General features: G+C 39.2%; 2 protein-coding genes across 10 annotated transcripts; both read left to right on the top strand.

The window, feature by feature from the left end:
• Nucleotides 1-32,223: 32,223 nt before the first annotated feature.
• Nucleotides 32,224-47,641, top strand: NMI (N-myc and STAT interactor). 9 transcript variants are annotated; one of them, XM_045782062.2, is made up of 9 exons: nucleotides 32,225-32,453; nucleotides 36,474-36,508; nucleotides 37,088-37,177; nucleotides 38,187-38,282; nucleotides 40,331-40,493; nucleotides 43,439-43,545; nucleotides 43,633-43,819; nucleotides 46,491-46,597; nucleotides 47,357-47,641. In XM_045782062.2, the coding sequence occupies exons 3-9, from the start codon at nucleotides 37,094-37,096 to the stop codon at nucleotides 47,558-47,560; spliced, it is 948 nt and encodes a 315-aa protein (XP_045638018.2). In that variant the 5' UTR covers nucleotides 32,225-32,453; nucleotides 36,474-36,508; nucleotides 37,088-37,093; the 3' UTR covers nucleotides 47,561-47,641. The 9 variants fall into 9 exon arrangements, with proteins under 9 accessions (XP_045638036.2, XP_045638018.2, XP_045638045.2 ...); XM_045782089.2 differs by lacking the exon at nucleotides 36,474-36,508 and adding an exon at nucleotides 34,792-34,941 and having other exon boundaries at nucleotides 32,261-32,453; XM_045782034.2 differs by lacking the exons at nucleotides 32,225-32,453; nucleotides 36,474-36,508 and adding exons at nucleotides 32,616-32,759; nucleotides 34,792-34,941.
• Nucleotides 47,642-51,212: 3,571 nt separating this feature from the next.
• Nucleotides 51,213-65,494, top strand: RBM43 (RNA binding motif protein 43). Its single transcript, XM_087860683.1, has 4 exons — nucleotides 51,213-56,821; nucleotides 59,951-60,161; nucleotides 62,522-62,610; nucleotides 63,626-65,494. Exons 1-4 carry the CDS (start codon nucleotides 56,819-56,821, stop codon nucleotides 64,373-64,375), a joined length of 1,053 nt encoding a protein of 350 aa, XP_087716809.1. The 5' UTR covers nucleotides 51,213-56,818; the 3' UTR covers nucleotides 64,376-65,494.
• The last annotated feature ends 6,411 nt before the right edge of the window (nucleotides 65,495-71,905 follow it).

The following is a 71,905-nucleotide window of genomic DNA, read 5'->3' as shown; positions in this document are numbered from 1 at the left end:
GTGTGGCCATAGCACACATGGGACACATCTCTACTATATACGCAGTATGATATACTTATCTGTGTCTCCCATGTAGACTGTGATAGGTATGAATGTTTTAAGAACTTTTAATCCATGCTGCCAGCTTGTCCCCTGAAAAGGTTTGTGCTAATATACACACCATCTTCAGCATGAGTTCCATTTTTCCTCTATTCCAACAAATACTGGATAGCGTAATTTTTTAAATCTTTGCTAATTGAGTAGACCAAAATTGGCATCTCATTATTATTTAAATTTACATCGCATTGATTACTTTTGAGATGAAACATTGAACAATATATTCTGTATAGTAGTGGCTATTTGTGTTTTGAACTAAATTATATTTTAAGGTCAATCCAGTTCTCTTATTTTATTATGATGTGCCCCACCCACCCCCACCTCTTACCCCATCCTATTCAGCACTTCTGGGGATTATGGTGCTTACTTTGCAAAACATTGAGCTATGGTGATCTGATTAAGATACTATCAATGCCATGTCTTCCTGGAAAATAGTAGCGCTGAATCAGTTCTTCATAGTTATTTCTGCCCAATCACACCACTGCTGAATTACACATCACTACAAGTAAGTCCAAAAAAAATTTATTCCAGATGACTTGTCACTAATAAATCTGGAGAAAATTCGAAAAGTCCCTGCGAGTCAGTGGAAAATTATTTTTTATGCTAGTAAAATTTTACAGTATGTTTTGTATATTTGTGTTGAAGAGTCTTATCAGGGAAGGAGGGATGGGATTTAGAAAATGGTTAGGCTGGGGGTGCCTGGGTGGCTCACTCGGTTGAGTGTCTTCCTTCGGCTCTGGTCATGATCCCAGCATCCTGGGATTGAGCCCCACATCAGGCTCCCTGCTCAGTGGAGAGCCTGCTGCTCCTTCTCCCTCTCCCTGCTTGTGCTCTCTCTCCTAAATAAATAAATAAATAAATAAATAAATAAATAAATAAAATCTTGAAAAAGAAAAGAAAATGGTTAGGCTGTTTGTCAATGTTTGATTTCATGTGAATTTTAATAGTTTCCTCTAAATGACAATAATGATGATGAAACTAACAACAACAATATAGGTAAGTTACACTGAGTGTTTAAAATGTGATGGGTGTTATCCTAAAGGCTTTACACATTTTAACAGATTTAGTCTTTATGACTTACTCCACCCTCTCCACCCTACTCAGTGTCCCGGGAGCCTGAGGTTTATAGACAGCATTGTTGCAGTCACTTGCCATCTGGCCTTCACTTGGTGTCTGGCCAGTGGGAAACACGAGCCGGAGACTGGAGGGAGGCCTGAGGAGAGAGCTTGGGGTCTGTTTTTCCTGGCTGCTTGCCTGCCAGTTGAGGCAGTTGTCCGCATCCTCTACTAAAAGATACACCCTTGTCTTGTGGCCTTTTGTGTGCAGTTACTCTCTGGGTGCTGGTAACTTGTTCCTCCCTTTGTGCCCCTGTGATAATGGTGCTCTGCCCAAACCTTTACAGCCAGTCCCTTTATTAAACCTCCGCCATTATCCTCCTGGGGTTCACGGTCTCTTTCCTGCCAGGATCCTGACTGATACACTTGGTTGATAATTTATAGAATTCTCAGTTCGAAATTATCCTCAGAATTGTAATGATATCTGTTTATTACTTCAGGCTTCCAGTGTTGCTCTTGAGAAGTCTGATAATATTTTGACTCCTGAATTTCTATCTTCCCAACTCCAGAATCTTGTTACATCTTCTCTCTGTCCCTGGTGTTGAGAAATTGCGCAAAGTTGTATCTTTCTTCTTTTTTTTTAGAAAATATTTTATTAAAGTTTTTTTTATTATTTTGTTTATTTTACTTATTTTTTAAAGTAGACTCCACACCCAGTGTGGTGTTTGAACTGATGACCCTAAAATCAAGAGTCGCACACTCTACCGACTGAACAAGCCAGGTGCCCCGTCTCTTCAATGAGAAACTTTTCCACCACTGTGTTGGACAATGGGTTCTTAGAATCTGAAAGCTTACAGTCTTGTGTATTGAGAATTTTTTATTATTTTGCTGCTCATTTTCTTCTCTCTGTTTCCCAAGTTTTCTCTTTCTAGTGTTCATATTACTGTAGATTAGATGTTGGAACTTCTTGTTTTACCCTCTAGTTTTCCTGATCTTTTCTCCTGTTTTTTACATTTCTTTGTGTTTTTTATTTACTTTCTGAGAGATCTACCTCATTTTATCTTTCCTTTTTTTTTTTTAAGATTTTAAAAAAATTTATTTGTCAGAGACAGAGAGAGCACAAGTAGGGGGAGCAGCAGGCAGAGGGAGAAGCAGGCTCCCCACTGAGCAAGGAGACGATGCGGGACTCCATCCCATGACCCTAGGATCATGACCTGAGTTGAAGGCAGATGCTTAACCGACTGAGCCACCCAGGTGTCCCTCATTTTATCTTTCAACACTTCTACTGAGTTTTTCATTTCTACCATCATTTTTTAAAATTTCTGTTTTTTTCTTCTCCTGGAATAAACTATTTTAAAAGTAGGTGTTTGTATTTCATGGATGTTAATGGCTCCTTTGAACTGTATGAGGATATTGGTTATGTTGGATTTTGAAGTTTTCTTTTCCTTGCTTAGTCTGTTTCTTCCAAGTTCCTTTTGTTCATTTGTTTTCATCATCATTTTTTTTTTTTTTATCAAATACTTCCTCAATTTCTGGTAACCCTTGAGCATTTGCTCATATTTAAGGATTGGAAGTAAGAGCATGAATGGAAGCCGTGAGTGCATGTGTGAGTCTTGGAGGTGGTGATCTTCATTCCAGGGTGACCTGGCTGGACTGTGCTGGGAAACCCGTCAATGTCAGTGTCTTTAGGTCTGAGCTCTTAGACTGGTCCTGTTTTCCAGATAAGGATCTTCCAGTGACTTGTCTGGAAGATATAGACTGGCTGCCATATCTGGGAACTGTACTGGGGGGAAAGAAGACCAGGGCCTCATCATTCATTATGCAAATATTCATTTAATCCTCCTGTCTTTAGTACATTGCCTCCACTCTCCATTATAACCGATTTTGTCCTGTCCGGAGATCCTCTATTCTGCCCCCTTCAAAGAAAACAAACAAACAAAAAAAAAAAACCACGTTCCAGTCTTCTGTGGGGGAAAGGAAGAGCAGTGGCCAAGCTGATCAGGTTGAGGGCATGGATCTGGGAGTTATGATGATTCCTCAACACACTTTCAATCAATGCTCACATTTTTACCACATTTACAAGTGTGTGGTACTATCAATTCCTGAGCTTTTTTTCTCTTTTTCTCTACAGTGTAATGATTACTTCTCAGATTCCCTCACTTCTAGGACAGGGTTTAGCTTTCTTGTTCTGCTAAGGTAGTTGCCACTTTCACATCTCCTTATAGCTTCCAAAATCTACGTATTAGACAAAGATCTTTTTAAATACTTCTGTATATGGTCCTTTCAGAGGAATTTCAGGAGAGAGAACATTAAAGCATTTGTTAAAGCCACCGTCTTTACCTATTTAATGCTGATTATGATTTCTTATGGCTAAAAAAAGAGATCTTACAATAGCCTGCTCTTTGCCACCTTTTATTAACAATTTTACTTATTAAGGATTTATTTATTAACAATTTTTTTAAAATTTTAATTGAAGTATAGTTGACATATAATATTCTCTTAGTTTCAGGTGTACAGCATAGTGATTTGACAATTATATACATTATGAAATGCTCCCCATGATAAGTGTACCATCTATTACCATCAAAGTTATTGCAATGTTATTGACAGTATTCCCTATGCTGTATTTTTTTTACGTCCATGACTGACTTATTTTGTTTTGATTTGTTTTTGTTTGATTTGTGCGTGTGTGTAGCTGACTTATTTTATAACCAGTAGTTTGTGTCTCTTAATCCCCTTCACCTGTTTCACCTCCCCTGCTCTCCCAGCAACCACCACTTTGTTTTCTATATTTATGAGTCTGTTTCTGTTTTTGTTTGTTCGTTCATTTGTTTTGCCCTTTTCTATACTTTAAAGCACTCCCTTCTCCAAGACCACTTTATAATTGTTGAGTTCGGAAAGATGTATTATTCTTACAAGGAAATGAGCAATCTTGTGAAAAAGCAGGAGAGACTCAAGAACTCTGCTCTAGGGGCTCCTGGGTGGCTCTGTGGGCTGTGCGTCTCCCTTCAGCTCGGGTCATGATCCCAGGGTCCTGGGATCAAGCCCCGCATCGGGCTCCCCACTCAGCAGGAAGCCTGCTTCTCCCTCTCCTTCTGCCTGTCTCTCCCTCTGCTTGTGCTCATGCTCTCTCTCTCTCTCTCTGTCAAATAAATAAAATCTTTTAAAAAAAAAAAAGGAGGGGTCTGCTCTAATATCGCTGTTAAAGTACCAGATGAGTCCATAATTGGGCTAAATAATTTTGCCCTTGACCATGGTCACCAAGCAAACTGGCATTTTGTTTTAGCACTCTCATCTACCGTTTGAGTAATCTCCCAATACATGTATCTCCAGTGGGGGGTAGTAGCCATCTTGGCCTTGATAGATTCAGAGGACATGTGACTTTGGACCCTCCTATTGGATACTCTGTCCTGCACTTTGTCATGCAAGATTATAGAAAGAGATGTAGGCCAGATTTATCATAGAGGCAGAGCCTTTGTTGTCCTGTTGGATGACCGTTGCCAGGGTTTCTGTTGCTCATCCTGGTCATACAGTCCTCTCTGAGATTATTCCCATTTCTCAAGCCTGGCCATCTGGCCTCCCATCAATTCGGTCAGCCCTGATGACCTTCTAATAAATTGTTCTTTTTTTAAAGATAGCCAATGATGTTTCAGTTGCTTGCAAACGAAAGCCTTGACTAATAAATACAGCAATTATAGGAAGGCAATTTGTAAGTGCCACAGGAGGCTGAGCAGCTAGAATGGACAGACACAAATTCAACACGTCTTCAGAAAATAAATTGAAAATGCTTGCCCCATTAGGAATTGATTACCGGTATTCTCTGCTTATGAAAAAAGTAGTGGACTTTTTACAATCTCTGCTGCTTACAGTCTGGGAGTAGGGCAATGCTTACTTCTATGCCTCTGAAATCCCATGTTTGTTTGATCAGAGCCAAAGAGAATGACTCACTAATGAGCACCAGATTTGCCTTTGTCTCAAATGCTAAAGGAGTTGTTTAGTAATATTTGGGAGCAATCCCTGAAAACAACAGCACAAATCTAAAAGAGTCTGATAAATTACGTGGGAAATTAAATTGACTTTCATGCTGTCCATATTATATCATTCCTATAGACTCAGTTAAATCTATAGGTTCGATTTCGCTTATGGTAGGAGTGATATGATTTTGGCAGCAATGTAATCTGCACATACAAAATGTATCTTAAAATATCATAAGTACTACAGAAGATGAAAATGCTTATTGTAAAATAACTTCAAACAATACAGAAATATACTGGGGCGCCTGGGTGGCACAGCGGTTAAGTGTCTGCCTTCGGCTCAGGGCATGATCCCGGCATTGTGGGATCGAGCCCCACATCAGGCTCCTCCGCTATGAGCCTGCTTCTTCCTCTCCCACTCCCCCTGCTTGTGTTCCCTCTCTCGCTGGCTGTCTCTATCTCTGTTGAATAAATGAATAAAATCTTTAAAAAAAAATACAGAAATATAAAATAAAACCTGAGGACTTCTTCTCTAACCCTCAGCCTCCCCAACCTATCCTCAATCCCATTCTTTCCCCTTAACTTGTGTTAACAGATGTATGTGTTCTTCCAGACCTAGCCATGACTTTTTGTTCATATCTCAACGTACATTTATAGATCTGCATTTTTACATATTTGTAGTCTAATTATACATTTTCCTCTGTGACATGCTTTTTTCATTTATCCAATATATTTTAGAGATCTTTCCATGTTAATACATACAGATCTCCTTTATTCTGTTTAAAGGCTACATGGTATTATATAATATGGTGTTAAACACGATTAACTTGGTGTGCCACACATTTATAAACAAGTTGGTCGGGTTTTTCTCTATTGTAAACAATGCTAACATGGGTATCCTGTGTTACAGATTTCTGCATGCATTTAAGAACGCTGTATGATGAATTATTCCCAGAAATAGAATTGTGGGAAATGGCTGCAACTTTAACATGAACGATCCTGCCCCAAAAAACGATTTCTATGACTTCAATTTGTATTTCTATGCTTACTAGAGCATTTGAGCACCTTTCCTTATGCCTTTGTTGTGAAATTGCCCACTTACACTCTCTGTCCACTTTCCTGTTGGGTTGATTATCTCTTTCTTATTGATTTGCTTGAATAACATATTCATAGTAAACTACTTTCATCCTATGCAGTAGAAGTCTATAAACAAATGGCAATTTCACCTCCTTACGCCTCTTTTCTTTAATTGAAACAATATAAAAGCCTAATGGCTTACTCAGCTTTTAAAATTGCAATGCCAAGGAGTCAATCAATGCCAGCCACATGGATTATTCTAATTTGTTCTATATATCTCAAAATAATTTAAAAAGACAAATAAATTACTGAACTAATCAAACATTCTCTAGATAGCTCTTTTAAATTATATACATTGAATTAATTTAGAAGAAGATATTTGTAGACCTAGACAAATTTATTCTAAAATTTATATGGGAAGGCACAGGTCCTAGAGTAGCTAAAACAATCTCAAAAAAGACGAATAAAGCAGGAGGAATCACTCTACCTGATATGAAGGCCTACTGTAGAGCTATACTGATCAAGACAACATGGCCCTGTCAGAGAGAGAGAGATCAATAGAACAGGTAAAGAAGCCAGAAATCCACACAAATATGTCCAACTAATTTTTTTTGGTCCAACTAATTTTTGACAAACATGAAACAGTAATTCAATTGAGGAAAAATGGGAATAGACTTCCAACAAATGGTGCTAGAGAAATTTGATATCCACAGGCCAAAAAATGAACCAAGACTTAAACCTCATATCTAATTAAAAAATAACTCAAAATGGGTCATGTACTGAAGGCAAAATGTAACAGTAAAACTTTTAGAAAGAAGTAAAAGAGAAAATCTTCAAAATCTTGGACTAGGCAAAGACTTCAGGAATGAAAGACTGGGTCTTTGTCTAGGACCCCAAAACACTATGCGTAAAAGGAAAAATTGGACATCACCCAAATGAAAAAAAACCTTTGCTTTGTGAAAGATTCTGTTCACAGGATGAAAAACTGGGAGAAAACGTTGAAATCCATATATCTGACAAAGGACTAATATCTAGAATATATAAAAAACTCTCAAAACTCAACAGTAAAAAAAAACCCACAAATAATTCCACTAGAAAATGTGGGAAATACATAAACAGAATGTATAACTCACTGAAGAAAGTATACAGTTGGCAAATAAGCACATGAGAAAGATGTTTGCCATCCTTAGTCATTACAGGATGCAAAATTAAAACCGTACAATGAGATATCACTATACAACTATCAGAATGGCTAAAATTAAAAATAATGACAACACCAGGTGCTGATGAGAATGCAGAAAAACTGGAACACTTCTACATTACTGGTAGGCATATAAAATGGTAAGCTCGTTCGGAAAAATAGATTGGTAATCTCTTATAAAACTAAACATGTAAAAGACAATCCTCAGGATACAAGACGTTATTTGCAAATCATGTATTCGTTAAGGGTGTAGTATCCAAGAAATATAAAGAATTCCTACAACTCATCTGTAAGAAGACAACCCAATTTAAAAATTGAGAAAAAGTTCTGAATAGACATTTTTTTCAAAGAAGATATATAAATGGCCAGTAAGTACTCAAAAAGTGCTCAATATCATTAGTCAACAGGGAAATGCAAACCAAAACCACAATGAGATATAGCTTCAAACCCGCCTGCATGGCTAGAATCAAAAAGTCAGACAATAACAAGTATTGATAAAGATGTGGAGAAATCAAAACCTCCATGCACTGCTGGTGTGAATGTTAAATGATGCAGCCACTTTGGAAAACAGTCTGGAAGTTTCTCAAAGTTAAACATGGAGTTGCCATATGACCCAGGAATTCTAGTCTCAGATATTTCCCAAGATGTCCACACGGAACTTGTACATGAATGTTCATAACTATTCATAATAGCTAAAGGTGAAAACAACCCACATGTCTATCAACTGATGAATGGCTCACAAAATGTGGTATATCTATATAATGGAATATTATTCAGCCATAAGAAGGAACAAGGTACTGATACATGTTAGAACGTGGATGAACTTCGAAAGCATTATGCTCTGTGAAAGAAGCCAGTCACAAAAACCACATATTATGTGATAACCTTTATATGAAATGTCAAGAATGGGCAGATGTATAAAGACAGAAATTACATTTCTGGTTGTTTGTTTAGGATTGGAGTGTTCGGGGAATGGGGAGTGATAGCTTAGGGCTCTGGGCTATCTTTTCGAGGTGATGAAAATGTTTTAAAATTAATTATAGTAATGGTAACACGAGTCTGTGAATATACCAAAAACCATTGAATTACACATTTAAATGGATGAATTATATTTTGATAAAACTCTCACCAAAAATACCTAAACATGCAACTACTGTACACCTCAAAAATTGTACTCTTGGGCGTCAATCTTTGAGAAATGGAAAATGTATGTCCCTTACAAACCTGTACACAAATGTTCATAACAGCTCTATTTGTAATAGCCAAAAACCAAAAAAACAACCCTGAGTCCTTCAAAGTGTGAATGGTTAAACAACCTATGATTCATCCATACCTTAGAATACTACTCTGGAATAAAAAAGAATGAATTATTTTCTTTTTAAGATTTTATTTATTTATTTATTTGAGAGAGAGCAGAATAAGAGAGAGAGCATATGAACCGGGGGAAGGGGCAGAGGGAGAGGGAGAAGCAGGCTCCCCGCTTGAGCAGGGAGCCCAACATGGGGCTCTATCCCAGGACCTTGAGATCATGACCTGAGCCGAAGGCAAACGCTTAACCGACTGAGCCACCCAGGCACCCCTAAAAAATAATGAATTATTGATAGACACAACAACTTGGGTGAATCTCCAGGGGATCACACTGAGTGAATAAAGCTAATCCCCCAAATTCACGTACTATGTGATTTCATTTATCAGGTATTCTATAACGAAAAGATTATAGAAATGGAGAACCCAGGGTTCAGAGTTGGAGAGGGGGTAAGCAGAAGGAGGTGGGTAAGGCCGTACAAGAGTAACGTTAGGAAACTTTCTGGTGAAGGAATTATCTGTATCTTGACCATATCAGTGTCAGTATCCTGGTTGTGATATCATACTACAGTTTTGCAAGATGTTATCATTGAGGGAAACTGGGTATAGAACACACCCAATCTTCCTGTATTATTTCTTACAACTTGCATATGAATCTATAATTTTCTCAAAATTAAAAGTTTAATTAAAGGGAAAAAAACCAGCACAATGAGGGCAGGAGTTTTGTTGAATATTTAGCAGAAGAATCAATTAATGAAAAAATTATGGTAGATATCTTCAAGTCAGCTTTATATTCAGGAAAGTTCCTTCTTGGAAAGGAAACATTCATTTCACACTCTTTTCTTACATTTAATTTTAAATTTTTATCAGAGCTAAAAAATCAGACAGTTGTATAAGACTTAAAATGTAGTAGCTTCTTGCCTGCCCTCTCTTTATTCTACTCTGTCCTCCTTCCAGTTCCTACTTCCAGTCAAGATTTTAGAGTCTTTCAGTAGTTTCTTCAGGTATTTACCTCTGTATGTCTTTAAAAAAAATTTTTTTTTTTAAGATTTTAATTTTAAGGGGCGCCTGGGTGGCACAGCGGTTAAGAGTCTGCCTTCGGCTCAGGGCGTGATCCCTGCGTTATGGGATCGAGCCCCACATCAGGCTCCTCTGCTATGAGCCTGCTTCTTCCTCTCCCACTCCCCCGCTTGTGTTCCCTCTCTCGCTGGTTGTCTCTATCTCTGTCAAATAAATAAATAAAATCTTTAGAAAAAAAAAGATTTTAATTTTAAGTACTCTTTACACTCAACATGGGGCTCAAACTTTCAACCCTGAGATCAGAAGTCTTGCTCGTGTTCCACTCACGAGCCAGGCAGGCGCCCCTGCCTCTGTATTTCTGTTATAGTAACCCTGTACTGCAATTTCTGAGTGTGTTCACTTTTAGTTATTATGGGTTGATTTCCTACCAGGAAAGGTAAGGCTTTAGCTCTCTTCTTTCCTTCCTACCTTCACACTTCCCTACCCTCATCCTCCCCATATAGTTATATCAGAAACAGAGACAAATTATTTAGGTTCTTGCACGATTATGACTGTGTAAATACTCTTCTTTGCTGAGCCAGGTGATATGCTGTGGTTACATATCCATTCTTGCAGAAGTCTTTTTCTCTGAAGATAATAATTGCCTTTTTACAGAGTTGCTTAGTTTTCTCCCAAATTGCTATTTCAGCTCTAAACTTCCCACAGAATTATAAAATGGCTTTCACTGTAGGCAAACACATTAACTGAACTATCCAAATTTGCTTGACGACATCCCTCCCCAAGCCCCCTGCAGAGGAGGGAGGGTCAGTCACCGGGCTGTGTAGAGGTGGTGAGATCCGAAACCAAGTTTTCAGCCTCATCTGCTTCCTGCATTCAGAGACAGCTTGTGACTCTCATGTCTGGGTGTTGCAGGGTTTGGCGACCTAATCGGCTTACTTCTTGCCATCCTCCACCCTCACCCTATTGTCCAGACTTCATCCCCCCTTTCTCTAGTCTGCTAAGTCAGCTGTCCTGTATGTTGGGTTCACATCGCTCCCCTGCTATTATCGCCTCTCCCTCTGCTTGTGGATTTTTTAGGTTTCTTTAAAATAAAGTCTTTTTGACTGTTGTTTCCGTGAGGTTTTGGGTAAGGGCAGTGAGGGTAAACAGATGTTTTACAATTGCATACTCGAATGGCAGTCCAAACTTTTTGTATTCTAATATAAACATAAACGGTGCTGGCTTCCAGAAAATCAAGCACCGTATTCTGAGGACGTCCAAAGACAATTGTTCTGCTAATTATTCTCTACTAATTTCTAGCCAATGGACTATAAACAATCGGTTAATACTAATTCTGCTACCTGGAACATTGTCATGAATAACGTGGGTGAAGGATGTTCCCTAGAGATGGCAAAGCAACAAGGTAGGCAATCCGAATCCCTGACACTGGGGGGCTGTCACATCCTTATGGGAGAGAAATTAACTTTCATATCAATTTTGTGCAAATTTCCCTTACTGCTTTTTATTTGTTTCGTTGGTTTACTGCCACTAACCAGTATCTTACATAATAAACAACAGTATTTTTGTTAAGAAAGTCAAGGATATGAGAACTGCCATAATGAGGAAGGGTGAAAAAAGAAAGAAAAAAAGGAAAGAGAGCTCATGAAGAGTAACTTTTTTTCTTTGAGTGATTTTATATTTCATTAAAACAGAACATCATTCCCTTAAGATTAAGAGTGGAAAATTTTCATTCTGTTTTTAGAACCCTTTCAAAAAAGATCTTCTGTGTATCATATAACTTTGATCTTTTAAAATATAAAAATGTTGAAGAAAAATAACATGTTCTTCTGGGTTGCTGATTAATCTTAGGTTTATTTGTTATTACTAATGAAAAATGGAGTGATTTCTTAATATCCTTACATTTTAGTCAGACATGATATCATACAAACTGATTGCATTTTAAAATATAGCTCTTTCTCTGGTGACTCAACATCTTTCTCATTTATTACTCCAAGATGTCTAGGTTCTTGGGTTGGAAGATGATGTTAGACTAATATATTTTATTTAACATTGGCTAAAAGAATTCAGAATGTTGATATTATAACTTTTGTTTTTAAGGAATAAGACTGGATTACTTTTTAAGTATTAATTTTTATTTTTTTCTTTATTATTTTTTATGGAGGTATAATTTACATAAAATGCATAGACGTTACATGTTTTGTTCAATGAGTCCTGGCAAAAGAAGCCATAGAACACCTTCAGCACCTGAGAACTTTTCTTCATGCTTCTTTCCAGGCAATACCCTTCAAACATGTAGAGTTAATTATTGTTCAGATTTCTGTCATCACAGGCGAGTTTTGCCTGTTTTGGACTTCATATAAACAGAATCATACAGTGTGTATTCTTTTGTGGCTACGTTCTTTTGCCCATCATTATTGCATAGGATTTCCTGAAATTCATCTATGTTTCTGTGTGTATTAGTGGTTTATTCTTTTTTAAAAATTACTGAGTAGGGGGGGCCTGGGTGGCTCAGTCAGTTAAGCCTCCAACTGTTGATTTCAGCTCAGGTCATGATCTCAGAGTCCTGAGATCGAGCCTTGCACTGGACTCCACGCTCAGCACAGAGTCTGCCTGTCCCTCTCCCTCCTCGTCTGCCCCTCTCCCTGCTTGCACTCTCTCTGTTTCTCTCTTTCAAATAAATAAAATCTTTAAAAAATAAAATTACTGAGTAGTATTCCATTGTATGAAAATGTTACAGTTTTAAAATCTATTTTCCTGTGGATAGATGCGGGTGAGAGCTGCTGTTGTGCATTCCCAGTGATCCTCACCCCTTGCTGATCACACCCTTGAGCAATCCCCTTCCTTTGAGCATGGGTTGGACCTCATGACGTTCTTTTAATGAACAAAATATAGCAAATATGATGGAATGTTGCTTCCAAGATTTAGATGTAGAAGACTTGACTTCCATCCCTCTCTCTTTCTCTCTCTCTGGTTCTTCTTTCTTGCTTGCTCTAATGAAGCGAGCTGCCATGCTGTGAGCTACCCTATGGAGAGGTCTACATGGCAAGAAACTGAGGGAGACCTCCAACCAACAGCCAACGAGGAACTCAGGCCATCATTCCCACAGCCTGTGAGGAATTGAGTCTTGCCAACAATCATAGGAGTAAGCTTAGTAATAGACCCTTCCCCAGCCGAGCTTTGCGATGACCGCAGCCCCAGTCAACAGCTTCACTGAAGCCTCATGAGAGAAGAGACTGCTTCTTTTTGCTGAGATTCTTGACCCACAGAAACTATGAGATAATAAATGTTGTTTTAATCCATTAAGGTTTTGGACAATTCTTTTTTATGCAGCAATGGCTAACTATTGCAATAGACATTTGGGTTGCTTCCAGTTTTTTGGCTATTGTAAATAAGACTGCTGTGAACATTCTCGTAATCTTTTTTTGTGCTTGTTTTATTCAAAACGTGTTTCCTGAAAATAGCATGTAGTTGGGTCTTTCCTCCCTCCCACCGCCAGTCTGACAATCTTTACCTTTTTTTTCAATCTTTACCTTTTAATTGGAGTGTTCAGTCTATTTGAACTTAATGTAATTATTGATATGACTGGATTTAAGTTTACCATTTCATCATCTGTTTTCTATTTATTCCATTTATTCTTTTACGTTTCTTTTTTCTTGCCTTCTATTGGGCAATATCAATCACTATTTAATATTTCATTCTGTTTCATATATTAACATTTTTAGCTGCATCTCTTTAGTGTTATTTTTTAGCAGTTGCTCTAAAAATTATAATATCCATCTTTAATTTATCACTAACTTCAAATAATGTTATGCTGTTTGACAAACAATGTAAGACTCTACAACTGTGTACTTTTATTTAGTACTCCTGTCTTTTGTGCTGTTGTTGTCATATGTTACTTCTACAATATACTGCTATACTTTTTTGTTTTAAATATATTTGAATACACAAACTATATTTAAAGCAAAAAAAATAGTAACGCATCATAGGATATAGATCTATATAGCAAGAAAGATAGCAATATATATAGTTTAAAAAACATCTCTTATTTACCTAAATATTTACTGTTTTTGATGCTCTGTACTCTATCCTGGAGATCCAGGATTTCATCTGATAACATTTCCTCAGCTTTTACCCTGAAGAATTTCTCTTAGCATTTCTTGTGGTGCAGATCTGTTGCAGAGAAATTCTCTTCATCTTTGTCTGCCTGAAGGTGTCTTCATTTTGACTTCATTTTTGAATGTTGTTTTTGTATATTTTGAATTCTGGGTTGAGAGCCTTCCTTCTCCTGGCATTTTAAAGATGTCATTCCCTTGTCTTCTGGCCTTTTTGGTTTGGGTTTTTTTTTAATATTTTATTTGTTTATTTATTTTATTTGAGAGAGGGAGAGGGAAAGTGCAAGCAGGGGGAGGAGCAAAGGAAGAGGGCTCTATTTCATGTCCGTGAGATCATGACCCAAGCTGAAACTAAGAATCAGATGCTTAACCCATTGAGCCACCCAGGCACCCCTGGCCTTTATTGTTTTTGATAAGAAATCAGTCACAATTCACGTTTTTGTTTCCCTGTATATATGTCTTTTTTATAGTTTGTTTTTAAGATTTTCTAATTTCTGGTTTTTAGCAATTGGACTATGATCTTAGGTGTGTTTTCTTTGTGTTTATCCTGTTAAATGTTTACTGAACTTCTTGGATCTGTGGGTTTCTTTTTTTTTAAGATTTTATTTATTTATTTGAGAGAGAGCAAGCAAGCGAGTGAGAGAGAGCACAAGCAGGATGAAGGGCAAAGGGAGAAGCAGATTCCCTGCTGAGCAGGGAGCCCGATGCGGGACTTGATCCTGAGACTCCAGGATCATGACCTGAGCCGAAGGCAGATGCTTAACCAACTGAGCCACCCAGGTGCCCAGGATCTGTGGGGTTTTTAAAAAAAATTAATTTTTAGGGGTGCCTGAGTGGCTCAGTCAATTAAGCGCCTGCCTTCAGCTCAGGTCATGATCCTGGGGTCCTGGGATCGAGCCCCATATTGGGCTCCTTGCTCAATGGGAAGTCTGCTTCTCCTGCCTGCTGATCCCCTGCTTGTGCTCTCTCTCTCTGTCAAATAGATAAATAAAATTTTAAAAAATTTTTTAATTTTACAGGGGCACCTGGTGGCTCAGTCAGTTAAGTGTCTGACTCTTGATTTCAGCTTAGGTCTTGGTCTCAGAGTCGTGAGTTCAAGCCCTGTGTTGGGCTCTACACTGGGCATGGAGCCTACTTCCAAAAAAAAATTAATTTTAGAAAATATTTTTTTAAAGGATTTTAAATAAATTCGAGCTTTATTCATGACAACAGTATCTCCAGTCTCCTGAGGGCAAGTAGTCTAGATGTGTGTAAGGTATATTATTGGTTCCCTATATGGATAAGACTTGGTGCCTAAATGAATACAAGATATCTATAGAATAACTTCTGTATTCACAGGTTGGAAAACATAGTTCTGAATAAGGCTGGCAGCTGGGTTTCTTCTTTGCTCCAGGTTTTATGGAGGTGCTGTTCCTGCACTTTAATGTAATACCCGAGCCAAGAATGCTGTCAGAAAACACAAAGAAAGAAATGCCAAGGAGTGCAAAGCCCGCAGAAAGCAATCTTTCCAACCAAGTTAGAGTTTTGTCTCCATGGCCAATCACTGTCAATGTAATTAGATTACTGGTTTATTATAAATGGATGTAACTCAGGAATAGCCAGATGGAAGAGCTGCAGAGGGCAGATATGTAGAAAAGGGTGTGGAGCTTCCATTCCCTCTCCAGGTGAGGCCCTCTCCCTGCACCTCCATGTGCTCACCATATTGGAAGCTCCTGTAGAAAATTCTTGACCACTAACTCCTCACATACTTCTCCTCTCTTTCTCTCCCTTCCTTATGGGGATCCAATGACTTATATGTTAGACTATTTACTGTTGTCCTACTGCTCTTGGATCCACTGTTCCATTTTTTAAACTCTTTTTTTATTCTTTATGTGTTTTCACCTGTCATCAAATTGCTCCTTGCCTCTGCTATGTCCAGCCTGCTGTTGAACCCATCAAATTGATATTTCATATATTTAAAATTTCAAGCATTTCCAGTAAGTTCTTTTTTTTAATAGATTTCATCTCTCTGAAGAAATTCTCCACCTATTCATCTACATTCTCTATTTTTTCCACTAAATTTTGAATATATTTAACATAATTACTTTAAAGTTCCAAACTTTGGTGTATAATTTCATCTTTGGGCTTGCTCCGTTGTCTATATCTTGTCTTGATCTTGGGTCGTGTTTTCTTGCTTATTTATGTGTTTTGTAATTTTTTATCATACACCAAACATTTTGTGCAAAAGAACAGTAAAAACTAAAGCAAACAATATTGCTTCCTCTGTCGTGCTGCTTGTCTGGTGGGTGGAGTCAATCTAATCTATGGATTTTGCCTCTTCCCCCTGCTCTACTAGTAATGAAAGCAGCTGAGGGTTTCATCTTCTAGGATGGACTTATCACTTTCTGGAATTTAGTTAATTTAGGGTTTTGGGGGGGGGGTTGTCCTTGGTTCTCTGATTTTTTTTATGGGGTATATTTGACATACAGAATTATATTGGTTTCAGGGGTTCTAGTATGTTTTTTAAAACTATGACTTTGTGGCTTATATCTTGTTTTCACTAGTAGATTTGGAGCTAGTTTCTCTTAAGACTTTCTAAATTTTAGGGGTGCCTGGGTGGCTCAGTCCCTTAAGCATCTGCCTTCAGCTCAGGTCATGATCCCAAGGTCCTGCGATCAAGCTTCTCCCTCTCCTTCTGCCTCTCCCCTCTGCTTGTAGTCTCTCTTTCTCAAATAAATATATAAAATTTTTTTAAAAATTTAAAAAAAGACTTTCTAAATTTTAATTTGAAATGGAATTCCTCTTTTTTTCTTAATATATTTAATTGTGCACCTGATGGTCAAATGTGGACTTACGTAGCTCAAAAGTCAGTTTTTCTCTCCCTTTAGAAGGTCAGGAAAAATCGTGAAGGATGTTATAGTGAGCAAAAGCTTCCTGGTGGCATTGCCAATGGGATATTAGGTATTGTCTAGTACACCCTCTGAGTTAATCTGACTATAGAGTTATCTTTGCTTTTCATTGTCTTTGAGCTATTTCACAACTTTGTAAATCAAATAAAATTGACAGTAATGCAAATTATTCTTGTCGATAGAGATGTAAATTAGTTTTGTCCAATGGAGATACAATTGGTTATTGTCCTGTGAATATTGGTCATTTTTGTGTCTGTAAATTACTTTATTTCCTCATTCCTAATTGCCTATTTCTGTGTCTGCTCTTTGGATTAGCCTTTGAACAGTTGTTACCTCCCCCTGCCCCCACCTTTTAAAAAATTTCACTGGATTCCTAATTAATTAATGAGTTAAATAAAAATCTTTGATATCTGCTCATGTTATATTTATTTGAGAGTTGTGACTGTACCCATTATAAAAATTCTTTTTTAACATGGGTCACCTTCCTGGAGGATGTTGTTAGTCTGGAATCTTTTGTTCTGTCTGCTTCTTCAAGTTCCACATGGACCACTTACTTTGCAGCAATTTCTGGGCTTCTTGGGCACAGGCTTTCAATAGTATGTTATTCCTTCCACTTGAGAATCAGGTAAATGTGCGGTAAGCCTCACTTCCACACACCTCTCTTTTCCTTTATTCTCTATAACACTATTATTAAGGTTATAAAAGGTTTTTAGACCTTACTGAAGGATATGGTAGGTAGCCGACAACTGTCATTTGTGACTAATGAGGATTTTTTGAATACCTTCTTCGTATTCTGATAGTCACCCACAGTAAGAATCTTTCCATTTTAGTGGAGAATTCGAAAACATAATTTCCAGTCTCCCTGCTGCCGGGTGCGGATGTGTGATGTAAACGATGCCAGTCAGATGCGTCACCCGAGACAGGCACACAAATGAGCTACTTGGTAAAAGAGGCGGGACACAGAGCATCCATGTTATTGCCACAAAGCTAAGCAGCAGCAGTGTTGTTTTGGGGCTAGCGACTGTGACCAACCTCTCAATCATGACAGATGTTGCAATGGCCTATATTACATAGGTCTGAAGGGGTGCAAGAGATCAATGAATCATGCCCCTGTGCCTCTGTCCCTATGTAATGTGACCTTGTACTCATTTCATCAAGAAATGAGTCTGTTTCTCCACCCTCTGGAACCAGGGTTGGCCTTGACCATCATACTGTGAAGACAGCTAATTCAACCTATTGAAGAATGTAGGGCTTCATGGAGAAGAAAAAGTGCTTTCTAGCCAACAGTCAACACTGTGGACTCAGAAATGTAGTGAGGGCGACTCTTAACTGTGGAGAACAAACTGATCAGGAAAGGCCTCTCTGAAGAGGTGATATTTAAGCTTTGATCTGAATGATGTGAAGGAACTAGCCTTGTAAAAATCAGTGGCCAAGTGTGCCAGACAGATGTGAAGACTGGGATAAAAGTTAGGAGGCAAGAATGAACTTGGTCTGTTCTTCAGGAACAGAAAGGAGACCAAGAAGATGGAGCTAATGAGAAGGAAAAGCAGGCCATGGCCAGTACTGTGTGGTTCTGTAAGCAATTTCAGGAGTATGGCATTTAGTCTGTGTGCAGTGGGAAGCTACTGGTTTTTAAGCGGGAGATATTATGATCTAATCTAGATTTTTAAAAGATCCCTTTGGAGTTTATTCAGAGAATAGCTTGTGGTGGGTTAAGAGGGGCAACAGGGAGTCATGTAAGGAGGCTACCACAGTTGTCCAGAGAGACGAGATGGGATGGTGTCATGGACAGTGGTGGTAGCAATGGAGAAGAAGAAGCTGTGTACTGATTTGGGAATATTTTGGAGGTTTGCTCTTGAATTTGAAAAGCTGAAGGAAGAGATACCACTTTCAAGGATAACTGAATGAGTCCAAGTCCTTTATTCACTTTTTTTTTTATCAGATAAGCCTTTGTCATGAAAGAAAAGGGTGTAGAAACAGACTCAAATGTCTTGTTTATAGTTATTGAGTAGAATGTGAAGGTGGAGAAGAATGTGTCCTTGGACGGAAGTTGTCCATGGAAACATTGAGTATTTCCTTGAGGAAGGGAGTGCCCTGTTTACTAATACTTAATTTGTCCAGGGCAGATACTAAAACAGACCAGCAGAAGGTACACAGAATCTACCCGTGCCAGCAATACCAAAAGTTGAAGATACCAACACAAAAAGAACTTCTGGGCTTTAGTTTAGGTGCATCAGTGACTGAGATGTGGAGAGACAATGGGACATGACTAATGAAAGTATTTTTGAAAACACCTTCTAAGAGAAGCATCAAGTTGCCTACTAGAGCACTTTTCTAGCCAAATAGGAAAAGCATGAGTGCATTAAGGGCAAGGATCATCTCTTAGTCATCTTTGAATTCCTACTCAAGGTTTAACACTATACTTGACATACAATAAACCCTAAGGTTCAACATGCATTGAATGAATAGCTCAAGCAGAGAGAAAAGTAGCCATACTCTTGGATGGTACCCAGCCCTTTGTGCTCTGTATCTTCGACATCAAATTTGTGTTTTAAGGGTTTGGCTTTGATATTAATAAATCTCTCTTTTCTTGGAAACATGAGGTCATGTTCAATTTCTTTGCTCCATTTGCTTGATTAAACCCAATTTCCAAAGTATATTCCAAAACTAATTCATGTTTTTTGTTCTGTTGCAAATTTTGTATCATTTGATAACTCATCTCTACCTCAATTCTGTTTGCATGTGTAAATAAACATACTTTATAAATACTTTCTTCATTTATTGAAGAAATCATAAACCTTATTTGAATAAAAAATAGAAATAAACAAAGGTAGAAAATAAAGAGATGAACTTACTTGCAAAGGAACTATATATATTTATATAGAAGCTTTTTTTCTTGTACACACACACACACGTTTGGGAGGGGACCAAAATGGGATCACTCCAGACTTAATATTCTGCAATTAGTTTTAAATACTATTTTAAAATATAATTAGGGGCGCCTGGGTGGCTCAGTCGTTAAGCGTCTGCCTTCGGCTCAGGGCGTGATCCTGGCATTCAGGGATCGAGCCCCACATCAGGCTCCTCTGCTGGGAGCCTGCTTCTTCCTCTCCCACTCCCCCTGCTTGTGTTCCCTCTCTCGCTGGCTGTCTCTCTCTCTGTCTAATAAATAAATAAAATCTTTAAAAAAAAATAAAATATAATATAATTAATGAGCAAGAAGAACTTTAACTTTTATTTTAAATGATAGTCTGCTTATTTCCTTTTTTCCCTCTTTTCCCTGAGAGTAGCTTGCTTTCTTTCTTTCTTTCTTTTTTTTTTTTTTGATACTATTCTATGGACCCAACTGGAAAACATGAGTGAAAAATCAACTAAATAAGATGTCAGTCCAATGTATGGAGCAACTACGTAGAAAGGACTCAAGCTTCTGGCCAGCAGTTGAACTAGATGACCTCTGAATTCTCCAGCTCTGAGATACCTGGCTGAGGGCAGGCAACAGGGATCTGTAGGCAGAAAGGACTGATGGGACTAATGTAAAGGAACTGTGGGAAATTAGATCGCAATTTCCTCAGATTCAGCCCAGTTGCATCTATATCTTGGATCCAAGACTGTGTGTGTAAGTGTGTGTCGGGAGAAACTTGTGGGAGTGCATCTGCATAAGAGTGCCAGGCCAGGAATATTCTTTTTCCTTTTCTTTTTCCTTCTTCCTCTTCTCTCTTCTCTTCCCCTTTTCTTTATTTTTACACAAAATGATCAAGTTCTCTCACCTTTCTGAGTCTCCTCTTTCTTGGACTCCCACGTGAAATGACTGGAGCTCACTTCCCAACTAATGAGGCAAATTCGATGTGAGGTACACAAATCTGTCTTCTCTTTTCCCATCAATCTGAAAGCAGTAGCTCTTTGTAAAAACAGTCACTGATTTCACCTACATTATTCCACAATGTTATACAAAGACTCACATGCAAATAGGACTAAAATTTTTATTTTTGATTATGGTAAAATACATGTAAGTAGAATTTACCATTAACCATTTTTAAGTGTACAGTTTACATTTTACAGTTTAGTGGTATTAAGTACATTCTCATTGTTGTGCAACCATTATCACCTTCTAGCCTGAGAACTCATGTCATCTTCTTAAGCTGAAACTCTGTACCCATCAAATAATAATTCTCCATTCTCCCCACCTCCCACTGCTGGAAAACATGATTTTATGTTCTGTCTCTAAGAATTTGATGACACCAACCTCACATAGGTGGAATCACAATATTTGTTCATTTCTGACCATCTTCCTTCCTTTCCTTTCCTTTCTTTTCTTTTTTCTTTTCTTTCTTTCTTAGACTTTAATCTCTACACCCATTGTGGGGCTTGAACTCATAATCCCAAGATCAAGAGTCCTATGCTCTACTGACTGAGCCAGGCAGGCACCCCTTGACCAGCTTATTTCACTTAGCATAATGTTCTCAAGGCTAATCCATGTTATAGCCTATGTCAGTATTTACTTCCTTTTTAGAGTTAAATAATATTCCATTGTGTGTGTGTGTATATATATATATATATATACACACAATATATATATTGTTTTTGCTTATTCATTCATCTCACTAAAAGTTTTTGAATGATAATCCTATAATCTATAGGATTCCATCATCCCGCTTTTGGAGCCTGGAAAAGTTACCACCATTTCACTTGAAAGTTTCCCAACATTTCTAGATTTTATGAGATAGCCTAGAATTTTTTGGGATTTTTTAATTTTTTTTTTTTTTTAATTCTCAGATACAGCTGCTGTTCTCCCAGGAAGTAGGGCATCTTAGGGCCAGAGGTGTGGTGTAAATAGGAAAAGAGTGAGGTCAGGCCCATAAACTGGTTCATATTACCTTATTCCATGAATATTCTCAGGTTACTCCTCTGTTGAAGGTACCACCTTAGTCACTCCAGTGGTCACTCCTCCCACAATGGCCAGATGCCCACTTGGTGGAGAGAGTGGACATCCGTGCTCAAACAGTAAGCTTAATACTACTGAGGCTCTGTGCCGCCTAGCCAAGTGGATGTTGAAGGAAAGTTGTGCATTTCACTCACGCACTGGTATTATCATAAATCAAGAAACAGCAGAAGATGGTCAAGTAACTCTTTGGTCTCCCCCTTCTCTCCTCCCCTGACCCCGCTTTGATAGCTTGGTTTTGTGAACATGTCATCAATTAGCTGCCGAAGAGGACCAGAGAGATTGCTTCTTCCAATGCTCTTTCCCTGCACCCCATGAATTCCCCTGAATCTCCTGTTACCATCATGGTATTTTAGGTAAGGACCTATCCATATGTTGGGCAGGGCACTGCACCACACAGAATGACGCAGTGAGAATTAATTTTCTCCTTTCAGACACTTCCACATGTTATCACAGTTGTCAAAGCAGATGAAAAATAGGGTTGCTGCTGAGTCACAGCATCCCCACTGCACACCCTCTCTTACATGAGTCCAGAGAACTGATGTAATTTCTCCAAAGATTTTTTTTTGGAAAACAGTGACTTTTTGGTGTTTCCCAGTAATATTACTTTGGTTTGTGGCCATAAAAGCATAGGTTGGCTCTAATTTTAATCAGCATTTATGGAACTATTTTTTCCTTATTATTTTCTTCTGGGGCTCTCCTCGCTCTCCATATCTAACGTCTCTGGGGTGGTAGTGTGTGCCAAGAAGTTTCAGACAATAGAAACCAATCCAAAGATTAATAGTATATAAGAGATTTCATACTTTTTCCCAAGAAGCGAAACAAATCAGTATGAAATATGAGAAAGTGTAATTTTTCTAGACTTTCATGTCTCTGCCATAGCAGGGAGCTTCCCTTGTAAATAAGTTCTTTTTTTTCTTCCGGAGAGAAGTTTATTGCAAGGAAGCTAGTTTAACTACCTTGGGGAATTGATGGAAGTCCACCTCTTTGAGTCATGGTGCGTAACTCAGTGGGAGTCGATTCCACACAGGGTTTCAGTGACGATGATCTCACTATTTTATGGCTCATGTCTACACTTTAATTTATGTACCAAGGTTGCTTTCCCTGATGAACAAAGTCCTGTCTAAGACACACTTGATCTTGCATTTTCATATGTCCTGTTTCCCTTCCAGTTAAACATGAATCACGCCCTTCACACTTCGGCATGTGATACTTGTTAATTAGTTCAACCCGTGAAAGACGCTGTCACTTGAGATTGTTACGGCACTTGTTACTTGACATCTACAAGTATAACCGGTAATAAGCGTGCGTTAGCTGAACCTCTCAGGTGGTAGTATAACATTTCTGGAGACCACTGGCCCACAACAGCGAGCATGTGGGTCCTGCTGTTCTTCTGCCTTCCGGGTAGAAGTAAGGAAAAAAACCCATAGATACCATGAGACGAGGGTGGAAAAAGGATGAGCTCTCTTGAAGTCTCTTCCTTACTGGAATGCCAAGATAACATCTGAGTTTAGTCTTTAATAGTTGGCTGTGGGGCTTTGGTGTGGTCTAGGCCATTTGTCTTGTGCCAAGATGCTTATTAAAAATGTTTGGATCCTCCATGAAGACCTACCATACTCAAGGTTCCCTAGAGATTTGGGTAGGAATGGGGTTGATGGTCTTCATAATTTATATAGTCAAGAGTACTGATAAAAGAAGTAAAGCTTTGAAAACTTTGAGTCCTGGGCCTGCTCATGGTCATCGTGAACAGCTTTACTTGGAGCCCCGATCAGATGAAACGTCAGCCTGGCTGTGCATTTAAGCAAGCTCTGTTAAATGGGAACACGGAACGTTGCTGTATACTTGTAGGTCCAAGTGCTGTTTCCTTCATGACATGAATAAGTGTACCTGTAGGATACACACATACACACACACACACACACACACAGAGTTAATTCCTTAGGTTAGTGTTCTAGTTTCACTTAAAATTTCATTGAAACCATGGTCCTTAAACTAGGATCCATGAACTCCCAGGAATCTATGAATGGCTTAGGGGATAAGTCAGATACCTGAATTTGAGTGCATAATTTTGTGTGGCTGTAGAGGTTTCTGGGAAGAGAGTCTCTAGCTCTTATCAGAGTCTCAAAGATGTCTGTCACTCCCTCACCAAGTGGTTTGAAATGACTGAGTTATGAGATATATAACTCAGTTCTCTTGTTCTCGCTTATTCTCAATTATTCAGTCAACTGATGTTCATTAATAAATGTAGGATAAGTGACTGTTTAAGAGAGGCACCGTATTTGACGTTTAGGGAGAGACAAAGATATAGTGCAACTCTTGATTTCCAACTTCTTGGGAAAAATTGCATAATAGTCCCTAAAAACCAATTAATGATGCAAGATTGTAAATGTGCCTAGTAAGTGGAATGGGCAAAACATGCTAAAATGATTTAGTGGGGAGGTATCACTGTCCCTTGATTTGTTGGACAGGAGCTTAAGTTGAGCCTGGAGACGAATGAGCAAAGCCTGACTCGTGTCCAGCCAGTATGCTCTGGGTGTTCCGATGTTACATAATGAAATATTTTTTATGCCAATTGATTACCACCTTCCTCCATGCCCACCCCAGTGTCTCCGCTGCCCTGGCCATACCTCCATCAGGAATTCCCAATAACTCCCCCCCCTCTTCCCACCTTCCTAGGATTCAACAACTGCACGACTAATGCTTGGCTCAGAAAGAATTCTCTAGGACACTGTTCCAGCTCTTTGGCGAGAGCCTTTCTGATGGCTCAATGTCCATACTGATCAGTTGTTAATATTTTGAGTATCACCACTGCATTTAAATTATAATATGTGTTTGTTGGAAGTTCACTTGTATGACTGTGTGACTGAAATAATAGGAAGGAGAGGGAAAACATCTCAGGAAGGTCAGAGGGAGAAGAAGCCCAGTTTGTTGATAAGACCATTCTGGAGTTGGATAGCTGAGTAATTAGTTGGATACAGAGAAGGGGAGAAATAAATACTAAAGTTAAAAAGAAAAGCTATAGCCAGCTTGTTGCGCAAACAGTTCGGGGTGGGGAGCCTGGAAGGGAGAGTAGGTCTTGCACTCTGGAGCTTGGGCCATATATGTTAGATGTCATCTACAAGTGCTTAAGGTGTGGAATGACATGATGAAAGCAATGCTTTTAAGAGAATAATCTGGCAGGGGTGTTCAGGATGAAAGGACAAAGGGAATCATTAGCAAGGTAAATTTCAAATGTAAATTAGCCATCATGAAAAGTCTTATGGAAATGAAACAATCCACTGTGAATTTTAACGCAAGAACGTGTGGAAGAAAAGAGACACTGGCTATGGCACATGAATAAAGAACATTTGAAATGGAGTCGTAAGAAACCTGGGCCATCTCGTCACATTGTCCCTTGGTGGAGGGCAGATCAGGGTAGTGGCCACAGAAGGGAGCTCTGTGAAGAGCAGGGAAAATTGCATTGTTGCGTGGGGTACCTTCAGGGTTAAAAGATGGAGACTACATCACAAAAATGCCACTCAGCAATTATGTCTTTCTTATGTAAAGTTCATAAGATAATATGACAAAAATAGTTGAGACAGAGAATGAATGAGACAGAGAATGAATTAGACTTATTATTTGATTGACTTGTTCTTACTTGTTCGATCCAATTCTAGACCAGCAATGAAGCAATTTTTGGCAGCCCAGAATCCCTCCCTAGCACACATTGCACAATCCTAGGGAACACCAGCAGGCCTTGTACAGTATACATTCCACGTGGTTATATGCAATTGCCTTTGTGACCCCATGAGATCTTAAATTTTATTAAAATTGTTTAGTTTTCTCCTATCCCACAATCACCCCTGAAAGTCAACTCTTCTAATAGGACCTTAAGACCAGAAGATAATATTAATAATATTATTTTACTTTGCATTTACTGTTCAAAAAGCGTTTTTATGTTTATTAGTTCATTTAATCCTCACAAAACACCCTATAATTGTTAGGTAAACATTATTACCTTCATTTCGCATTTGAGGAAACTGAGAAACTGAGTTTCAGAAAGTTAAAGGCGAATGAGGTCAGAACTCACATTTTTTGAGCAACTATTATATGCCAGACCCATTATATATGCACGAGTTCACAGAGCTAGTAAGGGTCAGAGCGGAGACTTAGCCTGGTTCCCCTGGGGATTTTAAGATGGTGACAGGCAAACTACCAGCCATTGTTCATCCACCTGAGAAAACTGCTTTGAGCGCTGGCACCAACACTAGAGTTCTTATTCTCCAAATGGTTGAAAAACAGCTGAGGTCAGCCTCCCAAAAGGCATTAATGTTTCCATTCCAATTCATAAGCAATAAGGGACCAACCAAGCAATAAGATCCAAAAGACACTTTTTTGTTTTATTTTTATTGGGGATGAAGCCTGTTTTTATTTGTAATTTTTCTGGAGAAGTTTAAGGGCTGAAGGGGTGAATTACCTCTGGTTTTATGTTTCAACATCATCAAAATGCCCCAGTAGGTATTATGTTGTTAAAACGAATGCTCTGTGTGAGAGCATTCTATCTTGTTACATTGTATACTAGGACAAAGTATTTAAAATAAATTAACATGAATAATTAATGAATAGGAAAGAATGTTTTTTTTCAAGTTTCCTAGATACGCTAGTCTTTTTTTTTTTTTTCCCAGATACACTGGTCTTGTTCTTACTCCCGACCCTACTGACTTCTTACTTCCTCTTTCCATTTTTTGCATCATCTTGACCTGTTCACCCTCATGGTTTAGTCCTTCCTTTCCATTTTAGAATAGCTATGCTGGCAGCCTAGCGTGCCGATAAGGAGCCGTTGTTCTCTCAAGGAGATGGCATGGAAGACAGGAACAGCTGTTGCTCTTTCTACCATGAGCTCCTGGAAATGCCTTGCCTTCCATCCATGGACCCGCCCACCAGGCTGGAAAACAGGCTAAGCCGGGACAAGGAGAGCCCCACAGTACACAGCACCCTTCCACTGGAATGACGATTTCTGGTCACTCTCTGCTCTTTCAGTGAACTGGTTAGTCTACAGCCTCGCTATTCGGAGTATAGTCCAAGAACCAGCATCATCAGCATCACCTAGCAATGTCTGAAATACAGAACCTTTACCCTAAACCTGTGGAACCAGGATCTGCATGTTGACAAGATTCTCAGATCCAAATGCACGTCGAAGTTTGAGAAGTACTAGTCTACCGGATGTCCTTTTGCCCACAAACATGTTTTCTCTTTCTTATAACTTTGGCACACACTGCAAGGAAAATCAACAGAAATCATACACTATACTGAGATACAACTTAGTGGAAATTATATTCTTACATCTAACTAGGTTCACTATACCAGGAAAACAACTTAGAACAGGAAGTTGAACTCTTTTGCCTGATACGTTTTTAATATGCCAAATAGATCAGTGACTACCTTGTTGCAGTGATTTGACAACTCTTGTGGATTACTATTTAAACCAAAGAAATAATCAGAAACAACTTACTCAACCACCAACCCAAATCTTGCTTCTTGGCAATTTCTAGAACTCCTCATATAGCCCCGCAGGCAAAAACAAACTAGAAATTCCCAAAGCAAAAGCAAAGATAGTAAGCAAAATAAATTTCTTCTAACATTTTTTTAGCCATTTTCGTTATGTTTATGCATGTTCTTTTAACAACTGATCTCCCTGAGAAGCTACATTAATTTATATGGATGCTGTGCCTGATTCTTTCTCATTTGGGAATTTTGGTGAAAACACAATCAGAATTTAATGTTTGATTTTCCCAACATTCTGAGGCTATGTTCTTTTTAAACACCCTGAGAATCTCAAGATTTTTTGAGTTTTTTCTCTCCTGTGATTTTTAAGTTCAAGCCTAACAGTTTGGTTAATCCTTTCATCAGTTCAGCCTAAGAGAGTTCTTAGGTTCAGTTTGCAATTAGACAAGCAAAGCAAGAGAACTTCAGCAATATTCTCAGATTTCTTTAGTTTCCTTAACACACTATTGAGGTTTACTGCTTTTCTGTCTTCCAGGCTTGGATATTAAGAACTGATGTTTATTTTTGAACCTCTAGTTCATGAGCAGAACACTTAATTGTTCCCCTTTCCAGCATTGTCAAAGACAGTAGCTTCATTTTCTAAATACTTTAACAAAATAGAATTTTCTAATAATCAATTATGTTTACATGATAAATGAGTGACCCAGGGAAGAGTCAAGAAGATAATGTCCTTTAATCTTTATTATTATTTTCCTTGGATTAACTTTTATTTTTTTATTTTTTTAAATATTTTATTTATTTATTTGACACAGACAGAGAGAAAGAAAGAGAGAGAGAGAGAACACAAGCAGATGGAGCCCTGCTCAGCAGGGAGCCTGATGCAGGGCTCGATCCCAGGACCCTGGGATCATGACCTGAGCTGAAGACAGGCATTTAATTGCTGAGCGACCCAGGTGCCCCTTAACTTTTTTTTAATGTTTGATCTATCTCACAATATTTTATTCACTTGTATGAACTGAATCATGCACATTAATATGAAAACTCATACAAAGGGGTTATAACATTGGGTCCAGAGTATTGACTTCTCCTCTTGCATCTAACCCCTAGTTAGAAATAAGTAGCTGTATAGCATTGGACTAGTAAGTGTAGGTGATGCAAAAAAATATATATATATTTTTGTCTTAAAAGTAGTTCTGTGGGTAGGAAGACAAAGGAGAAGAAATGTGTAAGAAAAAAAATGGAAAAGAAAATCTCCAGTGTATAAGATGGTAACAGCCACTATTTACCGAGCTTACCGTGGGTAAGGCACTGTGCTTAGCCCTTGACGTGTACCATGTATCTCATTCACAACAGCTCCATTTTACAGATGAGGAAACTGGGGGCGGGGACCTCAGTAACTTGAAATTGGTACTTAAACCCCCATGTGATATCAAAATCATGCTCTAGCTGTGTAGTATTTCTTGCCTGATAGAGAATAAGGGATAGGATACTTATTTTGCTTTACTTTAAAAAAATCAGCTGCTTACTATTTTATTTTTTCCAGCTTTATTGAGATAAAATTGGCACATAACACTGTAAGTTTTAGGTGTACATCTTGTTGATTCGATATATATTGCAAAATGATTACTACCACCGTGTTTTCCTTAACACCTTCATCACATCACATAACGACCATTTCTTTTTGGTGGTGAAAACATTTAAGATCGGCTTCTTTAGCAACATCCCTTTACTTTTATATATTTCATTTGCAAACCTCTTGACTCCCTCAGGATCTTGCACAATGCTGGGAGCCTTGTAAGTATTCTAACTTCCCCAAGGAGGAACTGCAAACCAGGTCATCAGAATCTCGGCAACACCAGTATAAGCTTGAGGTACAAGACCTTTTCTCAAAGGAAGGGCATGATATAGTGGATTTCAGGTAGTTTTCTCATTGGCATACCCACAAAAGTCTTGTTGCCTCCCTCAATTGTTTCATGCCTCTGGGTGTTTTCACCTGACCCTTGGTTTCAGTCTGCCTCCTTTAACTTTAAGAGTCAATTCAATCTCCATCTCTTCTATAGAGGAAATTCATCTCCTGAGATAGTGGGGACCACTCCCTCCTTTGTGTTTTTCTGGTTCCTGTCTGTCACCTCTTCATAGCACACATTATACTGTACCACATAAGTGGTGTGTGTGTGTGTGTGCGCGCGCGCATGCACGTGGTTGTGTGAATTTATAGAAAAGTCTGGGAGGAGTTCGTTGCCATCTGGTGGGGGAGATAAATACGTAATGTAATATATGTCTCATATCAAGGCAGTGCAGAGTTACATGCGATGTCCAAGGCATCTCATGCATGATATAATATTCATCGAGTGTGTTATAGACTTTCAATAATTTTTATGTTAGGAGATGGTATAATTTAGTGTAGGAAGGAAAATTTTTCCGGTATGTCTGTAGGGTCCCCGGCTGGGTCTGAAAATTAAACTGACAAAGAGATTAGCAGGAGAAAAGCATACAAATCTGTGTTTCATACAAGTTTTACGTGACATGGGAACCTTCATAAGGAAATGAAGACCCAAGGAAACAGTGAGGCCTGGCATTTGTATGCTAAGCTTAATGAAGACTGAACAGTCATGTAGAAATACGTTAGATCAGAGTGTGAGGTAGTCATAGTGAACTGAGGGAAACTTAGTAAGTCCTGCTTGTTAGGATTCTTCTTAGTGTCCCTTTGTCTTCAGAGATAAGAGTGCTCCCTTTCTCCAGATATAGGGAAGGCACCTCTCATAGAAGAGTTTTAGGACCTGTCTTAGAGGAGAAGCGTGGTGGTAGGGGAAAAGGGCAGAATGATCTTGCTTCTACTGTTTTCTCAAACTCCTTCAGTTTAAAATATTCAACAGGCCATGTTTTGAAGTAGCATGTGCTGAACCCGTCACTAGTGAAGCATCACTCAAAACACCCTGTTAGAAACTCTTTGAGATAGTAACAGCTGCTCCATGAGAGAAAGAATTCAGTTGTCAAATTAGTTTGATAAATTCAAGGTTGAATAAAGTGAAACGTCTTAATGTGTGCTTTAATTTTTTCCTGCAGTACCTTTCAGAACTTTGTGTGTGCTGACGCCCATTGCGAATCTCCGGAAGTGAATCCAGTATGCAACAAAATCAGTCATATTTGGCCATGGAATTCTTTCTTTTCCAGGCACCATAGAACACAGTGTGGAGATACTTGATTTCATGGTCGAGAGTAAAATATGGTATCAGAGTCATCATATATTAATTGCTTGATTTTCATCACCTTTTTCAGCCTAAGTGTCCTCATCTGCACATGCAGGTAATTCCTGTATTTCATATTGTTGGCAAAATACAAAAAGGTCATGAAATGTCTAGGAGCCCTCTGTAGATGAACAATCACGATTGTTAATAATAATACGTCCAACAGCTGACTGCTCATCATTAGAACCCCCATCACTTTGCAGAGTACTGGATCTGAAGACTGTTACACATGACCCAGCTTTAGCATGTAGGTGGCCAAAAAAGGCTTCCCTACTCCCTGTATCTTTTGCCCTTTAACAGGATCTGAGTCAATATTAGATCAGTCGTCTTCTGGTCATGGTCCTACTGCTTATCATCTTCTTATGAAAAATAAAAATAAGACAGAGAAGAAATAAAGTTGAACGAGATAACCTCTAGAGTTCTATGCCCTCTAAAATTCTAAAGTTGAACAGAAGTAATTCTCAAGCTGCAACAGACGGAGTCTTTGTACTTCTAACTGAGCCGATGAGAACAAAATCCTTGTCATGCACTTTTTTCACTTAGAAAAGCAACTTTATTCCCATCAGTATTCTTTTTTTTTTCTTCAGATTTTATTTATTTATTTGAGAGAGTGAGAGAGCACAGAGGGAGAGGGAGAAGCAGGCTCTCCACTGAGCAGGGAGCCCAAGGTGGGGCTCAATCTCAGGACCCTGGTCATGACCTGAGCCGTTTAACTGACTGAGCCACCCAGGTGCCCCTCCGTCAGTATTCTTGATATAAATGAATTTGACTTGTGTTAACCTGTCATTTGAGAGCACTGTACTGATTATTATATATAACTCTGACGCACTATATCCTAGAATGTATGCCTGGGAATCATTTTGATACATCTCCTCCCTGACCTCTATTTATGAGCAAGTGCAGCTGTGAGGTGGTTCTTTGTGTAGGATTAAGAAACACTGCAGTTCTTGAAATAAGCCAGATGTTTTTATTTTCAAAGGAAAAGATCACACTTAGTGAAGTATTTATTTACAACTTCACAACAGAACAGAAGATCATAAGAAAACTTTCAAGGGACATGGGTCATAGAGACCAAGAGAACACCACAGCTTTCCCAACTTCATAGCCTAAAAGATGTTGCAAAAGACAAAAATTGACCTTGTGCTGGCTGTAAATATTTGTAGATTGAGGTTAAAATGCCCAATAAATTACAGTGAGAGTTATTATCTTGAAGAGAGACTTCCACTTTGACTTTATTTGGTTTCTATCCACTTCTTCAACAATATGTCCAGTAATATGCACATGAAAGGAGTGGTTTTTAAAAACATGTCCTGAAATTAGTGCTTATGCAAACTTCAGGAATACTTTTTGGACAGATTCTCTCAAAACAAAAAACCACTTTTATTTTTTAATTAAAGTATAGTTGACTTACGATATCCCATCAGTTTCAGGTGTACATCACAGTGATTTGATATTTTTATACATCACCAGGAAATGACCCCCATGATAAGCCTAGTTATCATCTGTCACCATACAGTTATTACAATATTTACTGTATTCCCTATGCTGTAATGTACATTATATCTCTGTTCCTAATTTCTTTTATAACTGGAAGTTTGTACCTGTTTAATCCCCTTCACCTATTTCACCCTAACCCCTCCTGGCTTTGGTACCCAACAGTGTATCTTCTATATCAAAAGAACCGTGTTTTCAAAATCGAAACTGAAAATACTTGTAACTCGTTAGTAATCATTCATTGGAGACACCATATTTGGTATTCCAAACAGTGGTTAGTTTTAAAGAAAATCCCCATTTGAGCAGAGCTTTCTTTTTCTTCCCTTGCCTTCCTTTTTTCCCCTCTGTCTTCTTTTTTTTGTTTTAGGAACCCAGCTGTTAATCTGAGCGACGGGCACTCGGGCATTAGGCCGCGCCGGCCTCGGGGACCCAGGCGGCCCGCCCAGCCCGCGGGGCTCCCGGCCACTCCGGCGGGCGCTTGCTCGGGGCGCTGCCCAACCAGCTTTCCCGGAAGGGCGGGCGCGCCGGGCTCGCCGCGCTGCGTTCCACTGGCGAGGCGGGTGAGTGGGCGCCCTGCCGGCTTCCCTGGCTGCCATCGCCGCTCCTCGAGAGGCCCGGGTGGGGAGGGAGGCGCGTTCCGCGGGGCCGCCGACTGCCAGGCGGGCAGCGCCCCGCGGACAGCTCGCGGGTCGCTACGGGACGCTGCCGCCAGGGTGGGGGTGGGGGTGGTGGCAGGGGTGAGGCGGGCTGCGTCATTCGTCCCGGTTTCCCGGTCCCTCCCGCCCTCCTCCCCCACCCCAGCCGGTGCCTCTCACCTCGTCTTATTCGTGCGGTTTGCTTAATTTCGGAAATCGACATTTGAAATGGTTTGTGTTTCCCCACTGTTTCCGTAGTGTCTCTCGAGATAATTGGGAAATTTACTCTCCTTGGCAGGTGCAGGGTTTGGCAGTTGCGCCTCACTTTTCGGAATATGCAGGGATTTTCTCGAAAGAGACATCGAAAGGAGAATACGATGTATTTCTGTCTATAGAACATGCATACTTAAAAAAAAAAAACTATAGACGTGTACCACTGTTTTATTAATCACCCCCTTCTTTCTTCCATCCCCTCATTTCCTCTCTTTCTGCTGCCAGGTATGCATATGGAAAGACTCCATTCTGTCCGGCCTGGCACAAAGTGATATGAGTATAGTAGGAAAACAGGTGATAGGTGGGTGGTGGTGATAACATGGTGGGTGCTGTCTTTACAATGACTACCGACTTAGTGGCTTAAAAACCAACATTATCTTAGTCTGGAGGTTAGAAGTCCACCCTGGGTCCCACTGGCCTAAAATCAAGGTGTCTGCAGGATTGCCTTCCTTTCTGGAGGCTACTGGGGTGAAATCTATTTTCTTGGGGGTTTGTTTTGTTTTGTTTTGTTTTCCAGCTTCTGTATGTTGCCCACCTTCCTCGGCTTAGTGATGCGTTTTTCCATCTGAGGAGGCAGCAACACTGCATATCTCTGACCTTTATTCTGTTATCACACCTCCCTCTGACTCTGCATTTCTGCTTTCGTCTTTTACTTTTAAGGGCCCTCATGATTGTATTGGCCCTATGGATAATTCGGGATGATTTTCATATTAAAGTCAGTTGATTAGCAACCTTAATTCAGTCTACAATCTTAACTGTAATCTGACATATTCATAGATTCTGGGGATTAGGTGTGGGTATCTTTGAGAGGGTCATTATTTTGCCTACCATATAACGGCATAAAAGGAAGCCTGTTACTGTACATCCGACTCATGCAAAGAAGGAAAGTATCCAGACCCTAAATTGCCAAGAAAAGTTCTGCGAGTATTATGTAGCAGACCTTTTATATGAGTTACAGATATTGAGAGTGTTCATTACAAGCTCTTAAGAATATGGAGTTTTTTAAAAAAGCAATTAAAAAATGTTGCCATTTCTGCTTTCTGGAAATATAATAACAGAACTTCGTATGTATGGGATGTCCTGAGCAGAATAAGTACTAGTCAAGATACCACGCACTTCTGTAAATATTGACTGTTTTCACCATGTGTGCTTATATATTGTGCTCTGAATGGATGCAAGGAGCAGTGGGCATCGTCCTTGGCCTCAAGGTCATGACCATCTAGTCATGGAAAGTGACGCGGGTACACAAATAGTTAAAGCTCTCCAAAAGAGCTAAAAGAGGGAGAAGTAATGTCCTGTACGGGAATCAGAAAAGGCTTTAAAAACTTGGGGTGGACCTTGAAGAGCAGTATAAGTTCATTAAGGTTGGGAGGAAAGGAAGGATGTGACATATTAAGGGACAGGAGGGAGAAGAGGGACCCTTTGAGTGTTTAGTGTGGTTAGGGTACTTAGTCTAGAAGTTGTCTAAATAAGACTAGAAGGTAAGTTTTGGTTAGATTGTGTAAGACTTTAGATGACTTGTAAGGACTCTGCAGTTGGTGCAATAGGGAGCTACGGATATATTTTTGAAACCATCTGAAATTTACAGAAAAGTTGCAAGTGCAATACAAACAGCTTCTCTTTTTCCTTATTTGAGAATAAGATTCTAACTTGGAATTCTTGAATATCTATTTCCTACAAAAAAGGTATTCTCTGCATAACTAAAATTCAGTAATCAAAATCAGGAAATTAATATTGATACACTACTGCCATCTAATCCTTGGATCTAATTCACGTTTTGACAGTTGTGCCAATAATATCCTATATAGCAAAAGGACCCAATTCAGAGTCTTGCATTGCATTTAGTTGCGATGTCCCTTTTAGTCTCCCTCTGCCTCGAAGAGTTTCTCAGCCTTTCCTTGGCTTTCATGAACTTAACACTTTCGAAGAGAACAAGCCAGTTTGTCTAATGTTTCCTCATGCTGAGATTCAGATTATGTATCTTTGGCAGGAATATCATAGAAGACATGCTGTGTTCCAAGGGCACTCTATCAGATGGCAGATGATTTTGACTTATCTCTTTATTTACTTTGATTATTTTATTATGGTGGCGTCTGCCTGGCTTCTTCAATGGAAAGCTACTTTCCCCGCTTTGAAATTAGTAAGTATTTTGTAGGGAAGTATTTTGAAACTATCTAGATGGTCCTTTTCTCACCAAAATTTCAATTTGTGTGTGTATGTATGTCAATATGGACTCATAGTTTTGTTTTGTTTTGTTTTGTTTTTACTCAGCGGATTTAATCATTACTGTCATTATTTTTTTATGCTGAATTTATTCTTTGACTTGGCCAGTGAGAACCTCCTCAGGCTGGAATCTGTGTCTTTTTAACATGCTCTCATCATTCTTTGAGCACTTTCTGCTTTCTGGCACTATAAGGTGCTTATTTTGTATTTTTCCTGTCTCAGTCGTGGAATCAACCATTTCTCAACCAAAACCTTGGTTCCTTGTAAGGAAGGACGGTATTAGAAACCAAATTCTGAATGCTAGGTGTGCTCATTGCTATTGTCTTTGCTTCCAGGCCTTCTGAGCGGACAGAGCTGGGGAATATATATACAGATAGATATGTGCAGTATGTATATGTGTGAGCACATACACACTTATATCTATATTTATATCTCTGTATCTTTCTCTCATTCTATTGGAAATCATGAGATTACACTGATTGTTGCAATTCCAATCCATAGCATTCATTCTAGTTTTCTGTCTTTCTATATTTATAATTATAAATTACATTTATAATTAACTTGTCCAGCAATGAAAAACCTGGCTCCTTTTATCCTCTATATATTTACTTACTGGAAAATCCCCTTTATGTACTTTTGGCCACTGAAAGCTCCAGTGTATATTTCCTGCCCCATAGGTAGAATCAGCCATTGCTCCAGGGAACCCGGGTTCCTTTACTGGAGAATAGATTAGAAACCAAGATCTAGGTGCTATGTGATCCCCGTTTTGAACACTGCTTGTGTTCACACTAATTTTTTGCTAATCTTTTTTTTTTTTTTAAGGAGGAATAAATGTTTTTCCTGATTCTTCTACAGGAGTAGTGAGAATTTAGTTACTTGAAATTTTAGAAGATTATATCACAAACTGATTATTAATGTGCTTCTAAAGCAATAAAAACAGTTATGATATTCCTTGTCCCATTTTTGATCTGGAACGTCTCCATCTCAGCAAATTCATATGCAGGCAATGTTCTTTACTTTTTTTGTGCCATGGTTTCTCTCCCAGTCTGATAAAGCTTATGGGCCTTTAAAAAAGAAAGTTTTAAAATGTATAAAATAATATATATAGAATTACAAAGGAAACCAATTATATTGAAATATGATCATCAGAATATTAAAGAAGTAAGTCTTTGATATAGTAATATGTATCAATATATTACAGTGTATTATAAGACCTAGTAGTGAGTTTAATAACTACCATAATTTTGAAGGAAGCTTTTACACAAACAATATTTCAGGATATCTGCAATAGTTATAACATTTTATGAAAATATTTGTGCCGTCTTGGTGACTTTTGTCACAGGTGCTGCAAATACTATGTGGCTTGTTGCCTATATTCATATTTGATGAGAACGCTAAGTTTCCGTCAGAGATTATTAGAAGTAAAGGTGTAATTTTTTTCCTATTCAGGTGTATGGACTAGGGAGGATTTGTGAAAACTCCAGGTAAGAACTGTTGTACATGTAGGGGCTCCTGGGTGGCTCAGTCGATTAAGCATCTGAGTCTTGATTTCAGCCTAGGTCTTGATCTCAGGGTTGTGGGTTTGAGCGCTGTAATGGGATCCATACTGGGGTGTGGAGCCTACTTAAAATTTTTTTTAAAAGAACTAGAGGAGAGGTGTCTGGGGGGGCCTTTTACTCCAAATTTACATTTGGGAAGTACAATAAGAAGAATTGGATGTTTAAATCAAAACCTTCGAAAAGACCAAAATAGTAATCTTTTAAAATGGGGCACCATATTATGATTAAGATGTGAACCTCAAGGGAATGTTCATACCTGTTATTTTCTATTATTGTGTTGAAAAGAAAATGATCTTTAGAATCCTTTTGTATATTTATAGGTGTGAAAGTTATTTGAAATATAGACTCTTATCACCACATGATAATAAAGACTTTGATGATAGGGAAAAAGGTACAGCAAAGAAGAGATGTTTCTTCTTCTTTAAAAGGGTAAAAGTTATTTCTTTCTTCTTGAATTTGTATATATGTACTATTTTAAAAAATATTTATTTTTGTAATAACTAGGTAATCATGGCAGCTGATGAAGATAACAAAAAACAAGTCCTTAAGGAGCATCAGTCAGATGAAGAATTTATGAAAGATGAACAAAGAGTGGTAAAAATTACTGGGTCCTATTAAAAATTAATTTATATCTATTAATTTATATCTATTAAAATAATTTACACCTATTTAAAATATATTTGCATCTATTAATGTATATCTATTAGTTTTGCAGTGAGGCATGTTTTATATGTTTTTGCCCTACATTACTTTGAATTTGGAAAGATATTAAGGTTCTCAAAAATTTTTTCTTCCATTATTCAAGACTTACAAAGTCATATTTCTATTCTTTCTCTTACAAGGCTTACAATGTTAGCTGTTTTTTCCTTCCCTCCCTCCTTTCTTTGATTTGCACCCTGAAGTTAAGAGCTTAATTAGCAATTATCAGATCTGACCCAAGAGCGATGGAGAATCAGGTAGCTTAAGCCACTTACCCAGGACCATATGCCCGGCATGTCAAGGCAGCTGTACTGTGGGAATCACAGCAAAAAAATTTTTTTAATTACCCCCAAGTAACATATGTCCACAATTACAGTGCAATTCACTTATTTATTTTTTAAAGATGTATTTATTTATTCTAGACAGAGAGTGTGAGCACGAGCCAGGTGGGGGAAGGGGCAGAGGAGAAGGAGAGAGACTCCCAGGCTGACTCCACGCTGAGCGCAGAGTCTGATATAGGACTCAGTCTCATGACCTGGAGACCGTGACCTGAGCCAAAACCAGGAGTCAGATGCCCCACCGACTGTGCCAGCCAGGTGCCCCTCCGTGCAACTTCAAAGTCATACTGTTGTCACAAATAGCCAGGAAGGGAGTTGGTAAGATTCAGGTCTGGCTCTCAATCCTTGCTCTACTGCAAAAATTTCTGTGACTTTGGTCTCATATGAAAGGTAGTTTCCCTGCTTGTGTAAAGGAGATAATAACACTTGTCAGAAGTAGGAGAATCAACAGGTAATGATATCTTTCTTTGCCTTTATCAGGGTGCTAGAAATATCGCTTCTTTAATTGATTTAGGAAAATGAGGTCAGGGGCTGTTGAATTTTTTGGTGCTGTTTGATTTTTTTAGAGATTAATTGATGAAATTGCAAAGGAAAATACTCAGTTAAAGGAAGAGATCCAAAGGCTTGAAGCTGAGTTACAAGAGGCCACCAGAAACTCCCAGGTACCTCCTTCATTATTTTATGTATCACATTTTTAACTGATACTATTTTTTAGAAAAATCAATTTAATTATACAAAATTCACTTTTAAGATAATGTGGTCATTGACGGCACCATTGTTTGTAATAGCCCCAACAACTCAACTGTCCCTCCGTAGTAGAATGAATTATTAATTTGGAGTGTCTTCACACATGGAATACTACACAGCAATGAGAATGAACAGACTACAACTATATGCAGCCACATGGATGAATTTCATAAATACAGTGTTGAGGCAAAAAAGATAAAAGAGGGCATACCAAATGCTTGCATTTAAGTAAAGCACAAAAGCAGGATGTTAGAAGTTAGCATTCTGGTTATCCTTGGAGGCAGGTAGGAACTGGAAGGGAGCCCAAGGAGGCTTCTGGGTGTCGGTCATGTTCTGTTTATTGATCAGGGTTCTGGTCACATGTGTGTGATCACTTTGTAAAATTTCATCTGGCTGTACATTTCTGATAATACACTTTTTAAATTTACATATATATTTTTATTTTTTATGTGTGTATATGTTAATGCAAAAACACAAAAATGACAGTCATTATCAGTCACTTTTGGGTCAAATTCTTGGTCTTCTCACTAAGTTCCTTTATTTCTCTTCTCATCCAAGTAACTCAAATGAATTTCACAGTTAAAAAAATTGGATATATATCTTCACCATTTAAGTTCTCTCCTAAATTTTCCTGTAATTGAGCTAGACAGAACTTTCACCCCTTTTTTCTTCATAACAACTCATATTGTTAAAAAAAATCCTGTCTCTAAACAATTTAAATGCTTAAAACATTGTCACTTTTTGTTTCTGAAATGAAGGGTAGGGTATTGAATATCAGGAGGTGGGGTTCCCCATGTTTATGGGACTTAGTGAACACTCTATTACAGTTCTGGTTACTTCTCAGTCTGGAGAGGAATCACATAGTCCTACAACTCACAGGGTCTTGGGAGCCCAGCCAGCTCAGCTGATCCAATTTACAGAGGACTGAAACTGTGGTCTAGAGAGCATAGGTGAGCTGCTCCTGGCCAAGTGTGCCCAAGACCAGAATCAGGCACTCTCATTCCAGAAAGCTCTCGACTTTTCAGCATTATATTGGGTATTTCCGCAGTATTGGGAAACACTCTGCCTTTTCTCAGACACTGCCAGTTGTTTTGAAATTGGATTTATGGTAATCAGAAATTCTCTATGGAGATTATGTGTGAAGATATAGAACAAATGTGAGATTAGGTCAGGTAACTCATTGAATATTTCTAAACCCTTTGTGATAACACAAACATTTTCTTTCAGCATGTAAAATACTTATGGGAAATAGAAATGCAAACAACAGATTCGTTTGTGCATTTATGTATAGTTGTATATGCCCGTTAATCCTGATGATTTTAAACAGATTAAGTATAACCAATAACTTTATCCTTCAGGTTAAGAATTTTGTTGATAGTGTCCCTTCACATTTTTATAAACCTGAACTTGAGAATGGTTAAAAAGTTGGGCAGGTATTGGGGAAAGGGGAATTTAAATTTGATAAATGTTAAATCATATAATTCAGGAGTCTTTCTTTTTGGATAAAATTATCTGGGTTTGGTATCAAAATAAAGATGGTATATACACAACTCTAATTTATATTGTTTTGTAGTGAGAGTAAACGTACTAATGATTCCCTTGTAGGATAGCCTATTATTGGTACAGTTGTTTAAAAGGTACTTATCTACAGGAATGATGTAGGCTTTAGAACTGAACACCATACAATATTGGCTAGTTTAAACATTGATTAGAAAGTGAGAGATTATGTATTTATAATTTCATCTGGGAAATAATATTAAAGGATCAGCATCTGATTACATTACTGAGTACTTACCTAGGAAGAAGTAATTACTAAAGATATTAAATAAGACCACACTCGGTATTCTGTCAGATTCTGAAATCAGTGGAGAATGAATTATTGGATGATCAAATCACATTATCACAAGAAGGGCTTAAGTTATTTCTTGTCTTGTTTTTAATCAAACATTTCTGTTTAAATTAGATTAAAGAGGATATTCCTGAAACAAAGGTGAAATTCACATCTTTAGAGAATCCGGAGAATGACAGCCAGTTTTTAAATATCTCCTGTTCATTTCAAGTGAGCTCACAAGTTCTCTATGAGCTACAGAAAGGACAAGGTCTTATCACCTTTGAAAAAGAAGAAGGTATGAGTAATGTTAAAAAATTTGACTGTCTTACTTTTGGAAAGCACTGAGACTTTCAAAGAGCTTTCTTAGATATTTGACTATTGCTCTACAGTTTTTATATCTATCATTTCATCTCATCTCATAGTGATACCTTGGGGCAGATAGGATTATCCCCATTTTATGATAAGAAACTGAGACAGTAAGTGGCTTGAATATGATCACTTGTTCAGAACATGACGACTCTGGGACTCAAGCGCAGGTATTGTGATGTCTAATACCAGCATCTTTGTACTCCACCTGCTGCCTCCAAATGATACTAGTAATAATGTCTTAAGCTATTAGAGCTCTACACAGTTCTCAGAGAGTTCTCACAGACATCTCATTTTATACTCACATGACTCTGTGAAAGCAATATGATAGGAGAATTACTGTTTACATCTTATTACTAAGAAAACAGATCCTTGGGTGTTTAAGTGATTTACCTAAGGGTACATGACAGGTGAATGGAAAGAGCCCAAGACTCAGAGATTTGGTAATGGGACCTGATGTTTGCTAAGTCTGACATGGTGTAGGACCTTGTTCAGAACTGGGGGCACGTTAGGAAAATCTGACCTTCAGTGCCAACTTAGCCCATTTCTAGGTATGTGATTTGGGTTGGGTTCTTTCTAAATCTCAGATTTTTATGACAGGCTTTGTGGTATACCTACCTCATGGGGTTGGGCTGAGTATTAAATGAGAAATGCTGATATAATACTTAGCATGGTGTCTGACACATAATAAACACTTAATAAATATTAGCTGTCATTATTGCTACTCGTTAGGAATTTTCCGGATAAGGAAACTGAAACTTAAAGAAGATAAAAGAACTTGCTCGAGGTCCATACAGTTAAAACTTGCAAAACTGAGAGCCAAACCCATGAGTATCCATGTGCCTTATACTGGACCAACAGTCCTTAGAGCAGGCCACTCTTCCAGGCCTTCGTTCTTGTATTCATCTGGTTGTGGGGTGGGACCAGATGGTCTTAAGCCCTTCCAGTGCTCAGATTCTGAGAATCTAGGATTATAGCTTGTATCTCCTTACACCTGGTCCGTCACTATAGCCTGAAAATAAATATTAAAAAGGAAGGCATTCTAGCTGGTCAGCATATGCACATACTGTTGGTTCACCATGGGTCTACCCTGGATCTACCCCTGAGCTGAGGACAGAGGAGGAGGCCAAGAGCCCTGTGTTGGCAGTTGGCAATGGTGATGGAGATATAACCAAAAGACAGAAGCGAGGATTTGAGAGGCAGGGATTCTGCGCAGGAATGACCCGGGAACGCTGGGACTAGGGTTGTCTTCAGAAGCAGCTGCATCGCTGCTCCCATTCTGGGCACGGCTCTGAGGTCTTCCTCTCCTGGGACAACTTTGGGCTTATACACAATTAAACAGGAGTTGGCTTTTGATAGAGTCACAAAAGTTGAAACGCAAGTGGTCCTTTCAGCTGCGTCAGATCACCAGATGTTGGAGGTTTGGGTGGGGGGTGTGGGAGGGAAAGGGCATCATCTAAGTATTACTTCATTGACATTCTCTGTTATTGTTGCCTGTTGTCATTAACACACAAAAAAATTGTAATTCAAGTTATCGAGTCATATCACGGTACAATGAGTGTGAATTCCCACATGACAACGCCCTGCCTTTTAGCCTGTTTCTCTCTTCCTTCAGCTGTGATGTGTGTGCTGTCTGGTTGTCATAAACACTTGTGAGATTTATAAGACCGGGAGTGGGCATCTCTTATCTTTATGACAAATTAGAATAAGCGGCTCTGTATTAACAACTGAAGTGTTATAAACTCTCATGTCACACAAGTAAAAATAAATGCACACCCACACGCATTTCAAACTGAAATATAGTTGCTGTCGGGAGTTCTAATGATTTTTGGCATAATTACATTACTGAGCCTCTCCCATTTGCACAAATAAATTAGATTTGATAGTTTTGTGATTGGTATAGGCTATCATCTTTTTAATAAAGTGATCTCAAGAGCATTTTAGCAAAAGTAGAATTCCTCATTAAATACAGCAAAAAAATAAAAAAGACTCACACTTTGATATTCAAGCCTATGTGGTCTTTAATATGTCGCCCTTAGGAAAGACAAAAATGAGTATTTATTTCTTTGGTGTTTGTAACATATTAAAGAGAAATGACAAATGATAAATAAGATTGTCAGAATGCCACTGACCCACACAACTTTTTCCTACTTACTCAACATGGAAGAAGTTTCTGGCCGTGCTTTAATTAATGTACTAAGGGAATTCTCTCATCATTCTGTTAACAGGGGAATTCTAAAGGGTGTGTGGCTGTGCTGAAATAATATATGAGTCTCTGAAGGATCGCCAGGCTTATCTCTTAAGAGATGAATCTAGTACTTGATGAGACTTTCTACATTATAGTTTTTTTTGAGTTTTACTGAGAAATAATCGACGCATATCACTAAGTTTAAGGTGTATGGCATGATGGCTTGATTTACGCATATTGTGAAACGGTGACCACAGCAGGTGCAGCCAACATCCATCTTCTCATATAGGTGCAATAAACAGGACCCCCATAGATTCAACAAAAAGGAAAAAAAAAGGGAACAACTTTTTTTTGCTTGTAATGAGAACGCTTAGGATCTACTCCCTTAACAGTTTTCCTGTATACCACACAGCATGTTGTACATTATATCCCTGGTACTTATTTTTTGTACCTTTTGACTACTTTGCAACTCTTGCTGATGTATTTTGACATTTTCGACATTAATATGTTTATTTGCCACTTTGGTGGCAAGACCAATAACACCTGGAAGTCCTAGGAAAATTTTAAAAAATTAGATCCTTTAAAATTAAAGAAAATTGTAAATATTTAGGATAATTTGTTCTTAAACCAAAAGTGAAAACATTTATTAAAATATTGGCAATTAATACTCCCAAATTATTTTTCAGTTGCCCAAAACATCATCAGGATGGGGAAGCATCATGTGCAGATAAATGATGTAGATGTGGAGGTTTTGGCCCAGCCAGTTCCGTTAAACTCAGGAATCAGATTCCAGGTAACATGGTGATTATAGCTTTTTAGAATTCTGTTAGGTGTGAACACTTTTCTCACCCGTATTGCTGAATATGAAATGATATCCCAGGTTCTTGAAGAATACTCTAAGGTGAAGATCAATGTTACTGAAATTCCTGACGTGTTGCCTGAAGATCAGATGAGAGACAAGCTAGAGCTGAGCTTTTCTAAGTCCATAAATGGAGGCGGGGAAGTGCTATGCGTGCAGTACGATAAGAAGTCCCGGAGTGCCGTGATCACGTTTGTGGAAACTGGAGGTATTCACCCATTTAGGCGGTTAAAAAATACTTCACCATTTAAATTACGTTTTGCCATTTTTCTTTTCTTTTCTTTTCTTTTCTTTTCTTTTCTTTTCTTTTTCTTTTTTTTTTTTAAGATTTTATTTATTTATTTGACAGAGAGAGCAAGAGAGCACAAGCAAGGGGAGGAGCAGAGGCAGAGGGAGAAGCAGACTCCCCAGTGATCAGGGAGCCTGACACGGGGGCTCGATCCCAGGACCCTGGGATCATGACCTGACCCAAAGGCAGACACTTAACCGACTGAGCCACCCACGTGTCCCTTCTTTCTTTCTTTCTTTTTTTTTTTTTTTAAGATTTATTTATTTATTTTAGAGAGAGAGAGAGAGTGAGGGGGGGAGGGGCAGGGGCAGAGGGAGAGAGTCTTAAGCAGGCTCTGTGCTGAGCACAGAGCCAGTCATGGGGCTCGATCTCATGACCCTGAGATCAGGACCTGAGCAGACACCAAGAGTGGGACACTTAACCAGCAGTACCACCCAGGTGCCCCAATGATCTGCTATTTCTTTCTTTCTTTCTTTTCTTTTCTTTCTTTCTTTCTTTCTTTCTTTCTTTCTTTCTTTCTTTCTTTCTTTTTTTCTTTTCTTTTCTTTTCTTTTCTTTTCTTTTCTTTTTTTTTTTTTGGTGGGCAGCAAAGTTTATTGAGCAGTAGCAAAGTGATAGCACAAAGCTCCCGAGGAGGGAGAGGGGCCTGAGAGGGTTGACCTGATCTGCCATTTCTGAAAGTGTTCCTTTTCTACTTCTTTTATTTAGAATTTATTAGATAGCATAATAATAGGGGATTTTTTTTTAACCTTAAAAAGTGGTAGAGTCCTGAAAATGATTTCTGTGAATGCTACTGAGAATAATATTACATATAACAAGTACATCAATCTTCGTGTGTCCTCCTCACATGCCAGGCAAGGAGCCAGGTGTTCTGTGCACATACCTCGTCTGAGCCACAGCAAAACTTTGGAGATAGGTGTTTTCCTCTATTTGCATTCTATTGATGAGAAAACTGAGTCCTGAGAAGGGTAAATAACTTACCCAAAATCACAGTGGGTATGTGGCAGATTTCTCTGTTAAACTGTCACTTCCATCCCACCTATTTTGACAGATGAGGGTCTCTTACGTGGAGGGAATAGATTCCAGGCAAGACAGGGTGAATGGAAGGAACAGCTAGACATCTGTTGCCTTTGTACGTAGAAATGGATCTTTACCAAATCATCTGAGGAGGGTTTACATTCTTATGATTAAAAATATAAAATTCTACAGCTGCTTTTGTTAATATGTGCAAGTGATTCTCAATGTAAAAATATCTTGCTCTAGTTAATCCAGTTTTTAGGGTTTCTCCTGGGTTTGCACATATAATAGAAATCCAGCTATACAATTGAAAAACATTGACTGATTGTTTTTTCATAACAAAGTAATACATTCTTTTCAAAAAAAATTGAAATAAAAGAGCATTAATTTAGTAAAAATGGAAACATTTCATGAAACTTCCTTTCTACTATGTAGTTAGGTATGGTTAGTTGAATGTCTTTTTAGATCTTTCCAGAATTGCCGGATCATATGTTGATTCTAATGTTTAATGTTTTGAGCAATGGCCATTCTGTTTTGCACAGTGGTTGTACCATTTTATATTCCTACCAGCGTTGTCCCAGGTGTCAATTTGTCCACATCCTCACCAACAGGGGCCTGCACTCTTAACCACTGCACCATATTGCTCATTCAAGATGGACTGGTGACAGGAGAAAAAGCAAAGTGATAGGATATTCTCAAGAATATCCTATCTGTTAAACTTTATGCAGTCTGAAACATATTCTCCTTCCCCTGTAGGAGAAAAATACTGCTAAAAATAAATCTGATTATTCTTTGTGTTAGAGGAAACTGATCAACTTCTGTTATTTGCCTTCACTTTCTAGATGACATTCAGATCCCTCCCCCCGATGTTGGTTAACATCATTATATCAGTTTACTGAATAATATCATGTATTAGTTACAGGACAACTAAGTAATTTTATATATATAATATATATTACAGTAATTTATTATATATGTGTATATTATAAATATATATAGTATTTTTTTAAATTTTATTTATTTATTTGTCAGAGACAAAGAGAGAGCACAAGCAGGGCAAGCAGCAGGCAGAGGGAGAAGGAGGTTCCCCGCTGAGTAAGGAGCCTGATGTGGGACTGGATCCCAGGACCCTGGGATCATGACCTGAGCCAAAGGCAGACACTTAACCGACTGAGCCACCCAGGTGTCCCTATATATATAGTATTCTAATCGTACTTTTCAATTATACTTCTGGAGAAACGGGGAAACTCACAGTCCTTTTAGGGTGTGTGGATTGCTTTTTGCAGATGGTTATTGCATTTTATGTAGCTGAAGATAGATCTGTCTGAGGACATCACAGCTCTCTGCAGTGATTGCAGTGGATAGTTCAGACAGAAGGATCTGTTAACCCCCATTATTGTTTGGTCTTGTATTTTTCAAAATTATGTACTGTGAAGTGGATTGTAGAATTTTAAAAAACATAACCACTCAGTTCACTGTTTACTGTGATGTTCTGTTTGAAGAAACTTTTAACTTTGGTTAAAAATGTCTATGATATAAAAAAGAAAATAATTTTTTAAAAATTTACTTCCAGTTGCTGACAAGATTTTGAAAAAGAAAGACTTTCCGCTTTATATAAATCAAAACTGCTATAGAGTTACTGTTTCTCCATACACAGAAACACACTTGAAACATTTTCAGGTAAAGTCATCTCTTTTCTTTCATTTCGGGAACTTACGGCTCAAGCCCACCCCATAAAAAATAAAGAAAAAATTGTGAGTCTGTTACTGTTGAATCTTATTAGCGAGCAATATCAAAATAGTTTCTTCATATCTGCTTGGTGCAAAATTAGTTTGTCTTTTAAAAAAATGTTTTAGTGCAAACCTGTACCTTATTTAATTTCTTACATACTTTTTAAAACCTGAAATTACTCAGATAATGGTATAATATTTTTGTATGTGGAGACATAGCTATATTTCTCTCATGTGTCTACTATCCTTGGGCATTAAAAATAATTCTTCCTGCTCATTTTCTCTGAACTTATGATCTTTACCCCAGACCTAGTCCTTTTTTCTGTTCCTACTCAGGTATTCAATGGCACCCCCATCTACCTAGTTCACCATTTGGAAAGCTACAGCTCGTGCTGAATTCTTCATTTTGCTTCACCTTCTGCATTCATTTGATCACTCACTCTTGTCCCTGGCACCTCTGACTGCCCCTCTCACTGGTCTTTCTGTCCATAGAGATGCCTGTCTTTCCTCTCTTCCTCATAATGCCACCAGAGTTACCTTTCTGGAATTCCAATCTGACTCAGATATTCTCATGTATGAAACATCTTGCTGCGGCTCCTTGTCTCTTCTAAGATAAAGTCCAAAATATGAAACAGAGCTTTATCAGTCTAAAGTTTTGCAATTCAAAGCTCTTAGAAAATTCTCTATCTTTTTTTATTTTTCTTTTTAGGTATTTTTGGGAATATCGGAGAGGACGGTGCTTCTGACTGGAATGGAAGATCTTCAGATGACGGATGAAGAACTTTTACAGGATTTAGTTAACATTCACTTTCAACGGGAGACGAATGGAGGTGGAGAGGTGGAAGTGGTCAAATGTTCTCTAGGTCAACCTTGCATTGCATACTTTGAAGAAGAGAGGAATAGAATGATCTGAATAGTACAGCCTCTGAGCCCAAATCACTGTAGTGTGTAACAAAAATGAATATCCTTTTCCTTTAAAGAATGAAGACTTTAATTCCTTAGTGGCCATTCATTCTTAGATACAAAATATATGTCCATGTTTTTGAATTCTTCTTTGTTTCAAGCTCTGCTGCATGCTTATAAATGCAGTAAGCTCATTGTATTAAAAATAATTTTGTTTGTTCATAAATTATGTGGATTGGTGCCATGTCCGTTGAAATCAACCGTATGTGATGCAATTGTCCCTCTGCTGTGTTGGCTTATTTGGTCATGAGCATGTGGGCCAATTCTTTTTTGGCCCCAGGTCCACCAATATGCAGACTTGACTTTAACATTTCCCAAAAGAAATGTTACATTCAGCTGTTTGTGATTTCCGTAGACTTTGACTTTCAAGGGACTTCAAGAGTAACCATTTCCCACTTTCCCATCGTGTAGCATTTTCCTCCTCAGCCCCAGAGGTATTTTTCAGAGCTGAGTGTGGTCTTTTTACTTAAAATTTTCTTCGCCCACAGTGCCAAGTGTCCCCTGATTCTTTCCAAAACATCTTCTCCAAATAGAACTTGTGAAGACCATAATTTTCTTTCTTTCACACTTAAGAGGGAAAGAAGAAGTTTAACGGAATGGCGTCCTTGGAATAAAGGGAGGAGTAAATGCAAAGCTGGTGGCTCATCACTCATCAGGCTAGATGCCGAGGAGCACTTGAGGCTGAAAGCGGAGGAGCTGCCCTGCAGGGGCTTACATTTTACTTTGAGAGACACCCAAGTCATTAGCATCCCACTGGTTCTAAGCTGTAGAAACTAAACAGTGAGATGCGAAGTTCCTATCCAGAGAAGGTAAAATTCTCTTTGGTAAAGAACACTGGAACAGCTTTTATCCTAATATGGTGTGTTCCATAAAGGCAGAAGTAAATTCATATTAAAATGCTGGCAGAAATGAAATGCTTTAGAAAAGATTCTAAACCTAAATACCCAATGCTGCCTGCCATCTAAAATAAAGGGAAAGCTAAAAAAAAAAAAAAAAAAAGAAGAAGCCTGGTTTGCTTCTGACGTTTTATTTTTAGGTTTTAAAGTTGTTACGTGACATCAGAAGTATTCATTGCTTTCACATTTCTCTTTAGAATGAGAGATGGTGCCTAAAAACTGGACAATTTATAATAACTTCATATTCTGTTTTAGGGGGAAAAAATCTCTCCTATGTCAGTTGTTCTTTGGGAATGGTAAGATGATTTCAAGCTCCTCAAAATATTCAGAAAAATTTAAAGAACCTATTTGTTTTGATTGGTACAGTCTCACTGGCACGAAAGGTGTCATTTTTAGTCTGTGGCAGACTGCCAGTCAGAAAGAATGTTTTCCTAATATTTAGGTCAAGGTTTGAAATAGTCACTTTTGTTTCTTTTGGGGGTCTTCTTCAGGCAGTAAAATAGATAATTTCATTCAATTCTAAATATTCACGACGGTTTTTTAATAATTATTACTTATTGTGGAAAATTAGGCTCCTCTTACCATTCCACCCTTGTGTGATCTGGCAAGAGCTCAGAAATCAAGCACTGACTCTCCTGCTTATTTCTAGAGTTTTAGAGATTTTATAGGAGTAAAGTTGCCTTTGAAAAGTGACCAAAAGATACTGTGTTGACTCTGGTGTATGAAGTCAGGAAGCCTTATATTGTGTGTCCAGAATGAGACAGCTCCACTCGATGTGTGAAGAGACACTGTCAACATATAAGTCAGGAAAGATGAATATGTGGAATCACCATCCCTCTTGCCCTTTGTGGGTTTCTCCGTCAGGTTAGCCTAGGTCACGCTGTAACGACAACCTCCCGAATCTCAGGGCCCTAACAGAACAAAAGCTTAATTCTCATTCATGTTGAATTTCAACAAAGGTTGGTAGGGGAGTCTTTTTGTCCTAATCACTTAAGGCCCCATCGTGAGACACACTTCCAGAAACATGGAGGTGGGGAGAAGTGAAGTCTGCAGTCTTGCACCAGGAATTAAATGCTGTAATTCGGAAGTGACCACATCTTTTGTCTCCCATCTCATTGGCCAGAAATAGTCATCTGACCTCACTGAAACAAAAAGGGACTGGAAAATTTGGTCTTGTAAAAATGGGGAGAACCCGATATAGTTGAGCCAGAATGTTAATGAATGTGGTCTTTCCTGTCCTACTGATCATCAATATTTGGATCACTCTTCCACATACACAAAACACACTCACCCATACCCCAGCGGGGAAAACCCAAAATTCCATTAAGTCATGATATTGAATTCAAGGTGCGTGAACTCTAGGTGGCATGTGGTAGTTTCCGTATCAAGTCTGAATGTTACTCTTTATGCAGATACCACAGCCCACAGTAGACAGTAGTGGGACTGGAACAAGTGAACTGCGATAAACTCTTGAATTTGGAAAAAGGGGTGAATGGGGGACAAGTAGTGGTCTCTGGGCCAAAGCCATTCTGAAATCTCGCTGAGTGGATACATGCTTCATACTCCCTGAGTGTGGAATTTGGGTTAGGCCATGATTCCACTCTGGAAATTCTTCTCTTGCTCATTGTCCGTATAGCTCCTGGGCATTCTTTTTCCATTATTCTCCTTTTCCGTATCTAGAATATATCCTTCTTGGAGGCTGAAAAGTTTATTCATTCAGTACACTATCTATGATCAACGTTTGGGACCAAAATTTTTAAAGTTCTGAACCATTCCAGTCTCTTTACTCTGGCTGGTGGCTAGTTAGCTGTTATAATTCACACATTTAATAGGCTTCTAATCTACTTTATTTCAGTCAGCTTACATGTGCTAATAGCCACACAGACAGTTTTTTCTAGACTCACTTTTTAGCGTTGCTATAATTCTCTGCTTTCTTGGTCCTATTCTTCTCTCCCTCTCTTTACTTAATTGTAGGTACTTTGGTCTATCAGACCACTTTTAGTTTCTTTTCCCTGAGCCAGTGTGTCTAGATGAACGGGTTTATTGAATTCAACAGCCTTAACTGTTTTTTTTTGTTGTTGTTCTGAGGGACCTTAATCTGTTCAGAGATCCAAGGCTTGATTATTGATTTGGTCCTTGCAATAGAGCAGAGTTCTAATCAGCCTTTGTTACTTAAAGGTTTTAGTATTTGAGAATGAGACGTATGGTTTCTTCCATCCTCCAAGTTCCCATATTTCTGGATTTCTCGCTTCCCTTTCATGCTGGCTTTCCAACTGGCCGATTCTTTTCTAAGCTCATTTCTTTTTTATATTACTTTGTCAAATGCACTCAATAGTAACAGACATATGCTACTAATTTTGTTTTTCACACCCTTTTTAAAAAAAACGACAAACTAATTAGGTACATTATCTGCCTTCCAAGCTATCACATGTGACAGTTTTACCAAATGTTTTTCCACTACATAATATGGATCACCATCCTTCTAATCTCTGATACTTATTTTCTAATTACCTGCCCCCAAACCAAAGCCATGTATTTTAGATTGTGTTGTGGATTGTCTTTTTTTTTTCTTTTGACTATAGCAATGCTCCAGAATACCAACTCTGCATCAGTCAGGATAGACTGTATGTTGCCTATGTGGCAAAGTGCCTCTACATTTCGGAGGCCAAAACAACAAAATGTTACTCCTTGGTCATGCTACATGTCCGTGATGGGTCAACAAAAAGTGCTCAGGGTAGACGCTCAGAGGGACCCAGACTGACAGCAACCATAAACTTTTTTTTTTTTTTTAAGATTTATTTATTTCAGAGCGAGAGAGACACAGCACTTGTGGGAGGGGCAGAGGGAGAGAGAATCCCAGGTAGACGCTCTGCTCAGCACAGAGCTGGGTGGAAGGCTCCATCTCACGACCATGAGATCACAACCCGAGCGGGAATCTAGAGTCGGATGCTTAACCGACTGCGCCACTGAAGCACCCCAACAGCCAACAACTTTATTGCTGGATGTCATGCCAGAGGAAAAGAGCTTTGAAGTGTCTTGAAATAGCAATTAAATTCTTGGTCCAGAAGTGTCCCTTTCATTCACAACTCAACCAGAACTAAGTATATGGCCCCACCCAACCACAAAGGAGCTTGGATGTTCAATCCTACGGTATGCTTGGAAGGCAGGAAGCCAAAAATGTACGATGAATAGCATTAATGATATCTAGTTGGTATTGAAAAAAAAGATGCTCATTCTTGAAAGATACACAAACGATAATGAAGATAATAATCTTCAAAAATCCAAACCCAGGGGTGCCTGGGTGCCTCAATCGGTCAAGCGCCTGCCTTCGGCTCAGGTCATGATCCCAGGATCCTGGGATTGAGTCCTGAATTGGGCTCTCTGCTCAGTGGGGAGCCTGCTTCTCCCTCTCCCTCTGTCTACCACTCTGCCTCCTTGTGCTCTCTTTGTCAAATAAGTAAAATCTTAAAAAAAAAAATCCACACCCAGATAATAATATTTTTATGTCCTCCTTTCCAATTTTTTTCCCCAACCATATATCACATTTCGTTTTGTGAATATAACCTATTTCTAGGGTTATTATTTCTCCATTTACGACATTAAGATTGTTTTCAATTTTTCACATTTATATGTGCTATGATGTATGTAAACCCTTTTATATCCTAGAATACAGATCTTTTTCTGCAATTCTAATCTCATCTCAAGGTGATAATTACTAGGTTGATAGGGTGAAGGATATAAATTTTTTTAAGGATCTTGATACATATGGTTACAATTGCTTTCCAGAAAGGTAGGCATCAGTGTGTACTTTTATTATAAGTATAGTAAGGGCTATTTTATTGCTCCCTTTCACCACTGAGTACTACTTTAAAAAATGATTTTCTTCTTATGCTATTTTTAGAAATCTTCACCATACATGCCACATCTTATGAAATTAAATAATTAACAAGATACAGATGAAATATCCAGTAATGGGTTTTATTTTTGTTTTTTGGTATCACAAATTAAAAACGTCCAGGAAAATGTCAACCAATTTGATTTTACTTAAGCTATGATTCAGAGCAAAGTACAGTGAGATGGGAGGCCTCATAACTGGGGCTGTAAGAGATTAAAATACTTTTTGGATGCAGTTTCTGTAATAAGCTGCTAGAATCATCTTGGCCACATTTGGAGTCATGCTTCCTCAAGGATTGTTTGGCACGTTAGGGGAAGAAAAAATATTCCTTAACCCTCCTAGAGTCCCTGGCTGGGCCTGAAAATTAAACTGATATAACCAAATTAACGGGAGAAAAGCATAGAAATTTATTTAATATGAATTTTATGTGATATGGGAGCCTTTATAATGAGATGAAGACCCAAAAAATGCTTAAACCCGAGTGTTTTTACGCTAAAGTTGATGAGTATATAGTCATAAAAAGTCGGAGATGATAGGACAAAGAGTGTTAGCTAAGCGTAGTAAACAAAGGGAAACAGCAAGGCCTGTCCATTCAGATTCCTTTCTGTGTCCTTTTGTCTTTGGAGGCAAGGCTATTCCTTTCTTCTGGATACAGGGAGGAATGAGGGTTACATAAAACACAAGAGGGTTTTATGACCCGCTTCCGGGAACATCAGAAAGTCCTTGCACATGTCCTTTCTCTTTTTCCCTCCGTTTGAAGTATTCAGTATGCCAAGCGGCCATATTTTGGGGATAGCATTGTCCTGCGCCCCGTCAGCACGTACAAGCTGGAATAGTTGGAACATACAAGGTTAAGGGTCATTCTAAGTCAGGTTCCATGGCACACATGCGTAGACCGGCCTTCCTGACTCTAATCTCAGATCTTTCTTTATTCCCTGGAGAAGATCCCAGCTTGGATCATGGTGCTCATGTCCATTTACAGTTCATCTCTGTTCCCACCTCCAGCCCAAGGCACCTCTTTTCTCCTTTCTCTCTTCATGTGTTTGTCTTTTCTGGTTAAACAGAAGTATACAGCATATGATCTTTTGTGTCTGGTTTTTTTGCTTCCCTCGATGTTTTTGGGCTTCATCTTTGTATCATGTATTAGTATTTCATTCCTTTTTATTGGCGAGTAGTATTACATTGTATGTATATACTGCGTTTAGTTTATCCTTCGAGCAATTGTTGGTCATTTGGGTTATTTCTACTTCTTGGCCATTATATATAATGTTGTTATGAACATGTCAGTCTTAGTTTGGACATATGTTTTCATTTCTCTCGGCAAGTTATCTAGGAGTGAAATTTCCTGGCCATGTGGTAAATTTATGCTTAACTTTTTGAGAAACCGGTAAACTGTTTTAAAAAGTGGCTGTAACATTTTACTTTCCCACCAACAGTGTATGAGGGTTCTCCTTTCTCCACGTTCTTGACAACATGTTATTATCTGTCTTTTTGATTATAACCATTTCGGTCAGTGTGGAGTGGCATGTCATCGTGGTTTTAATTTGCATTTCTTTAATGACTAATGATGCTGAGTATATTTTCATGTGCATATTATCTGTTCATGTATCTTCTTTGAAAAAAATGTCTATTATTCAATTTTTTTGTTCATTTTTAAGTTCGGTCATCTTATTTTTGTGTTGTAATAGTTCTTTGTATATTGTAGATATATTATTAGATAAGTAATTTGCAAATATTTTCATGGTGTTCTTTGATTCTAGTGGGCTATATTAGAGTGTGCTAGGTGATATTGCTGAACAAAATTCAGTGGCTTAAAACATCAGAGCTTTATTTTTCATTCACATATATTTTGTTATGGGTCCAGGCAACTCTCTAATGCAAATGTGTTCTGCATATTGGCTCAGTGATGCACATTTCCTTCGATGCGGTCTTCTATGAGCACCAAGGCCAAGAAGAGAGCATTGAAGACTCTTGTGATGCCAGTGAAATACCTTCACCCAAATATGAGACATGTCAGTTCTCTGCACTTTCATTGCCTGAATGAATGATATGGCCTTGCCTAAATCAAAGGCTGAGGAAGGGCAATCCCTCCAGGTACCTGAATTAAGAACATCAAGCAACATTGGTGAGCAGTACTAATGTCTACCATGTGGGGGGAGACAAGTGAGAAAAAAATAAATATATGAAGATATTTTTAGAAAAAGGTGATGCTATTAAGACATAATGACAGGGTGATAGTTTAAAAACTGGGGGGACTAATTTAAACTGAGTAATCTGAAGCAGTCTCTCTGAAGAGGGTCATTTGAGCTAAGGCTCCAGTCACAGCGAGGAGTCAGTAAAGTGAAGATCAGGGAGGAGCTGTTCAAGCCTGGACAGAGAACCAAGGGCAAGGGGCGCCTGGGTGGCTCAGGTGGTTTAGCATCTGCCTTTGGCTCAGGTCATGATCCCAGGGTCCTGGGATTTGGCTCCCATGTCAGGCTTCCTGCTCAGCGGGGAGTCTGCTTCTCCCTCTCCCTCTGCTGCTCCCCCTGCTTGTGCTCTCTCTCTCTGTCAAATAAAAAAACAAAACAAAACAACAAAGGGAAGAAAAGACCCCAGTAGATGGCTTGTTGTGTGGTCAGAACAGGGGGAGTGAGGACAGTTTAGGGGGTCTAGCCAGAGAAAGCAGATCAAGGCCATTTTGGTTTTCTGGTGAGAAATGTAAATTTTATTCAAAGTGCAATGGGAACTTAAAGTAAAAATAAATAAAAAATAAAACAAATGTACAGTATTTTAAAAAGTGCAATGGGAAAACAACAGTGTTTAAACAAGAACAAACCTGATTTACATTAAAAAAGAATTGTTCAGTGTGTGGTATCCAGAATGAATTGAAGGGGAACAAGGCTGGATGCAGACTTGATCTGGCTGGTGAAAGTGGAGTTGGAGAGAGTGTCTGTTTATGGGATGTACTAACAGAGCTAAGGAAAAGAGGAATCACTGAAGACAAGTGATTCATGAGCTTGGGCTCCTGGGTGGGTGGTGGTATTATTTACTGAGAGGGAAGAAAGGGTAGAAGGAGAGTTTTGCTTGGTCTTGTTAAATTTCATGTGCTTATTACACATACAAGCGGGCATTTAGGTGTAGGAATATGAAGATAAAGTCTGAGCTGGGGAATTACATATAGATTTACCTCATCCTGTTTAAAATCTTCATTGTCTTAGGCCCTGTAGATGTGCCATCAGCCATATAATTATAGTAGGTCTACTCATGGATTAACTGAGTGAAAAAACTTTATAAAAAATTACACATATTAGGGGTGTCTGGGTGGCTCAGTCGTTAAGCGTCTGCCTTGGGCTCAGGAGGTGATCCCAGAGTCTTGGGATCGAACCCCCCATCGGGCTCCCTGCTCCGCTGGGAGCCTGCTTCTTCCCCTCCCAAAACCCCCGCTTGTGTTCCCTCTCTCCCTGGTTGCCTCTGTCAAATAAATAAATAAAATCTTTAAAAAAAATTACACATATTAAAGCAATGCACGGTTGAAATTTGTGTACAATATCTTCATTCCACTTGTGCACTATAACTTCACTTCTGAAAGTGGAACTGCTAAGTCTATGCATTTTCACACTTCTTTTTCACTTTACATTTTGAAAGGGACCAAAATTCTTAGAAATGTTTGCATCTATCTCTGCTTGCAGCAACACGGATGCTTCCTCACGCTCTGGCTAACACTGGTATTACTACACTTTTTAATTTTTACCAATCTAATCGTGGAAAAAAGGGATCTCATAATGATTTCGATTTGTATTTCTTAGGAGTGGAGCCAAACTTCCTCGTTTGCCAGCCATTTGCCTTTCTTCTTCATGCTCTCTCTTGACTTCAAAGCCGTGTATGCAGATTACTTGTGCCCCCCTAGGTGCCAGACTCTGGAGTCGGAACGTGTACAAGATGGTGAGCTCTCTGTTGACAGGGACCCTACGCTTTTCAACCCGTGCCCTGCGCACCTGGCCGCCGCGCGCCTGGCCCTGGGCAGGCAGGCGAGGAAGGGGAGAAACAGGTGTGGTGTGGTGAGAAGTCCCACGACTGGGGAGCTGACGCCGCAGAAGGGACGGTCCAGAGAGCCACTGAGCACGGGACAGACACAGCACCCGGAGAGTTCCCGAATTACTGCCGGGGATTCCTGCTGGCCCCTCTCCAGCGCCGTTTCAAAAGTTGTGAAACTACCGAGGCAGCAGCCGGCCCAGGTCGGGGCTTCAGCCCGGAGGCCAAGAGGCGCAGAGAGCGCAGCGGGAGGGGGTGGAGGGGCCGTCCTTTTCTGGCAAGGTCTCCAGGCTAGCCGCCGCCAAGAACTGAAAGCAAAACCTGCCTGCCGAGCCCCGCCCTGTGGCCCGCGCTGTGCTCGATTTGGGTCCTCCCGCCGCCGAAGGCGCGTCTCTCCTCTGCCATGGCAAGTTGCTTTTGTTTTGCGTTTTGCGGGTCAGGGTCCTTCCCGCCCGGTTACCTCGGTCCCGCAGAAGGGCGCGGAGCGGGGCGGGCGGGGGTGCGGAGCTGTCCCGGGCGGCGTGCGGAGGAGCCCGGTGCTGGCGGAGAGCCACCTGCCGCGGAGGCCGACGGCCGCGGACCTGGCCCTGACTTCTCTCGCACCTGCTCCTGTGGCAGTGCTGCGCGCGCTTGAAATTCGTAGTGGGCTGGGTGAGAGAGGCGCCACTCCAGGGACCTCCCGCACCCAGTGTCTCATGGTCAGGGACACAGCTGTCAAGTCGAGGAGTCGCTTCACAGGCTTAACTGTTGCCTCCCCCTTCTTGGGAACAAGAGCGGAGAGAATTACCCAGAAATGGAGGCCACTGTTTCCTTTTGAAAAGGGCCAGCAAGAAGGATTCAAGCCAAGGATTCGAGTTGGGAAGGCATCCTGATGTCTTGTCTGCATTAGTGGGAATCCTCTCTTGTGGCCTTAGTTCTTTCTCCAGGCACAAAGGGCTCTGTGTTTTGACCATCCGCGCTGGCTAGCAAGAACCATGAGCAAGGTCAAGGTTGAGCCTTCCGGGTTCTTTCCAACGAGGGCTTGAAAGCGGTGGCAGGGCCTTTAACTGCTAGGTCCCGGAAATGCCAAAGCATTCGTGAGATTCCAGTACGATTTTGTTTATTGGCAGCAGTAAAGGCAATGTCAATGAAAATAAACAACTAATTTTTTTTTAAAAAGAGATACACGTGAACGCAAGGAATAAATCTAATAATTTCTCTCTTTGCCTTATTTACAAAAAAAAACTCACCATGTTTTTTTTTTTTTTCATAGCTTTTTGCTTTCTGACACTATGGTCAAAATTGTCTTAAAATTTATCATTGATACTGGGAAAATGCCATCACCTTAATAACTCTTGGCCAAAATGCTGCTCTTGTTTCAAAGCCCTGTACCTCTGTGGTAACTCTTGAAGGGGTTATTTTTTTTTTTTTTTAAGATTTTTAAGAAATTTATTTGACAGAGAGAGACACAGCGAGAGAGGGAACACAAGCAGGGAGAGTGTGAGAGGGACAAACAGGTTTCCTGCTGAGCAGGGAGCTGGATGCCAGGCTGGATCCCAGGGCCCTGAGACCTGGATCATGACCTGAGCTGAGGGCAGACGCTTAACGACTGAGCCACCCAGGCACCCCTGGAGGGGTTATTTCTAAGACGTCTTCTTCTTCTTCTTCTTCTTCTTCTTCTTCTTCTTCTTCTTCTTCTTCTTCTTCTTCTTCTTCTTTTAATGTTGGATAGAAGAGATTAATAGCTGTCAGGGAGAATTCCTTTGAGTTCAAAGATAAATTAAATGCAGACACTTGAATAAAGAAATATGGCGTTAGTATTGATGAGGGCAGAGATGGAGTAAGATTTTCTGAATTTAAATTGATTGTTTTTCTTTGACATTGATGAAAGGCAAAAAGAAAGCTAATTGACTAACCATGTAACCATTGAGATTGGTGTGGACCATTACAGCCACTGTTGTATAGAGACAACTGTGAAGTAAAATGGCTGGAAAATCTCATGTCATTTCTTTTCCTCTGCTAGGAAGAACTGTTTTGGGATTATTACATCATACCGATCTATCCTAGGATGGAGGAACACATATATTTTTACTGTTTCCGACAAAATCTAGTTGTGAATATTTTAAGAAACTGTTTTCCTCCATTTAAAAGTATCTTTTGTAACAAATACTCAATAGATTATTATGAATTTCATTTTCAGGAGACACTCCCTTTGTTTTATATGTCTCAACATGAGCCATTTTCATCCCCTGCCCTTCTGTCCCTTTGCTGTTGGTGTGAACTCGTCTTTTGCATTTTTAATTAAATTTGACCATTAATTAAAATTTGACCTCAGCCTTTTTTATTCTTTTACTTTCATTTTAAGGTGCCACTGGGATGGACAAGATGTTGTGTACCTAGACTGTTTTCTTGAGCTGGGAGGTCAGAAGTAGCCTGCTTGTCCCCAGTGAAGTCCTATTCTGAGTAGAGAGCCCTCTGAACTGACAGCCCCAAGCATCTTTGTGATCTGTTAGCCCTAACTCAGGCCCATGAGATAGCCTGTCCTCCCCGGGGTAATTTAGGATAGATTGAGTCTGAGCTATGGTATAATCAGCTGGACTACCTGTGTGAGCCCTGGGAGCAGCTTATGGCTCACTTCCCCAATGGGCCAGGGAACAAATCAAAACATTGAAATAGAAGCCCCTTACCTGGAGAATATAAGTTCAGAGAGAGTGAGCTCAGGGAAGGATCCACTTGTAGTTGGTACTCTGTGCTCAGGATGGTGGCAGGGTCTGCAATAGCATATGCTCCCAGTAGTTGAATTCCATCTCAAATATGTGCAGGAAGGCAGGATTTACTCCATTGCAGCCCCAGTATGATTCCTGTTTTTTTAATATTTTTTATGGTGTCTTTTTTCTAATTCTGACCAAAAAAGTAGGAGATGTGTTTCTTATTGGCTTATGTATTTCGGACTCTACAATCAACAAGACATACAGCCATCTCCAAACTACCATGTTTTGTGGTTAGCCTGATTTGTTTTTAAACTTAAATTTTTAAAATTTATATCTCTGATCTCTTCCTTTGTGACTGCCATTACTTTTAGGCCTTTCCAAAAATCAGACAAATATTAACCAGTGCTTTCCATTTATAAAAAAAATTAAGAGTCCACTTTTTACCTTTAACCCTCAAGTTCATGTGGTATATGATGTGAGGCAAAGATCTATCCTTAATTTTTTTTTTCAAGTATCTAATCAACTGTACTAGCACCGTTATTGAATAAAATAGCCTCTCCCCCACTGGTGTGTGATGATGTCTTTATTAAGTTGAACCTTATTTTTCTATTTAAAAAGTATCCTTGGGGCGCCTGGGTAGCGCAGTCGTTAAAGCGTCTGCCTTCGGCTCAGGGCGTGATCCCGGCGTACCGGGATCGAGTCCCACGTCGGGCTCCTCTGCTATGAGCCTGCTTCTTCCTCTCCCACTCCCCCTGCTGTGTTCCCTCTCTCGCTGGCTGTCTCTCTGTCACATAAATAAATAAAATCTTAAAAAAAAAAAAAGTATCCTACTGTTTCTCTTGCAGGCATCAGTTTTGAAAGGCAAGGAACCCGAAACATCTGAAAGAACAGCTGCAGCTACTGGTCATCCGGTCGGCCTTCTTAATGATCAATTACTGACCACAGTAGTGAAGACTCACTTCCAAGATATTAAGAATGAAGGCGGAGTTGTTGAAAATGTGATATATCCAACAAGAAGCAGGAGAGTTGCAAATGTGACCTTCAAAGAAAAAAAAGGTATTTCCAAATCAAATTTTGTAATCTTAGAAATACTTCTGCAATGAAATTAAAAACTGAATTTCATTAAGATGATTCATGGGATTGGTAAAGTTTAAAGTAGCTTTTTGAAAATATTATTCTATTCTGAATATAAAAGTGGTACAATATTGCATTAACAAGAATATATGTGAAAATGGTTCATGATAAAGTTGGTAGTAACTGCCAAATTCTTGAAGACTTCTTTCCTTCTATATTTGGAATCTGTCTAGATCTTGGGAAAAAAAGTGATACATTTTATTGTAGAAAGCTTGTAAAATATAGGAAAAAAATCCCATAAAAATAATCTATAATCTCACAAGCAAGATGACTGCTTTGGGAATTTTCAAGTGGCTTCAGCAATATAATCATACCATTTGCTTCTCTCTGTTCAAACCAATGAAAGGATATTTTAATACAGAATTGGCTTAATCACTGATAACGTTGGACTGGAGATATGGCTTGGATCTGAGATCACATTGAGCCATTCTCTTCCTCACCTCCGTCCCTGACATGGGTGAGGACACTGGATCTGTAGAACATATTCATCCCTTTAGGCTTCTGGAGAGGGGCAGTCTCCTTTACAGTTCGGTGACTGGCAAAAATAAATTGCCAGAGAAAGATGAGTCTCCATGCCAGCATCTTGGCGGTCAAATACCACGTGGTATTGGGAGCAGAAGAAAAGACCTTGCTTTGCTTGAGGGAAGATAGGGTCTAGAGAGAGACGTAAGAGACTCTGGATTATCAGAGCACCTTTCCTTCTCAATGGGGACGCTCAGGTAGGGATGGCAGGAAGGGCTCCTTATTATTTCTCTCAGGGGATTGTAGTGTTTTTGGAAGTTAATTTTTCAAACGTTGAACTGGTAACTCAGAGAGAGAATGAGAAGGCTCATTCCTTCATTTGTTCACAAATATTTGTGAGTGCTTATTATTTGCCAGGCCCCATTCTAGGCCTTCCAGATACAACAGTAAGTGAAATAGGCAAAATATTTTCTTTCCTGAAGCATACATCTGTGCAGGAGGACAGATAATAAAAAAGCAAATAAATGAATATATATTGCATTGGGTGTTTTATTAATTTGTATGTTTATACCTTATTTGTATATTCATATTTGTTTATGTTTATATATTTATTTGTGGATATTAACATATAATATGAGTGCTATGAAAAAATATAAAACAGAATAAAGGGATAGAATGTGATGAAGAGGGCTCTTTTATTAGATAGAGTGGGTAGGGAAATATTCTCTTTAGGTGACATTTGAACAGAGCCCTGAATGAGGTAAGGGAATGTGCAGATAAGGGGCAAGAACGTTCTAGGGCAAGGGAAAGACTGGGAAAACTTCTCTGAGAAGGTATCATGCTGGGCATCTTGAAGATAGCAAGGTGGCCGGAGTAGCCAGAGCAGAGCGAGTAGGGGGGAGGGTAAAAGGAGATGTGGTCAGATGGGTAGCTATGGGCCAGTTTATATCAAGCAGGCTATAGGTCAAGGCAAGATGTCTCGATTTTATTCTGGGTGAGAAGGAGGGTTTTGAGCAGATAACTGGCAAAGTGTGGCTGCCTTTTCTCAGGTGGTCACTCTGGCAGTGGTGTAGAGAGCCGGAGCCAGTAGTCGTTGCTGGTTTTGACTAGGGTGTTAACAGGCTGGTGACTGAGAACTGGTGGACATTAGGGATTTGCTGACAGATTAGGTGTCATATTCTAAGATGTGGAACACTAGAGGAAGAGTACTTTTGGAAGGGGGATAGTTATCAAGAGTTGAATTTTGGTTATTAAGATGTTTATTTGGACAATGAAGTAGAGATTTCCATACGCAAAGGAAAGTCAAGGCCAAAGACAGAATTTGCAAGTGATCCATCTAGAGATGGTGTCTAAAGCTGTGGGATTGTCAAGATCAACCCTTGGCTGGGTGTATGTTTGTTAAGAGGTGCAAGGCCTGAGGCATGCCAACATCTAGAGAATGGAAGGAGAAAGAAAATTAGCAAAGGACACGGTGAATTCTGAGGAAAAACTGGATAGTGTGGTATCCTGGATTCAAGAAGGTGGTCTCCTCATGGCCATAATTAACAAAGGGAGAATTTTCTTTGAGGTTTCTGTTTTCTACTCATATATATATATGTATACATTTGTGTGTTTTAAAAATATGATTAGGATCATATGTACACATAAAATGAATTTTAAAGTACAAGGGAAAACTATTTAAATATTGAATTTAAAGGAAAAATGCAGGAAAAAAATCAGGTGTGCAAAATAATAGAGTTGAAGATTTCTATTATTAATAATTAAAGTAATTATGAGTGTGTCATCCCACAAACACTTCTGATGGCAGTGTTTCCACTTAGGCGCAGAGAATGTCAACAGAAAACAGGAACACTATCAGGCAGAGAAGTTTGGAACTGCTCAGTTCACAGACTCTCATTTCAGTGAAAAGGTAAGGTGTGATACTGACAGTCCTGGATCCTGTTTGTTTCTTTCTTTCTTTGAGATTTTATTTATTTATTTGAAAGAGAGAGAGTGGGTGAGAGAGAGAGAGCATGAGCAGGAGAAGGGGCAGAGAGACAAGCAGACTCCCCAATGAGCAGGGAGCCCACTGAGCAGGGAGCCGGACGCAGGGCTCAGTCCCAGGACCCTGGGATCATGACCTGAGCTGAAGGCAGCCACTTAACCAACTGAACCACCGAGGTGCCCCTGGATCCTGTTTCTTCTGTGTGTTCCCTACATAGGAGACACAATGCACTCTCATCACGTGATTCCTACCAAAGAAAAGGCAAACTTGCTAACCCGAGTCAGTGTTAAATGCCAAATCTGTGTCTTGAAATTTTTTGCTTATTGCCTGGTCTATTTTATGTTTCTGTGTATTCCTCTTGGTGCTTTCAAAGTAACAAGGAGCTTTTATGCTCATATGGAGGATGTCAGGTATCTACCTAAAGACTTATTTGGGGACAAAAACCCAGTTAAGATGAACATGAAAAAGGAGCTTTTAAAGAGGCAGGAAAAAGTTAAAATTCATTGGTTTAAAACTATTCACTAAGAAACTCGGGATTCTGGGCAGCCATCTGATGAACTTCACTAGAGGCGCTCTCTAGGGAGACCCCTGTCCACAGAGAAGAGTCAGAACAGAGTGTATCTGTACATAGTAACAATGTATGGCTTCTGCTTAAGGCTTTGTTTCAAATAACATTCTGTTTCTAAATAATTGACTATCTCTGTTTTGGGAAATGCAGTGAGGGACTGTGACAAGCTCAAACTGAACATTGTGGCCTCGATGGGGTTGTGGGATCCCTTTGATGGGCTGCTATGGTGCAAGAAACCAGTCTGTGCTGGGTGGTTGGGGCTTGGCTTGGGGTAACTGCTGTGGAGACAGAAAACGTGGCAGAAAAAGAATGTGTTTATGTAGTCTGCTCCACTAGCCAGTGCTGTGTTAATTTCTCTCTGTTTAATTTTAGGTCTTCAGCTCTGTAAAAGCTGTCCTCGATCTTTCTGTTTTTCGGAGGCAAGTCCCTCTAGAAAGTCTGGTAATGGACCTAAAAAGGAAAATCCCAACTTTATGCTTCAGTCCTTTGGAATCCAATGGAAGAATCTCCGTCCAAGGATCATTTCTGGCTATTCAGAAGCTCAAAGAATCTTTGCTATTAAAAGCAAGTTCTCTTTCAGAAAAAAAAAGGAATTGTATCAGTGAGGGGAAAAGGTGGACTAGGCAGGACCCCAGAAGGCATCTCCAGAAAAGTAACTCCTCGGCATCGCTCGGGTCCTCAGTAGCTGAGGCCGCGAGGAAAGGAGAAACGCTTGTTCTCGACACAGATATTTTCCTTTACCTCAAAAAGAGCAGATTTTATGAAAGCACATTGAAAAACTGTCATGTTTTCTGTGAGGAAAGAGTAGATGGTGAAATTACCACAATTTGTATAAAAAATGCTCAAGAATGTTCTCATCCAAACAATGAAAAGGTTGTAAAAGCACTTTTTGAGAAATATTCACTAGCTCTTCACTTTGAGCTTAGAAAGGAGACACTTATTTTGAAAGGAAAGGAAAGTAGAGATAAAAGAAATACTAAGTTGGCATGTGAACAACTAAGTTCGAGGTTCCCTCAGGTTCTGATTCATTTTTATGAGACACACATTGACATTATAGGATCTTCTTCTGAGGTAGCCTTGTTTAAAAAAGAGGTAATGGAATTAATAAGGTTTAAAAGTTAGGTGATGAGATCTCAGCAGTAGTAATGACAATGGCAGTTATTTTCCCTCACTGAGTAGTGACGATGCTGTGTCTGATGCCAGCTTTACACACATTATCTCTTTTAATCCTCGAAACCATCCTCAGAGCAGGCGTTGCTATCCTCATGTTGTAGTGGAAGAACCTAGGATTTGGAGAGGTTAAAGCTTTTGTCTGGAGTTATCCAGTGGGCAAGGAATGGGGCTGGGGTTAAACTCGGCCTATCTGACTACAAAAATAATATTTAAGGCTTTAAACTTTGAAAAAAAACTCATTAAAATTTGAAGAAATCTCACTTTCTCCGCACCCCCAAATTCTTAGAAAGAGAAGTAGCCTTAATTGTAACATAGAAGAAGTTTGGATGATCATTCTGACATTGGGAATTTCGTAGCATTTACAAAGTTTGTGTTGACTCCAAATAGAATTAGAATGCTGGCAAAACTCACTGAGAAGCAACTTAGATTGAAAGTACTTCTGAAGCACGTAATCATTACGTGACTAAATCCAATTGGTACAAGACTACTGGACCATATGGGACCTTTTTATTGTTGCTTATTAAGTACATACATAAATTGTTGGTTCTGTTAGAATTATGAAGAATTACATATAGTGTCTTTTTTCTTTATTCCCCCCCTTTATTTTATAATTGTGCGGTTAAAGTAATAGCATTTGAGGAAAAAAAATCATGGATGTTTCCTTAAAGATGACAGAAGGATTTGAAAATTCATTACTGAAGAAAGGAAATGAGAACTTGTAAGTCATTTGGTTGTCTATGACTCCCCTGGATTTATGGGATAGTTTTAAGTGCTTGGGGCATATTGTCCTAGGATAATAAAATGTATACATCTTGCTTATCTCAAAGTAAATAAATGTGATCATGATGATGTGAACTGTTTATATCAAAAGAAAAGCATAAGACAAATCTCTCTATATGCTTTCATTTTTCTTAGCCATCTAAATCCCAAATATTTCCATATTTTAAAATACGATATTTCATTGTTGTTCGAATAAACTTTTTTTTTTTTTTTTTTTGCTCACGGCAAGCTGCTGTTTATATCAAGTACTTAATAAGATGTCTTTAAATTAAAAGGTGCTTATTTTTATTTTGCTTCGAGGAGTTTGTCTCAGTCTGGGTCCAATCAGGAGGGAGAAGGCGCACGGCAATTTGAATAGGGAGAGTTTAATATAAAGAATTGTTAACTATAATAGGGGATTGGAATAATGAGGGATTGGCTAGTAAGAAATAAAGAGAACTCTAAAAAAATATAGGAATAGCAGATCTAAGACAATTTAGATAGAGCACCCATGGAAGAGTCCCCCACCCTCTGTCCCAGGACTGAGAACTTGCTGGAAGGTTTGCGTAAGGGGATCTTGCTGGAAATCCATCCTCTAGGTTGCTGGAGGAAACTGTTCAGAGGAATTGTCTTACCAGAGACAGTCCACTACACAAAGCCCTCAGGGAGTTGCTGGGGGAAGCTGCTAGCGGCTGGGTGCTGCCGGCCATTATGCTCTTACAAGCCCTGAATGCTGGGGAGGCCTTGTGTGCCAGGGGCTGGACACGTGAGCAACTGCTCATGCTGCATGAGCCTAATGTTGGAGAAGCTGCCCATGCTGCAGAAGCTGGGTACTGGGATTAGCTTCCTCTATGGAAAAACTGGATCCCTAATAGCCTGTCAATTGAACAATTTGAAGTAGGAACAAGACTACTCTTGCAGTGTCTCTCCAGCGCCCTCTACTGAGAAAATTTAGCATCCTATCAGCCACAGAGGAAAAATCTTGAAGGGTCCCAGATTCATTTTTCACCTACTAGGCACATGGGATGAATTTAAAGCAGAGTCAATAAATTGATGCCTGACAGAGTTTAGTTTGATACATACTAAGGCTTTCATCATTATCACAAATTTAATACCAACAGAATAGTCTTTAAACAAAGAGCTGGATTGGAAAAATGATGCTCATTCCATGATCTGATAGACATCAATTTACAAGTATGGACATAGCATCTTCTGATTGAGATGATGTATTTCAGATGTTTTTACATATTGTCATGCATTTTAGAGTTTAACAAGACTTTCCTTATAATAATCTAGTTGTATAATCAATTTCTATGTTTAATAAAAACCGGTATTTTTTCCAAAGTGGCAGTAGTGACTTTTATTAAAACTTATTTTTGAGGGTTACCGATGCCCAGGCAGATGATGCAAATTCCATCCTGTTATCAGGCCTACACCCTGTTTTAGGTCTGCCCCGGGAGAAAAACCTATCATTTAATTAGATAATAAGTTGATGTTTTTCAGACAGGCTGCAGGTAGTAAAGAGGGCCGGTATCCAGTTAAAAAAAAGAAGATGTAGGAGATTGAGATCAAGAGAGACAAAGGAGTAGAGGGGGAGAAAGGGTTCCGAGGCATTTAGTTAAGAAATGCGTTCAGAAATACTTGTTGAGCTCATCCCCTGGGACAACCATTCTGCAGGGTTCTGGAGACAATGGTGGGATGTACAACAGAAAGGTTCACTGGTTTCCTAGAAGTCACTGGTTAGTCTGGCAGAGAAGGCAAACAAGCCATTACCTTAGTGCTTGCTACAGAAGGAGCTGGTGTAAGGTGGAGGGGACTGTCAATTCTTAGCAAGGATATGTTAACCATTTTCAAATTATTTGCATAATGTTCATAGAAAAAGATAATGAGCATGTGTCCCAGTTTTATTTGCCTTGTCGAGGAGTAAACGAACAGAATGACAATACTGGTTGAAAAAGAACAAGAGAAATAGAATTTAAAAATCAGTAGGGAAAAGCATGTTCATAAAGATTGCTAAACTAGAAACAAAGGTGATCAATATCCGATGAGCGTATAAAACTGTGATTTGGGGGGTTGTTTTCTCTGCTAGACAGAAAAAAATAATCATACTTTATCATGTTTTTTAGAAGTTAAAGTTCTAACTGTACTGAGTTGTAAAATGTCAGTGCCCCAATCAATTGTGGTATTAAGTGAAACGAAGTTACATTCCCCAAAAGAGATGACCCAATAGTGGGCTTATTGGAGCATTTCTAGCCAGACATTAAAAGGTCACAAAATTATTTTTTGCCTTATTTCTGTGTTTTGAGTGATTTTCTTTAACAGGGGTCAGAAGAAGCTTCCCAGAGGCTAAGAGCTGATGGATGGGTATTAGCCCAGTGAAGAGATGAGGAGGGAGGGCAAACAGCACTTGGTTTGGTAGGTGAATGCCAAGTTTAGGGATGGCTGAATTTTGACAGCTTAGTTTTTACAAATCTTATTTGATGGACAGGATTCCTTGATTCCTCAATAAGAGAGCCACACACACAAAAGTGTAGAGGGAAGGAAATGTGTAATTTCCTTTGTGAATCTCTCCATACAAACCAATTATGGATTTTCCCAAAGATAGTAATTAAACCTATCAGTGCCTAGATTTAATTCTTCTAGAACCATTTCCTGGTGTAAATACTGGTCTAGGCAAATAAAAACTCTTTCAACTCCAGGGGACTCTCTTCCATATTCTCTGCCCACCCCTTCTCTTTCATCTTTCACTTCTTCCAAACTGAGTGATTCTAGGAAAGTTCCTTACCCTTCTAGCTTCAGTTCCTTACCCTTCTTACTCATCAGTGCTTAGCTGTAATCTGAACTTTGTACCTATTTTCACAGAGTTATTGTGAGTTTTAGAAATCATGGTAGGTAATAAATGTTTAAAAATAGTAGTCATTATTCTTAAGAACTTAATAATACCAAGACCCCAAGAAAAGCTTCCTCTGCTTGGAATGCCTCATCTCAGGGTGGGCACCAACATGTTACCAACATGAAAACCAGGCATTGTTTTGGACTTATCCCTCTTCTTTTTATTACCTTAGATCAGGCCTATGTCATTTCTTGCCTGGGTTAGTGGGTTGAATAGTATCCCTTCAAAATTCAGAATGTAACCTTATTTGGAAATAGGGTCTTTGCAGATGTGATTTGTTAAGATGACATCATGCCGGATTGGAGTGAGGCTTTAACCCAGGGACTGGTGTCCTTATAAGAAAGGCAGAGGACACTGAGATCAGAGGAGACAGGGGTGAAGTTCATGTGACAACGGAGGCAGAGGGTGGACTGATCAGCTGTAAGGAAGGAATGCTAGGGATGACTGGGAATCACCAGCACCCGAAAGAGGCAAGGAAGAATTCTTGCCAACCCCTTGGTTTTAGACTTCTGGCCTCCAGAACTGTGAAAGAATAAATTTCTGTTGTTTTAAGCCACCAACTTTGTGGCAATTTGTTATGGCAGCTCTAGGAAACCAATACACATGGCTGTCTTTCAAAAAAAGTTCCTGGGATCTTCTGATCTTTACAGGTGGTTTTGTGTGTGGGCCCCTGTTGTAAACTCTATACCCCCCTCTCTTGTGACAGCATTTCACAGTACATTTTGTTAGTTTCTCATCTTCCCTTCTGACTATGTGGTCTCCCTGAGGCCAGGAATTTTGTCTATTTCTACTTTATTTATTCTGTTTATAACACTATGTGTCTGGCACATAATAAACATTCCACAAATACCTATGAAATATATGAACAATTTTTGTGGTCCCCACAGAATTTATACAGGATTTTGTACTGAAATAAGCATCTCATAAATGTGTATTCATTGGTCCAGGAATTTTCTTTTTATGGTCTTCCCACTTGCCAACATCAAAATACTGATATTAATCTCTTACCCCTTTAGAATGTGTCTTCAGTTCCTATTTGTATTATTTCCTTCAATGTAGGAAATTCTGGCAAGAGAAAGTCAAGCAACAAGGTATCCCTCTCTTTTATATTCTTCTCATGCAGGTTGGTCAGTAATTGCTCCTAGCAGGAAGGCACTAAGCATATTCCTTAAAAGTGCCTGGGATGGTTCTTTCCATTTGTCTAGTTCTTGACTGGGTTTCACTAGGGAGACAAAAAGTCTCTTGCGATTTAATTAGATAGTTATGAAGATTTGCTGCATCTGTCTGCTCTTGTATCTGGTTATTGTCAGCACTAGGAGGTCAATGGGGGGGATTTCTCAATGTTTATAAGCAGTTTACCCATTAATGCTTGAGATATTAAAACATTTAACCAGTAAAAAATACTATATAGCATATGTATATGTGTCACGACTATCCTGCAGTTAACATATTTCTAGCAATACTGAGAAAAACAGTAAGAGTAGAATATGCCTCCTTTTGATTTTCTATGAAATTTAATATTGGAGGAAATTAGTCTAACAAATATTTTATGGATTCAGATTATTACAAGAGTATTAACTTAAAAAATACGGTCTTTCGGGGTTGGGTGGGAAGAGGGATATAGAATATAAAAAAGGCTTTTTTGTTGTTATGGGAGAAATCTGTTTAAATTAATAAGTGATTTCATGAAAGGAATAAAAAGAGCAAATGTAAAAAGAGTAGCACAATTTCCTTCTCTCATTGTATAAATGACCAAGCATTTTGGATCCTATCTCCATACCATTCCCGGATTTGTTTCCTCTTCTCCATTCTTTATGCCACTACCTTTGCTTTTGCTTCAGGCCTTTATTAATAATACGAGCAGCATGGTAAGGAAGATACTGCCTGATGTTACAAAATATTTCTTGTAAAAGAGAATGCCCGCTGAAGTGGTATCCCCATTTGTACAGAGGTAGAACTGAAGCAGGGTTCATTGTTTCACTGAATAATTTTGGAAGGGGATATCAGAATTTTGTCCTGATGTTTTTCATCTCTGGGGGAAGAAGGAGTGATTTTTGTTCAGTGATTTTTTGACAATTGATGACTCTACCTCTTAATCCCCAAAGGACTGAGCTCTGCCTTCATGTTAAAGTCACACTTTGTGACTCTGTAGCTTTCTACCTGCAGGATAACTTGGACCAGGTTAGATTAAATTCTGGTAGTTTTCAACTTCCACCCTTAATTTTTTTTGCTGGGGCAGCATGATGGGGTGGGGGTGGAGTGTACTTCTGTAGTTCGTTCTTTGTGGTCAACAATGCCACACAGGAAATTGCTCTAAACCCTTTTAAGTACTCTATTATGTTTTATCACCTTGGAGTATAAGGTAAGATTACATTCTATTTAAATATTTAAATGAAAGCCTCCTATCATTATTTGTATGCATTTTTGAGACGTCTTTCTTTTTTCCCTGGGTCCTCTCTTTCTTTTAAGTCTGAAAGCGCTAGGAATACTTACTCAGCAGAAAGGTCACGGCTGAAGGAAAGAAACCTGGTAAACCTGCTCAGTTTTGCATGGGAACCCATCCTGGTTAACGAGTTGCCTCTAGTGGTGTCCTTTCATTATGTCACCCTAAATAAAGAGGTAAACCAAGGCAAGGTCAAATTTCTAGAAATTGACCTTACTCGGGAATAGTGGAGGAATTGCAATTTGGGAAATGCATGCTGAAGGAAGCTGCAGGACAGTCCCTTGTGGGTTCGGCAGTATTTATGGGCAAGGAGTGCAAAGAGGAGAAAGTCCTGCCAGAGTCCACGCTGTACGGGTATTGGCTTGATGATGGGGGGAGATTTTTCGTGGCTGTTTATTGGTCAGGGGATAAGTATCGGTCTTCTGTAAATCAGGCATTGGCGGGAAATCAGTTTCAGTTCTGTTCTGTTTTTCCGAGGGCGCATGCGTGGGACTCTTCCGGTATGCTGGGTTACATTTTCGATGGAAACCCTTTCACCAACCGCGTCTGTACCCGCCAGGTGCTCAAGCCCTGTGACTATCTATCTCCGATCTGGTAGTAGTTTCTGCAGGTGAAGAAAGAAGACTCTGCCCGGTGTTGTACTCAGCAGTACTCATGCCAAGGTAGGTCAGCCCCCCGGGGTGCGCCTCCGAGACACAGAGTTTTCGCCTCACAGATGCAGTCAGTTGTCAGTATTCGTTGGATTCTGTGTTTGTGAATTCCCCTACTTGATAACATTTATTTGGAACCCCATTCCCGGACCTCAGCGAAAGGTCGAAAAAATTTGAGTTGCGTGACCGGCATGCTCTCAGCATGTTCTGGAACAAGGTGAGGCGGCGCATTTCAGCATTTTGCTGTAAACGGGTGTCCTTTTCGCGGTGTTTAGTGCCATGTTTTTCACATTTCTGTGCATTTTGGCGATGATTTTGCTGTTGAAAGTGGCCCGGAGTGCAGTGTTGAGGTCCTGTCTGATGTGCGTGCAAGGAGGCTGTGACGTGCTTTGCCGAGAAAATACCGCGGCGATAAACTTCGTTCAGGAGTGAGTTATGGTGCTGTTGGACATGAATTCAATGTTAATGAATCAACAGTAGACATGAAATAAAGCATCTTTAGGCGGAAATCCACATAAAACAAGGTTATGTATTGATGGGTTGAGGAAAATGTGGTGACCAGAAGCTTGCGGGAATCCAACCCTGAATTTCCCCTCGGAGCGATGGCTCCCTGTTACTGAGAATCGGTGTTCGCAGCGACTTTTAAGACATAACCACCACGAGTAAGGAGAACTGACTGTATATACAGCCATTTCCCTCAGATATGCCCATGATGCCGGGAAGGATGAGTCAGA

This window comes from Ursus americanus, chromosome 1 (assembly GCF_024610735.1).
Source record: "Ursus americanus isolate L20-20 chromosome 1, mUrsAme1.1.p, whole genome shotgun sequence".
Classification (NCBI taxonomy): Eukaryota; Metazoa; Chordata; class Mammalia; order Carnivora; family Ursidae; genus Ursus; species Ursus americanus.
The sequence above is the reverse complement of the archived record's forward strand: the minus strand, read 5'-3'. Positions and strand labels throughout refer to the sequence as shown.

What these genes read in the sequence shown, in the direction of transcription:
- RBM43 (XM_087860683.1), top strand. An exon ending in GACCTTCAAAGAAAAAAAAG is followed by an intron (nt 60,162 to 62,521) that starts GTATTTCCAAAT and finishes GTTTCCACTTAG; the next exon opens with GCGCAGAGAATGTCAACAGA. An exon ending in ACTCTCATTTCAGTGAAAAG is followed by an intron (nt 62,611 to 63,625) that starts GTAAGGTGTGAT and finishes GTTTAATTTTAG; the next exon opens with GTCTTCAGCTCTGTAAAAGC.
- NMI (XM_045782023.2), top strand. Translation starts at nt 34,750, where the DNA reads ATGTTTCCTCATGCTGAGATTCAGATTATGTATCTTTGGCAGGAATAT. An exon ending in TGAAAGATGAACAAAGAGTG is followed by an intron (nt 37,178 to 38,186) that starts GTAAAAATTACT and finishes TGATTTTTTTAG; the next exon opens with AGATTAATTGATGAAATTGC. An exon ending in ACTCAGGAATCAGATTCCAG is followed by an intron (nt 43,546 to 43,632) that starts GTAACATGGTGA and finishes ATGATATCCCAG; the next exon opens with GTTCTTGAAGAATACTCTAA.